The following is a 61,162-nucleotide window of genomic DNA, read 5'->3' on the forward strand; positions in this document are numbered from 1 at the left end:
TCCTAATTATATTTTTACACTTCATTTGCCAAAGTTTATGCTCCTTTCTATTTTCCTCATTAGGATTTACCTTTCACTTTTTAAAGGATGTCTTTTTTCCTCTCAGTGCTTATTTTGATTTGTTGTTTAGCCACGGTGGCTCTTTTTTGGTTCTGTTACTATGTTTTTCAATTTGGGGTATACATTTAAGTTGAGCCTCTATTATGGTCTTTAAAAACTTTCCATGCAGCTTGCAGGGATTTTCCTTTTGTGCTGTACCTTTTAATTTCTGTTTAACTAACCTCCGCGTTTTTGTGTAGTTCTACAAGGAGGCTACATCCTTTTGGGATTTGCCTCGGTGCTGATGCTGATCATTTTTGGGGACTATAGCTCAGAATACTAGACAGGCATCAGGAGCACCGCTGGAGGTCCTGTTTTTTGTCCTGAACTTTCTTATAAGCACTTTTGAACTTCTTGCTTTTGTTTTGGTGCTGCATAGCATCCCGACTGTGACCCTTCTCTGCCACCTCCTTAGAGATGGCTTCATGAACCTCTTTTTGCGTTGATGCTTGGCAAGCGTTGCTGCGCCTTCAGCTCTCTCCAGAGAGCTAGGAGATCCAGGACCTCTGCACACTCCAGGTGGCTGCATGAGGCGTGGAATAGTGCTGCCATAGCAATGTATAGAGTAAGGGGTAAAGGGAGGTGACATCTAGTCAAGATGATCCCAGAACAGTGGAGGAGACACAGGTGCATAGACAGGCTAGTCCTGACATCGTGCAAAGCAGTGTGGGATAGCAGTTGGAGGACTGCCAAGCTGCTGAGAGGTAGAGATGCACCCACATAAACATTAGTCCATACTAACTCAATCAGCAATTATTTTAATCCACTTTCAAAGGGGATTATAGACTATGTATTAACCCGACAGTTAGTACACTTAAAGAATTTTGTCATGTGGACTCAAGTCATTTTAATTCACACAAACTGAAGTTTTTCTCCACAGAAGAAAGACAGCAATGCATGTCACAACTACTGGATGGGTCTTTCCTTCATTGCTAACAGTGAAATGTTGGAGAAGTCTGCAGAATAGAAGTAACTTTGCTCTTGGAGCTGTTCCCTACATGCTGTTCCCAATATACAGGTTGTACTGGCCAATCAGAGATTTCTCTTTAGAGCTGTGTGGAGGATGGAAATTCTATTTCCCAAAGCATTTTGAGAGTTTGACTTTTGTCTTCATTCAAATTAAGAATGAGACCTGTATCTTTCAAAAATCTGCATGGAAAGAAATTGTTTTGGATATACAAAATGTTTTGATTTGCCTTTATAAAATTTGATATTATGTTCTGTAACATAATACTGACCTCCTTTATAAGATACTGTGAGATCTAAGGATGTTAAGAGCTAGGAATGATAATGACCATTATGCTGGTCATAATGTCAAAAAGTCATTTCAAAACAAAACATTGAAATGTTTCATTCCAAAAAGATCTATATCGGATGTTTTGACATTGTTGGGACTTTTTTCTATGTTTTTTAAATCAGAAAGGCAATTTTGGCAAAAATTACACAACTTCACCAAGTGTTTTCTACCTCTGCAGATGGAAAATGGTTCTGCTGAAGATTTTCCATCCGGGTCTATTTCTTGCTGAAATACTTAAACAGGTACAAGCCCTAGAGTAGATGCAGTTATACCTGTATAAAGGTGTGGCCAGAGTTCCTTCCCCACTTTGAACTCTGGGATACAGATGTGGGGACCCGCATGAAAGACCCCCCCCCAAGCTTATTCTTACCAGCTTAGGTTAAAACTTCCCCAAGGCACAGATTCCTTTCTTGCCTTGGGACCGCTGCCACCACAACGTGATTCAACAAACAGTCAGGGAAAGCACCACTTGGAGTCCTACTCCCCCAAAATATTCCCCCAAGTATACACCCCCTTTCCTGGGGAAGGCTTGAGAATATATCCTCAACAATTGGTTACAAAGGGACTACAGACCCAAACCCCTGGGTTTTAGAACAATGGAAAAATCAGTCAGGTTCTTAAAAAGAAGGATTTTATTTAAAGAGAAAAAGGTAAAAGAATCACCTCTGTAAACTTAGGCTGGTAGTTAACCTTACCAGAAAATTCAATGAGCACAGAGGAACCCCTCCTAGCCTTAGTTTAAATGTTACAACAAAACAGAGATAAACCTCCCTCTAGCAAAGGGAAAATTCAGAAGTTGAGAAAACCAAAGATAAACTAATACACCTTGCCTGGCTGTTACTTACAAGTCTGAAATATGAGAGACTTGTTCAGAAAGATTTGGAGAACATGGATTGATGTCCGGTCCCTCTTAGTCCCAAGAGCGAATGGCCACAGAAACAAAGAACCCAAAACAAAACCTCTCCCCCACAGCAGATTTCAAAGTATCTTTTGTACCCATTGGTTCCTTTGGTCAGGTGCCAACCAGGTTACTTGAGCTTCTTAACCCCTTACAGGTAAGGAGGAATTTAGGCTACCCCTATGGTTATGACAGGTGCCTTATAGCTGTATAGAGTATTGCCCTTCCATACCGGAGTAGCTGCACCCCTCTCTACTGATATAATTGCATGATGACCAACAGACTAGATCGATTCTACGCCGGGGCTGCACAGCACAGGACAGGCTGAATGGCACTACCTAAGCATATACCATGGCAGGTATTGCATTTTCTTTTGTAAGGGTGCAGTGTGTGACAGCCCAGCTTTCCTGGTTTGACGCAGTCACAGGTCTGATGCTCTGGAACTGCTCTGTATGAAGTCAGACAGGTAGCGTGACTCCCCTCAGGGCACGCCTGTCCAGGGCACGTTACTCTCAGCCGAAGGGCTATGGCCTTCCTGGTCTGACCTCAGAGCATTCAGCATCCCTGTTCACACCATACACTTCCCCTTGGCGGGTCTACCTGGACGGGACCCCAGAGGAAGCCAGAGAGCCCTGCACGCCAGCTCCACAGTCAGCCGTTACTCTCAGCCAGCGGGTAAAACAGAAGGCTTATTAGTCGACAGGAACACCGCAGAGAACAGAGCTTGGTAACACAGAAATCAGTGTAACAGCCGTGTTAGTCTGTATTCGCAAAAAGAAAAGGAGGACTTGTGGCACCTTAGAGACTAACCAATTTATTTGAACATAAGCTTTCGTGAGCTACAGATCACTTCATCGGATGCATACTGTGGAAAGTGTAGAAGATCATGGCAGGGGGCATTGCTGGCACATGATGGCATATATCACACTGGTGGATGTGCAGGTGAATGAGACTCTCTGATAGTGTTGCTGACGTTATTAGGCCCTGTGATGGTGTCCCCTGACAGGCTGGGGTTATTAAATCCATTTCACGCCTTGGGGTGGAAGGGGATGGCAGGGAAAAAATTGCAACTCCTAATGGGTCGCGACTAGAAAGTGCAAAGACTGCTCCCTGGGGGGAATCTGCAAAAGGCGGGAAAGAAATAACCCTAGGGGCGGCATTAACATTGCAGGAGGAGGGGAATTGGGCAGGGATGGGGTGGGGCCGGGGGCAGAGGTAAGGCTCTGGACTTCATGAGGCTCGCAGCTAAAAGAAGGTGCCTCCTGAGCAGAGTGAAGGGTTAAGGGGTAAGGGCGGAGGCTCCCAGTGACTCTAGGCGCTGGCTCCGTGGTGGTCTTGGCGGCCATGGCATCAGGTGGTGGACCACCTTCTGCAGGGCGCTCACCCGGGAAGGCAATTAGTGGGAGGAAGCATGGGGAAAGGGGGGCTGGGGTGAGGTTACCCAGATCGAGGCCAGCTGGCAGTAGATCATCTTCTCCCTGGGTGACCAGGGTCAAATCTAGGGCCTCAATCTCCACATACACGGAGGAGAGGACAACTCCGTCTACCCCGGGGGCCTCTCCTCTAGGGCCCGCCTCAACAGTCGCCTCGGGGTTCGCGGGGGGTTCGGCTGTTATCCGGGCAAAAGGAGCTTCCTCAGGGGTCTCGGCGGGGAGGGTATCTCGTGGAGGAGAGATTATACTTTCCAATGCTATTCTGTCTTCCCCTCCCGACACAAGCGGATGGATCTCACTCGTGCCCGTAGTGGAAGGCTCGATATCAGTGCCTCCCTTCCTGGTCTTCCGGGGGGCTTCCACATCGGATGGGTGCAGCGGAACTCAAGCTTTTCGATTGCCTCGCTTCCCCTGGACTAGGGTCCAGCCCTCCATAGCTGGGGGTTGGTTAGCAAGGGTCGTGTCGGGGGGGGCGAAGGCGATGGTTCAGGGGTTCGGGGGGTAACGGTAAGGCAGCATGAGGGGCGGCGACTTCTCCTTGGGGCGGGCCTTTTCCTATACCCGGTAGTATCTTTGCCACACCCTCCTCCATAGGCTCTACCAGATTGGTAATAGCAAGGGTGGGACTCCCTTGGTCGCCTGGGCGTTGTACGGAAGGTGTTTCTTGGGCCCGGACGGGAGCAGCGGTGGATCGAGTAGGAGGAGGGTTGGTTTCGGGTGCCGGGCGGCCAGGGGCGTCGGAAACGACGGGGCCGATGTCTTGCCGGGTCTCGGGGGTCTCGAGTGCCCCTCCCCCCTGGGCCAAAGGGCAGTCTTTGCGGACATGCCCCGCTGAGTGGCAGAGGTAGCACCGGGCCTCTCCGGTGGAGTAAAAGACCCGATAGCGGGCTACCCACGAGCGCCTCTCCATCACTCACCGACACCAGCGGTAGAAGCTGCACTTGGCGGCGGAACGAAAGGACGTGACGGAGGGTGGGGTCCTTGCAGCCCAATGGGAGAGGGCTGATGACAGAGACAAGTTTCCCCAGGGTGGAGAGAGCGGGTAACAGGGCAGCATTGGGTAAAAAGAGAGGAATGGAGGTGAGGACAAGGCGAGCGCCCAGGTCTTCTAGTGGCTCTAGGGGGCAAACACCCCCCGCACCGCCAGGCCTCTATCCACCGCCTCTTGAAGCTAAGAAAAAAACGACCTTCCCATACATTTTGGAGGCCGCCACAATAGCCGTGGGTCCTACCACCTTCGCCAACGCCTGCACGTATGTCTCCACGTGGGGCGAGGCGGGCACCAGGAGGCAACGGACAGAGGGGAAGGGGCCCCGGTCGCTGGTGATGGTAGTGGGGGCAGTGGGTGGGCGAGATGGCGAGGAGGCAGGCAGGGGGGAGCCTGCCATCGCCCGGGCATACGTCCTGGGACCGGGGGAGGGACGATCACAGAGCTGGTGGAGGGACCAGCAGGGGGGACGCCGCGCTCGATGGCGGGGCCACAGCGGTGGGGGCAGCCCCTGCCAGCATAATGGTCATTCTCATTCCTAGATCTTAACATCCTTAGAGCTCACGGCATCTTATAAAGGAGGTCAGGATTATGTTACAGAACATAATACCAAATTTTAAAAAGGCAAAATCAAAACATTTTGGTATAGCCAAAACAATGTTTTCCATGCATATTTCTGAAATATACAGATCTCGTTCTTAATTTGAATTAAGACAAAACTCAAAAATCTCAAAATGCTTTGGGAAATAGAATTTCCATCCTCCACACAGCTCTAAAGAGAAATCTCTGCTGAGCCAGTACAACCTGATTATTGGGAACAGCATGTAGGGAACAGCCCCAAGAGCAAAGTTACTTCTATTCTGCTGACTTCTCCAACATTTCTCTGTTAGCAATGGAGGAAAGACCCAGCCAGGAGCTGTGACATGCATTGCTGTCTTTCTTCTGTGGAGAAAAACTTCAGTTTGTGTGAATTAAAATGACTTTAGTCCACATGATGAAATTCTTTAAGTGTACTAACTGTCGGGTTAATACATAGTCTATAATCCCCTTTGAAAGTGGATTAAAATAATTGCTGCTTGAGTTAGTATGGACTAATGTTTATGTGGGTGCATCTCTACCTCTCAGTAGCTTGGCAGTCCTCCAACTGCTATCCCACACTGCTTTGCACGATGTCAGGACTAGCCTGTCTATGCACCTGTGTCCCCTCCACTGCTCTGGGATCATCTTGACTGGATGTCACCTCCCTTTACCCCTTACTCTATACATTGCTATGGCAGCACTATTCCACGCCTCATGCAGCCACCTGGAGTGTGCAGAGGTCCTGGATCTCCTAGCTCTCTGGAGAGAGCTGAAGGCGCAGCAACGCTTGCCAAGCATCAACGCAAAAAGAGGTTCATGAAGCCATCTCTAAGGAGGTGGCAGAGAAGGGTCACAGTCGGGATGCTATGCAGCACCAAAACAAAAGCAAGAAGTTCAAAAGTGCTTATAAGAAAGTTCAGGACAAAAAACAGGACCTCCAGCGGTGCTCCTGATGCCTGTCTAGTATTCTGAGCTATAGTCCCCAAAAATGATCAGCATCAGCACCGAGGCAAATCCCAAAAGGATGTAGCCTCCTTGTAGAACTACACAAAAATGTAGTGTATTTAGATTTTCAGAAAGCCTTTGACAAGGTCCTTCACCAAAGGCTCTTAAGCAAAGTAAGCAGTCATGGAATAAGAGGGAAGGTTCTCTCAGGGATTGGTAACTGGTTAAAAGATAGGAATAAACGGTCAATTTACAGAATGGAGAGACGTAAATAGTGGTGTCCCCCAGGGGTCTGTTCTGGGACCAGTCCTATTCAGCGTATTCATAAATGATCTGGAAAAAGAGGTAAAACAGTTAGGCAGCAAAATTTCCAGATGATACAAAACTAATCAAGATAGTTAAGTCCCAGGCAGACTGCGAAGAGCTACAAAAGGATCTCACAAAACTGGGTGACTGGGCAACAAAATGGCAGATGAAAACCAATGTTGATAAATGCAAAGTAATGAACATTGGAAAACATAATCTAAACTATACATATAAAATAATGGGGTCTAAATTATCTGTTATCACTCAAGAAAGAGATCTCGGCGTCATTGTGGATACTTCTCTGAAAACACCTGCTCAATGTGCAGCGGCAGTCAAAAAAGTGAAGAGAATGTTGGGAATCATTTAGAAAGGGATAGATAATAAGACAGAAAATATCATATTGCATCTATATAAATCCATGGTACACCCACAGCTTGAATACTGCATGCAGATGTGGTCACCCAATCAGGGGTGGAGGGATAGCTCAGTGGTTTGAGCATTGGCCTCCTAAACCCAGGGTTGTGAGTTCAATCCTTGAGGTGGCCATTTAGGGATCTGGGGCAAAAAAGGGGATTGGTCCTGCTTTGAGCATGGGATTGGACTAAATGACTTCCTGAGATTCTATGATCTCAGAAAAGATATATTGCACTTAGTTCAGAAAAGGGCAACAAAAATGGCTTCCGTATGAGGAGAGATTAATAAGACTGGGACTTTTCAGCTTGGAAAATAGACGAGTAAAGGGGGATATGATTGAGGTGTATACAATCATGACTGATGTAGGGAAAGTAGATAAGGAAGTGTTATTTATTCCTTTTCATAACACAACAATTAGGGGCCACCAAATAAAATTAAAAGGCAGCAGGTTTAAAACAAACAAAAGGAAGTACTTTTTCACACAACGCAGAGTCAACGTGTGGAACTCCTTGCCAGAGGATGTTGTGAAGGCCAAGACTCTAATGGTTCAAAAAAGAACTAGATAAATTCATGGAGGATAGGTCCATCCATGGCGATTAGCCAGGATGGGCAGGAATGGTGTCCCTAGCCTCTGACTGCTAAAATCTGGGAATGGACGACAGGGGATGGATGATGATTACCTGTTCTGTTCATTCCCTCTAGGGCACCTGTCATTGGCCAGTGTTGGAAGACAGGATTCTGGGCTAGATGGCTCTTTGGTCTGACCCAGTATGGCTGTTCTTGTGTTCTTAGATTGAGCACCACAACGATCAATCTCTAGCTAGGTCCTTAATATGGTCTGGGTGGCTGTTTAGTCGATGTGCATCATAGCCAATGTTATCACTCCACTGAAGCTTCTGGCGATCACCTGATTTCTGGCCATGTAGCGGCATTCCTTGGTAAACACGTTTCATAATTCATTGGTCTTCCATCCTAATCATATGTCCGTACCAAGAGAGACTCCAAAACTGAACCAGTGCTGATGGAGGCAGTTGGTGGGTTCAGCTCTGAATAACTTCATGGCTGAGCTTTGCCTGCTGCTTAACCTGGAGCAGCTGGCGAAGATGATCGTAAAGAAACATGCTAATCCACAACTGTTAGTGCCCAAAACCTCAGCGTGAAATAGCTCCCTGCCTAGACAAGGCCTGACTATGTTTGTGTGTGTGTGTGTCTGGTGTGTGTGTTATCTCTGCAGCCAAGTGAATGCCCAGCTAGCACTGTAAATACAAACCAGATGTTCTATAGCAATTTCCCATTCGAGACGGTGGAACATTTCCATCGCCTTGCTTAACGTTTCTTCCCACATCTGGCAGTGCATTTCACTGTAGCGGTTTTGTTCTATTTGGAGCTAGGTTTGAAATGGAAACTGGGATTAAGTCCAGCAGCACGTGCTGGACCAGAGTTTCACTTATATCTGTGCCATGTGTGGAAGTATAATTTGTATAAGGGGACATGCTGGACACATTGTATATGACAGGGCATGCCAAAACATGTTACAAAGTATCTGAGGGAGCACACGTAGGGACAGTTAGCTTTTGAATGGAGAAGCAATTAAGATAGAGCCAGCACGTCTAAGAAGCAGAATGGAAGGTGTGAAGGGCAATTAGTTAAGTTAACTGGAAGCTGTTAAAGGAGATTGTTATGGGTGGCAGGTAATTGAAGATACGTGACTGGTCTCAGGGATCTCGAAGGGTGGTGACTAAAATCTTTTTCTTCTTTTGTCTGTAACTTCTCTGTAACTTGTTCTCCAAAAAATTGTATAAATTAAAAGACAAAAGCCCCACTCGGGGGGGCTCACTTCTAAATGTATTAGCAGAGCAGCTTTGCTAATAAAAGAGAGTGGTCTGATAAATTGTGAGTCTGAGTCAAACTCTGACACATGCTTTTCATTTCACTGGGGCTTTGTGGGACGAACTGAGAGCAGAAGTAGACCCATCACGTTTACTGTAATGCATGGGGAAGAAACAGGCATTTCTGAGATGCCTCCCTTCCCCTTCTGCAGGTGAGTTGGACCCCAGTGGTAAAGACTGGGGATAGACACTTCAGACATGGGGGCAAACTGCCAGAGCAGTGAGCCAGGGATGGGTGCTCTGCATCGGGAACATGTCTGGGGTGAGTCACACCTTAGACGTGCAGACTTCATTGCTGGAGATACTGACAGGGGGCAAAAGCAGGGCAGTTAGTGCCTCTGCTCTTCCAAACTCAGTCACCTCTGCTACCCAGGTCTCTTTATTTTCACCTGGGTCACAGAATCATAGAATCGTAGGACTGGAAGAGAGCTCGAGAGGTCGCCTAGTCCTGTCCCCTGCACTCACGGCAGGACTAAGTATTATTAGACAAGGGGTTCTCAACCTTTTTCTTGTTAAGGCCGCCCTCAACATCCTATAAAATGCCAGGGCTCGGCAGGGGCGGGGGAGCACGGGGCTATAGGCCGTGGGCCGTGCGAGGACCCTTGGGCATAGGCATACTTGTACGTATATTTTGGGAGGGCAAGGGCTGGCGGGGCTTTAGCCAACTCCGCACAGCAGGGTCCAGGGAGTGAGCACCACCTCCACCCCTTGACGCACTCAGGAGGCCACCCAGCCTGCGTGGGCTGTGTGGGGACAAAACCAAAAAAATATAACTCAAAGAGGGGACTCAGTTAAAAAAGTCTGAAAACCTCTCAGGGTGCAGGAATGGGGTAGCTAGAGGCTGTGCGAAGTGAGGGGAGTAGGTCAGAGTGCGGGGGGAGTAGCTAGGGGCTGTGTATGGGTGGGGAGAGGGTTTCCAGTGCGGCTCCCAGCTTCAGTGGCGGGGAGCAATGGGGCTCCTGGCTCCAGACCCCTACTGCCCCTGGCTTGGGGGTGGGGGGAGGTTTGCTGGGTTCAGCACCACATTGCTCCCAGCTTGGGGAGAGGGGGACACTGGCTTAAGCCCTGTGCTGCTCCTAGCTGGGGGTGTGTGCCACCTTCAGCTATTGGGCTCCGCAGAACCGCTGATCTGGACCATCCCTGACAGGTGTTTGGCCAACCTGATCTTAAAAATCTCCAGTGACGGCGATTCCACAACCTCCCTAGGCAATTTATTCCGGTGCTTAACTATCCTGACAGTTAAGCCTGTTTTCTTCTTGTGCTATCCTCAGAGGTTAAGGAGAACAATTTACCTTCTTCCTCCGTGTAACAACCTTTTATGTACTTGAAAACTGTTATCATTTCCTGTCATAAATATAAAGGGAAGGGTAAACCCCTTTAAAATCCTTCCTCGCCAGAGGAAAAATCCTCTCACCTCTAAAGGGATAAGAAGCTAAAGGTAACCTCGCTGGCACCTGACCAAAATGACCAATGAGGAGACAAGATACTTTCAAAAGCTGGGAGGAGGGAGAGAAACAAAGGGTCTGTGTCTGTCTGTATGCTGCTTGTGCCGGGGCCAGAACAGGCATGGAGTCTTAGAACTTTAGGAAGTAATCTAGCTAGGTATGTGTTAGATTATGATTTCTTTAAATGGCTGGGAAAAGAACTGTGCTGAATAGATCTTTTTAAGAAAACTGAATGCTTTTTCATTGTTCTCAGATCCAAGGGTTTGGGTCTGTGGTCACCTAAGCATATTGGTGAGGATTTTTACCAAACCTTTCCCAGGAAGTGTGATGTAAGGGTTGGGAGGATTTTGTGGGGAAAGATGTGTCCAAACTACGTTTCCCAGTAAACCCAGTTACAGTTTGGTGATGGCAGTGGATTTTCCAAGGACAAAGGATAAAATTAATTTGTACCTTGGCGAAGTTTTAACCTAAGCTGGTAAAAGTAAGCCTAGGAGGTTTTCATGCAGATCCCCACATCTGTACCCTAGAGTTCAGAGTGGAGGAGGAACCTTAACATGTCCCCTCCTAGTCTTCTCTGCTCCAGACTAAACAAACCCAGTTTTTTCAATCTTCCCTCATAGGTCATGTTTTCTATACCTGAATAATTTTTGTTGCTTCTCTGGACTTTCTCAAATTTCTGTATCTCATCTTTCCAGAAATGTAGCACCCAGAACCAGACACAACTGAAGAGTTGAGGCCTTATCAGCAAGAAGTAGAGTGGAAGAATTACTCCTTGTTTCTTACTTATGTAACCCTTCTGTGAGGTGGAGCCAACAGCTACAAGGGTCGGGTTCAGTATCTAGGGGTTCCTTTTCAACAAAACCCGCTTGAGCCCCCACCCAGTGACCTGGGACAATTACACACCACCCCTGGGCGCCTCTAAGAGGCAATACTTCCCCTCTGCAAGCACAGAGTATGAATGCAGCAAAAACATTTAATAAAAGGAGGGAATTAACTCAACATTAATTTGGGAAAACACCACAGCTAGGGTCCATAAACACAAACAATGAGCTAAAGACCCACCCCCAAATAAATTGGGCAGTGTCTTTTTTTCCACAGGATCTTAAGTCCAGAAACCCAAAAGTCCCGTTAACGTTCCTGTTGCCGCCATCCAGTGCCGAGAGGCTGAACCACAGCTTGAGTGGTTCGTTACCCGGTGTGCTACACCCAATAATCACAACGGGGTGGAGAAGCAGAAAAGTTTATTTGCAGCTGCAAAAAGGTACAGGGAGAATAAAATCTCAAATCCTGCACAACAGAGCAGGAAGTTACACAGGCTTTTATACATCCTTTTTCCCAGCATACTTATCCAATAGCAAGCTGCTCCAAGTATCCATATAGCCAGCCAATCCAGTTCCCAGCTAGTTCCCTGATTCTCTGTATCATTTGTTAAACTATACATAAAGCTGCTTTATTCAGCATTGTTCTTCCATATCTCCCCTGTTTGGCCTTGCTTAGTTTCAGGCAGTCTGACTCTGCAACATACTGTTGCAGATTCTCAGCATAACTGCTGCGAGTGCCTCCAGGCCGGGGGGGGGGGGCAGGGACACAGGGGCCTAGTGCGAGGGGGCTTCATCGACACTCGTGGTCTTCCATCCCCTTGAGTTACCTAGTGGCCATGCCCCAGTGTTCCCAACATTCCTGTCCCTTCTCTGTACCCCACTCACAGTTGCTGTCCTTGACTAGTGCAGTCCGAGTTCAGAGGTTCATCTGCAGAGTTCACCTCCCATCCTGTGTGGAAGGCGGAGGTGGGGAAACGAGGGTAGGGGGATGAGGCTGCACAGCTCAGGCATTCGCTCATTTTCCCAATGGCCGATTGCCACGCCTTTGAAGGGCTCTGCTCTGGCCCTCTCCACGAGCTTCTCTGCTGGCCGCTTGCCACGTCTCTCCGCCAGATGGCCATACCTCTCCACCAGCCACCCTGCTGGCTGTCTGCTGCATCTCTCCACCAGCCGCCCTGTTGGCCACGCCTCTTCACCAGCCGCCTTGCTGGCTGCACCTCTCCGCCAGCTGTCCGCTCTCCAAGATGTCTTAATATAACAACATAAGAATGGCCCTATTGGGTCAGACCAAAGGTCTATCTAGCCCCAGTATCCTGTCTACTGACAGTAGCCAGTGCCAGGTGCCCCAGAGGTAATGAACAGAACAGGTAATCATCAAGTGATCCATCCCCTGTCGCTCATTCCCAGGTTCTGGCTAACAGAGGTTGGGGGCACCATTCCTGCCCATCCTGGCTAATCACCATTGATGGACCTATCCTCCATGAATTTTCTAGTTCTTTTTTGAACCCTGTTATGGTCTTGGGCGTCACAACATCCTCTGGCAAGGAGTTCCACAGATTGACTATGTGTTGTGTGAAGAAATACTTCCTTTTATTTGTTTTAAACCAGTTGCCTATTAATGTCATTTGGTGACCCCTAGTTCTTGTGTTATGAGAAGTAGTAAACAACACTTCCTTATCTACTTTCTCTACACTAGTCATGATTTTATAGACCTCAATCATATCTCCCCTTAGCTGTCTCTTTTCCAAGCTGAAGAGTCCCAGTCTTATTAATTTTTCCTCATACGGAAGCTGTTCCATACCCCTAATCATTTTTGTTGCCCTTTTCTGAACCTTTTCCAATTCCAGTATATCTTTTTTTAGATGGGATGACCACATCTGCACACAGTATTCAAGAAGTGGGAATACCATGGATTTATATAGAGGCAACATGATATTTTCTGTCCTATTATCTATTCCTTTCTTAATTATTCCCAGCATTCTCTTCACTTTTTTGACTGCCGCTGCACATTGAGTGGGTGTTTTCAGAGAAGTATCTACAATGACTCCAAGATCTTTCTTGAGCGGTAACAGCTAATTTAGACGCCATGATTTTATATGTATAGTTGGGATTATGCTTTCCAATGTGCATTACTTTGAATTTATCAACCTTTAATTTCATTTGCCATTTTGTTGCCCACTCACCCAGTTCTGAGAGACCCTTTTGTAGCTCTTCACAGTCTGCCTGGGTCTTAACTATCTTGAGTAATTTTGTGTCATCTGCAGATTTTGCCACCCTGTTTACACCTTTTTGGAGATCATTTATATGTTGACTAGGACTGGTCCCAGAACAGACCCCTGGGGGACACCACTATTTACCGCTTTCCATTCTGAAAACTGACCATTTATAGCTACCCTTTGTTTCCTATCTTTTAACCAGTTACCAATCCATGAGAGCACCTTCCCAACTTATCCCGTGGCAGCTTACTTTGCGTAAGAGCCTTTGGTGAAGGACCTTGACAAAGACGTTTTGAAAATCTAAATACACTATGTCCACTGGATCCCCTTGGGCCACATGTTTGTTTACCCCTTCAAAGAATTATAGGAGATTGGTGAGGCATGATTTCCCTTTACAAAAACCATGTGGACTCTTCCTCAAAAATTATGTTTATCTATGTCTGACAATATTGTTCTTTATTATAGTTTCAACCAGTTTGCCCAGTACTGAAGTCAGGCTTACAGGTCTGTAATTGACGGGATCACCTCTGGAGCCCTTTTAAAAAATGACAGGTTACAGACAACAGTTAGTAGTTCTGAAATATCACTTTTGAGTTCCTTCAGAACTCTTGGGTGAATGCCATCTGGCCCTGGTGACTTATTGCTGTTTAATTTATCAATGAGTTTCAAAACCTTCTCTAATGATGCCTCAATCTGGGACAGTTGCTCAGATGTCTCACCTGAAAAGCATGGTTCAGGTTTGGGAATCTCCCTCACATCCTCAGCCATGAAGACTTATGCAAAGAATTAATTTAGTTTCTCCACAATGGCCTTATCCTCTCTGAGTGCTCCTTTAACACCTTCATCGTCCAGTGGCCCCATTGGTTGTTTAGCAGGCTTCCTGCTTCTGATGTACTTAAAAACATTTTGCTATTACTTTTTGAGTCTTTGGCTAACTGTTCCTCAAATTCTTTTTTGGCCTTCCTAATTTTATGTTTACACTTCATTTGCCAGTGTTTATGCGCCTTTCTATTTTCCTCACTAGAATTTAACTTCCACTTTTTAAAGGATGCCTTTTTGCCTCTCACTGCTTCTTTTACTTTGTTGTTTAGCTACGGTGGCTCCTTTTTGGTTCTGTTACTATGTCTTTTTAATTTGGGGTATACATTTAAGTTGAGCCCCTATTATGGTGAGTTTAAAAAGTTTCCACGCAGCTTGCGGAGAGTTCAATTTTGGCACTGCACCCTTTAATTTCTGTTTAACTAACCTCATTTTTGAGTAGTTCCCCTTTCTGAAATTAAATGCTACAGTGTTGGGCCACTGTGGTGTTTTTCCTGCCACAGGGATATTAAATTTAATTATATTGTGGTCACTATTACCAAGCGGTCCAGCTATATTCACCTCTTGGACCAGAGCCTGTGCTCCACTTAGGACTAAATCAAGAATTGCCTCTCCTCTGGTGGGTTCCAGACCAGCTGCTCCAAGAAGCAGTCATTTAAAGTGTCAAGAAGCTTCATCTCTGCATCCCGTCCTGAGGTGATATGTATCCAATCAATATGGGGACAATTGAAATCCCCCATTATTATTATTGAATTTTTATTTTAATAGCCTCTCTAATCTCCCTGAGCATTTCACAGTCACTAGCAACATCCTGGTCAAGGTGGTTTGTAATATATCCCTACCGCTGTAATCTTATTAGTAGAGCATGGAATTTCTATCCATACAGATTCTATGGTACATTTTGATTCATTTATAATTTTTACTTCATTTGATTTTACTCTTTCTTTCACATATAATGCCACTCCCCCACCAGCATGACCTGTTCTGGCCTTCTGCTATATTTTGTACCCTGATATTACTGTATCTCATTGATTAGCATCATTCCACCAAGTTTCTGTGATGCCTATTATATCAATATCCTCATTTGAGACAAAGCACTCTAGTTCACTCATTTTATTATTTGTCTCCTTTTAGCTGTCTGCCATTATGCAATATAATTGAATCAGACTCTTTTTTATTTGACTGTTTCTGATCAGACCCTGCCTGTATTTTATCTTCAGCTCCCCCCCCCCCACTCTCAGGGATTTCACATGTTATTGGGGGAGCCTCACTGCTGGTGTGCGCTGGGCAATCTATTGCAATAGAGACACTGTCCCAAAGTAGGTCTAATACTTAGGCATCAGTGGTTTCAGCTCTGCAGCAGGTAACAAGACTCTCAAATGAGTCACAATTAGCTCTTTTATTTTACCATGGAGAAAGAAGGAATCAAATGGTATCTAGGATCCTTAAACAGGACCCACACAACTAAGTACAAGTACCTCTAGATGAATCCGCCAAGGAAAAGTCAGCCTTCACCACACAGGTTGGGCTGTATGAATTTAATATACTCCCTTTTGGGCTGCGAAATGCACCTGCCATCTTCCAAAGACTTGTAGATGGTCTCCTAGTGGGATTAGGAGAATATGCAGTCACCTACCTTGACAATGTGGCTATATTTTCGGATTCCTGGGCAGAACACATGGAACATCTACACAAAGTCCTTGAGGGCATAAGAGAGGCAGGACTAACTGTTAAGGCTAAGAAGTGTCAAATAGGCCTAAACAGAGAGACTTACCTTGGACACCAGGTGTGTCAAGGAACTATCAACCCCCTACAGGCCAAAGTGGATGCTATCCAAAAGTGGCCTGTCCCAAAATCAAAGAAATAGGTCGAATCCTTCTTAGGCTTGGCTGGATATTACAGGCGATTTGTACTGCAATGCAGCCAAATCGCCTCCCCACTGACAGACCTAACCAAAAGGAAAAAGCCAAATGCTGTTCAGTGGACCGAAGAGTGTCAGAAGGCCTTTCACCAGCTTAAAGCGACACGCATGTCTGACCCTTACTGAGGGCCACAGACTTTGACAAACCGTTCCTAGTAACCCCAGATGCTTCCGAGCGTGGTGTGGGAGCAGTTTTAATGCAGGAAGGACCAGATCAAGAATTCCACCCTGTAGTGTTTCTCAGCAAGAAGCTGTCTGAGAGGGAAAACAACTGGTCAGTCAGTGAAAAAGAATGTTATGCCATTGTCTACGCTCTGGAAAAGCTAAGCCCATATGTTTGGGGACGGCGTTTCCACCTGCAAACTGACCATCCTGCCCTACAGTGGCTTCATTTTGCCACGGGAAATAACAAAAAACTCATTCGGTGGAGTTTAGCTCTCCAAGATTTTGATTTCGACATCCAACACGTCTCAGGCGCTGCTAACAAAGTGGCTGATGCACTCTCCCGTGAAAGTTTCCCTGAATCAACTGGTTAAAATCATCCTTGAGATGTGGAAAATATTGTTAGTCTTTATATACTTGGTAGTATATTTAGAGATGCATGTGTCTTATTAACTCTGTTTTCTCCTAGCGCTCCCGCTAATACATCCCAGAATGATGTTTGCTTTTTTTGCAACAGTGTTTGCCAGGGTTCCCTCCCCACCCTGAACTCTGGGGTACAGCTATTGGGACCTGCATGAAAGACCCCCTAAGCTTATATTCCACCAGTTTAGGTTAAGAACTTCCCCAAGGCAGAAATTCCTTTTCTTGTCTTTGGACGGTATTGCTGCCACTACCAAGTGATTTAAACAAACATTCAGGAAGGGGCCAGTTGGAGGCCTATCTCCCGCAAAATATCCCTACAAGCCCCTTCACCCCCTTTCCTGGGGAGGCTTGAGAATAATATACCAACCAATAGGTTAACAAAGCGAGCACAGACCAAATCCCTAATTTTTAGGACTCTGAAAATCAATCAGGTTCTTAAAAGAAGAATTTTATTAAAAAAAAGGTAAAAGAATCACAGCTGCAAAATCAGGATGGAAGATAACTTTACAGGGTAAATAAAAAGATTTAAAACCGAGAGGATTCCCCTCCGATTCTGCTTCCCAGTTACAAAACAGGAATAAAATGACCTCTTAGCACAGGGAAAATTCACAAGCTAAAACAAGATAATCTAACGCAGTTCCTTGTTATTACACTTTTTGTAATTTTAGATGTATCATTCAGGATCTTGTTAGGAGCTGGTTTACCTGCTTGGTCTCTCTCTTTGTCCCGAAACAGACAGAGGGCACAGATTTAAAATCCTCAGCACCAGTGATATCTCCTTATGATTTTAATGCACAAGGAAACTGCCCTTAAATAAACAGAATATGGCCTTCTCAGCAGATTACTTCATATCTTTAGGCTTATTAGTTGAGGATAAATTAACCACATGAACATTAATTTCCACAGAAAGACAAGATGCAGAATCTGAAGAAGAACCTCTTGAAAGCTTATATCTCACACCAAGAGAAGTTGATCCAATAAAAGATATTCCCTCACCCTCCTTGTCTTTTTAATATCCTGGGACCAACAGTGCAAACATCTCTGTGGGAGATATTGTGGGGAACACTCAACTATACAGCTTTTTTCCACTTGCTAACATGAAGCATATAGTATAAAGTAGGATTTTTTGGGTTAAATTCTATTATATTTACTTTTTTAAAAAAGTGTTGGGGGGGTGTTTCTGGTTGTACTGCTATAGGAAAGCCACCATGCATATGTGGAACTGCACCTTTTCCACGAATATTATACACGTATTAGTTATCCGAACCTTACTTCCAATTCGGTGTCCATTTGAGTAGTTTGAGCTGTTGCTGGCTGGTTAAGAAAGTTTTGTACTTCTTCAAATATGCCTCTTATACTTGTGTCATTCGGAACATTTTTCAGGTGATCCTGAAACTTAGATACCAGGACATTCTGCACTATTCCCTGCACATACTTTTCCTCTTTTGACATACAGATTTGAGCTTGTTCCTCTCGTATCCGTTGGCTCTCTGTCTGCTTACGTTTTTCTTTTTCTTTACAGCAGAACCAGAATGGGTAAAGTGTGTATAGGCCGTAGACAAAGATGATAAGAAAAAGGGCAAATAGTCCAAAAACCTGGGGGGAAAGCAAAGCTAGTTATTTTCATGGGAATTTTTCTTTATGCATCTTTTGCTTCTCACCAAAACGGCTATGTCCTCTCCCATAATATTTAGCTGCACAGATCTATTAAAAAAACAAACAAACAAGAAAAGCTCTTCAACCAGATTTCTTAGTGGGGCATAGTGAAATCTTTCAGTATTACTAAAACTGATGAACTAAACGTAAACGTTTTGGAGTTCGGATTTGGCAAAGTCACTAAAATTCCGTCTTTAGCTTTATTTTTTATTCTACCAAGCCTTGTGTCATCTGCAAACTTTATCCGCAAAGATTTTATATTTTCCACCAGCTCATTAATAAAGATATTAAATAACACTGGACATTTTGGCTGAAGATCCCCATTTATAATTTCTTTTTGAAATCTAGCAGTCAGTTTTAATCCATTTAAGATGCGGTATACTGTATTTTTAATGTGCTATCTTTTATCAGAATATTATGTGACACCAATTTAAGGCCTTAAGGAAATTTAAATATATGATGTCAACATTGAGACTTTTGTCAATCAAATTTATGATCTCATCAAAAAAATTTGATCTGACAAGAGCTATTGGCCACAAAAACATTTTGATTGGCATCAGTTATCCTTTAACCTGCAATCAAAGACGGGGACGTTTTTTACCTTTTACGTGAAGAAATAAAGAAAGACACAGATATCCATTGTTGTTGCCAAGTACTAACATTTAAAAGGAGACTCAGACTTCGAACCAATGTACGCTTTATTAACTTATAACTGTTTCATTTACACCAGCTCCCATTTTTTCCTTTTATAAAAAGTTATTTATAGAAGTCATTTAGCATCTGGGTGCAAAATATCAATGGAAGTATTCCAGTAGTTCTAGCACATTTTCAGTGGCAAAGCTTTAGTTTCATGAAGGATGTTTATTAAGTTATATGGATATAGCTATTTTTTAAAAGTAATATATACAGCACAATTACAAATAGTCAAATAACATTAAAAAATACAACATAAATAAATCGCTCTTCAACATAAAACTATTTCTCTATCTATCTTATTTTCAGGGTTTTTCAAAAATGCCTGAAATCGTTCTGTCCCCTACTTCATTTGGCCTCTTACCTGCGATAGTATATAAGCTTCGCTGGGGGGCTGTGCTGGCATTGTTTGTGCTGTTGGTTCTGTGCTGCTTCCCTTCAATGCCCTATTTATGCACTCGGCGTATCGGCCATCAATGAGGAGAATCACACACCATAAAAGAGCAGCTCCAAAAGCCTTTCCTACTATTTCACACTTGCGGTCCCATCTGTATTTCTCTGAGCAGCGAAGCCAATCAATGAAATCCTGCTGAAGTATCAAGCTCAGAACAAGGAAAATAAGGGCTGGAACAAAGAAAAATGCCAAGCTGTAGTAAATTCTCGCATTATTTCGTTGAGGACATTTAAATTCACCATCAATTACTTCTTCAACCACTACCAAAATTAAAGACCAAAATGACACGGATAATATGGGAAGAGTACTTTTCCAAGTCCCAAAGTATTTCTTTCTAACTGCCATTTGATCCTGCGACCAGTTCTTTGCGAAGTCAGGGCGTCTACGTTCTACAAATTACTAAGCACAAAGAGTAAACATGAAAGTGAAACTGTTACCGTACAAAACACGCCCTATAACTAGTTGCTCCATTGAAATACATTGTTGCAGCTAGGGCTGGTTGGTTACAAACTGCATAGTGTAGATTTCAATAGTTGTAGGGTTGCGGCTGGACTGCCAGACCAGCAATGTGATTCTAGCTCTTCACTACTACTAATTTTTCTCGTAACTCTAAGTCTTGTGTGACATCTCCTCGCGTCTTTTCTTCAGCTAAAGGATAAAATTCAAAAAACTGAAATATGAGGTTTCTGAAAATTCTATGGAAGCAACCTTGCTGCTTTCATTTCCAAGCTTTACGTTGTCCGTCTCAGAATTGATCTACGTTACTCCAAGAATTCAGTACAGACCTAGATTCTAAGGCCAGAAGGGACCATTACTATAATCTGTTATGACCCAAGCCACAGACCTCTACCTTGTGACTCCTGAAGGGGAAGGAATCATTCTCCCCTAGCATGTGAGTAGCATTGTCAATTCTGTAACGTGTGGCTGAGCTAGTAATTGGCAGCCCTGAGAGTTGTTGTCAGACGCCAGGTGCTCTGCTCTGTTCAATGTTGATAACAGTTGGCTGCGTGCGTGTGTTCCCTCCGCGTGCTGCCCGGCTCTGCGCAGATAGCTGAGAGAGTCCCACAAAGACATCCGGCCAGGTTTATTGCCAAAGGAAACACAGTCACCGGATCAGATGTCTACAGTTCTCCTAGTACATATGTGCTCCGTGACAATGGACACAGCTCAGTCAGTGGCAGGACACTCTACTGCCCCCTAGGCTGGACAAAGACACGGCCCCAGGGATGTAGTCTTATACACGGGTACAAACAAGTTGCATATCACGTGACGTATTGCGATGCAAGCTCTCCAGGCAGTAAGGTGCCGCCTCTCACCTTGTACATGTTGGTTCGAACAAAACAAGTCTATCCAGCATATTGTCCTTCCGACCCTGTCTTTAGGATGGGTCTCCTTGGTCCTTTTTATCTCTGTGGAATGTGTTCGTACTGGGATGTTCTGGTGCCATCCTGGCACAAGTTCTTCTTACTAGAGCGTATATGTGTAAACATGCTTTCAGCAGCCTCCTTCTTTCCAACTTCTGTGAGCAGGGCCTGCCTCTGGCTCATAGCATACCTTTGCTTTATGTTACCAATTATATGACTATTATTTTAGTTCAGGACTCAGGCCTCATGACGGGCCTCTGATATAAGGGTGTGTGTTTCAGGGATTTATCTTACTATAACTCTAACTGGGGCTGGACTATCAGCTGCACAGCAGGGATCCGGGACGCCCTGGGAACCCCGACTGGAGATGGGAAGCTGGCAGTTCCTTGAGACATAGAATATCAATTTCACTCAGCAACCCAAAGGCAGAATGTTAAGACATGTTACAAAGCGGCCTGGATTCAAAGTAAACGTGTCAAAGAATTCTGTGGAAATGAAACCTTACGTTGTTATCTAAAAACTCGCAACATGAAGAACCCATGGTTCTCCATAGGCTTTAGGGTATATGAACAATGACAACTGTAAAGACCTGCTTTTGCCCCAGTCTGAAGGCAGATGTTCTACAGGATGTAGAGAGAAAAGATGGTGCTAATTCCACAGACATGGACAAGCTACCATTGTGGGAGGAATTTAGAGTTGATCTAACTGAGTCAGTGCCAATCCCTAAACGTAAAATTTTTGTGTAACTGTATGCATTTCTGTGCATGAAACCTTTGAGCACTCTCTGAGAGACCTGTCATAGATGCCGCATGCACAGTGCAGCCATAACTGTGTGAGTTGGACTTTCGAGGATGTTTACCATAAAATTTCAGTGATCTAATATGGTCAGGATACAGGATTCACCTCTATAGCTATCTTCTTTTGTTTGGCAATTGTAGTCTTGATGTGCTTTTAGTCTGGCTGTTATCATAGGAAGGAAGTGCTCAGGGCCCCAAACTTTGACAAACCTTTCCTAGTCACCACAGATGCATCCGAGCGCGGTTGTGGGAGCAGTTTTAATGAAGGAAGGGCCGGATCAAGAATTCCATCGTAACCATTTTTAGTTATGCTCTTATCATAGGACGGGAGTAGGGTGAACATTTGTGTTTTAATTTAGACACGTTTAACTGAGTCCAATTCATACTAATTTTTATTTTTACTAGTAGTGGATTTAACAAGCCTTTTACTGGATTACTTGAAGTCACAAACTTTTTCGGTTTATTTTAATTGGCGGTACCTTTTTTGAATGCATAGTTCCTGCGCCAGGTGCTGGTGCATGTGTCCGGGAACCACAGCTTCAATTTAATGCTGGGTATTGAACAGCAGTCCTCAATAATTGTTAGTATTGTTTTGGTTTTAACAAGCTCATTCCAATTATATAGTAAATGTGGGTAGCTGGAAGTTTTATAGGCGAGAACTTTACAACTATGATACAAACCTCGGGAATTAAACAAAAACTCCACATACCATCCCAGCCCCAGTCCCCAGGCCAAGTCGAGCCCATGAACCTCACTCTTCAGGAAGCGCTCCGGAAGGTAGTAAATCACACAGGAAAAGACTGGCCGGATAAACTGCCTCTGATTCTGGCTGCCGTCCGGAGTAAGAACAAAAATCCAACACTTTCGAATTCGGTTTGGACATCCAATGCGCCCAGGGAAGCTGGTAGTTTTATAGGGACTTTTTATTTTAACCCCTATTTACCAGTCCTTTGATACTTTTGTGGTGTTTATAAGGTAAACCTTAAGTTCCCCTTTTTCTTTCTACGCATACACAGTGGTATTTCTTAAGGGTTTCAAGATTTGGCTAGTGTTTTTATTATACTATTTTATGAGGATTACCGGATCACTGGTAGGAATGCCAGATTGGTTGGCGCGGAGTGAATTATTCCTTAAATACTGCCTTATAAAGAGGGCTATTTTTTAAATCATCGCTCTAATTATCTGGGTACTAAAACCAGGTACAGCCAGCTCTTATACTGGAGTCTCATTTTCTGTGGATTAAAATTGTGGTGGTTAAGCAACGTCTCATGTTCTGGTTCCGGGAAGTCCTTTTTACAAAGAATTCAAACTTGATTATTTATGTAAACAATTTAATTTGTGAAACATGGACGCATTTCAGTTTTCCATCTTTTTCAACGCGGTATACCCCGGGCTAATGCGGGTCACTATTGAGTGAGGGCCTATCCGCTTTCATTACAGCGAGCGACCCCTTTTTCCTATTTCCCCTTTGTGGGCCTTTGTATCTGAATTTTGTTGTTATCTGTTCGATGGCCTCTACTGGAGGGTGGTTTTTAATCTTCTTGTAAGTGTTTGAACCATTGAAATAGTCATGCTGGGTTATATTAGAGATCTCGTTTTGACCCTGTACCAGGTAACTAGGCTCAATCACTGGGCGCATTGGATGTCCAAACCGAATTCGAAAGTGTTGGATTTTTGTTCTTACTCTGGACGGCAGCCAGACTCAGAGGCAGTTTATCCGGCCAGTCTTTTCCTGTGTGATTTACTACCTTCCGGAGCGCTCCCTGAAGAGTGAGGTTCATGCGCTCGACTTGGCCTGGGGACTGGGGCTGGGATGGTATGTGGAGTTTTTGTTTAATTCCCGAGGTTTGTATCATAGTTGTAAAGTTCTCGCCTATAAATGTCCCCCATTGTCAGACGCTATTATTTCGGTGATGCCTTATCTACATACTACATGATTAAAGAACTAGTGCTGTTACTTCTAATGACTAATGCCTCCACCCATCTTGAAAAGGAATCAATTATCACCAATAAATACTAGAATCCTTTCTTACTCTTTCGTAATGTATTAATATAATCAATTTGTACCCTGGGTCACTGCCCAAGCCCTCGTTAGTGCATCATGGGTTGCCATTGGGGAGGACGGGCCTTGTCCCAAGCGCACTGCATACAATTTCACACCCAGATTTCAATTCGCCATACACGCCCATTGTGCTACTTCCTTTAGCCTTCTTAAAATTCTTTCCTCTCCTTTATGCATAAACTGATGGGTTACATTAAGAAATTTCTTCGTTTCTTTTTTTTCTGGAATTCAGTTACGGAGGTCCGTAGTGCAATCTGTTGGCTCAGCTGTATCAGTACAGACGCTTCTTTTCTTATTTCTAGTTACAACTGCTATGTCATGCTGTTGGGATATTGTAGCTACCTATTTCAGAGTAGCAGCTGTGTTAGTCTGTATCAGCAAAAAGAAAAGGAGGAGTTGTGGCACATTAAAGACTAACGAATTTATTTGAGCATAAGGTTTCATGAGCTACAGCTCACTTCATCGGTGGCATGTAGTGGCATCTATCTACCAGATGTACTACCTTATTATTCCAGGTGGCCTCCATATCCGTTCCTTTACTGTGTGCCTTTTTACATGCCGCACCTTTACCTGTTTAGGGTTCTTTGTTACCCGCTGATAAATCCATTTCCGCTCCTTTGAATATGCAATATTCTTTTCATTTGCTGCTTTTCACCCATTTCTATATCATTCATGTATACAAAATTGTAACCCATTGACACAAAAATCACTGTCAGCATAAATATACAGGGGCCAGGGACCCATATTGTCTTAAAAACCTAATAAATTACATGGGGTTCATATTGTTTTAAAACCTAATAAATTACAAGGGGCTCAGAATATTGGGCGGATCTAGAAGTCCCTGAATGATTTCGTCTTTTAAATTATTGGCAGCGTATTTTACAGAGCTTTTCCCTTTTACTACCATTGCACTCCAGTCAGTAAACCAGACGCGCTTTTTTTGAGTTGCGGTATTTAATTCTTCCAGTGGGGGGTGCCTCTATCAAGGCAATTCTTTGCTCCAGAGTGACCTCTGGACATTTATGTCGTTTTCCTTTTTTAATGAGAGCTTGTGTTACCACGTCCAGCTTGGACACCGTTTCTGTTTACTAAGATAACCATCCATTGAGCCATTCGGGTGTCTGAGACTTTACCTCCCATCAATCTCCGTGACAAAAATGTATTTCAGGGAAGTGTGGGTGCTTTGGATAGTAATAGGGTGAGTGGTGAGTGGTGTGCTGCCAAGACGGTTGCAGGGATCAAAATGTGTTCTACTACTTTCAATTTCTTAGATTCATATGCTATTTGTAGTAGATTTCGCTCTTTATTATTTTGTAATAGTGTGGCAGCCAAGGCCACGTTATCTTTATCGGCTGCCAAACGAATAACAAAAGGCTGAGATTCACATGGAAATGCAGGGTTGGGGCTGTGAGAGCCTTCTGTTTTAAAAGGTTCAAAGCGAAGACCTGCTCTTTTCCCCGTTCGCACTCTGTCTTTATTTTTTAGCAGTTTCCACAATGAGTGAGTTATTTCAGCATATTTATAAAAGTGTGGGCTGAGAAAATTGAATCCTCCTAGCAGTGCTCTTGAAGGATGGGTGTCACTAGGGGGTTGGCATTTTTATTAGTACCCTTACCTTGCGTTGATCAACCTGTCTCCCTTCTTGTCCAAAGGTATGAAACCTGAGGTAGCACCAACCGAGCCTTGTCTAAGACTACTTTGAATCCTGTTTCCTGAATTACTGCCAAAAGCTTTCCCATTAGTGTTTGAGTTTGTGCCTCTTTTCCCCCAAATATCAAAATGTTATCTACATATGAAAAGACAAAAGGTCTTCCTTGTGCATTCAACTGGTTTATCCACAACATGCTGATGGGGAATAGCCGGAGTGTTTGATATCCCTGAGCTAAGCGACAAAAGGTCCTTTGTTGCTCCTTTACTGTAAAGGCAAACCGATTTTTTAAGTCCGATTACAGGCGTGTGGCAAAGAATGTTTTGGCCAAATCAATCACAGAAATATTTAGATGTGGCTTGAACTTTTTGTTTGATCTGTATCTTATCGGCCACAATATGGGCTATAGGGATGGTGGCCTTAGTAATTCTTCTATAATTCTTCTATAATCACTTGTTAGAATTGGCTGTCTGCCCTTAGCACTGGCCACACGGGCGGGGGGGTGTTAAAGGGTGAATTCGTTTTTAGAATGGGGGGGTTCTAATTCCTGGATGGTTTGCAGCAATTGTGCCTCTGGCACTCTCGGGCAGGAGTATTGTTTTGGGGAGGCACAAATTCCCCAACAAATCTCAAAGAAGCTTTAGTATGTTCTGTTGAGTCCATACTGAGACGACTTTCAAGCGCCACTTTTCAGCTTGTTGGGCTTTAAGTGCGGCTAATGGTCCTTTTGTTAAGATAGCCTGCTCAATTTTTCATAAATGGGGAAGGGGACTTTCTAACTTTCAAAGGGTACCTCTAGGCAGATCAAACGCCACATTGTTTTTGAACAGTCGGAGCCCAGAATAATTTCATCAACCATATCGGGAGTATGGAATAAATCCCCTAACTTCTTAAACTCTTGTGCCAAAAAAGGGACATGGGTCTATTACCACGCGAGGGTAGGTTTTCGTTGAAATGTAAAGATACAGCAGCTCCTGTATCTATTAAAGCTAATATAGGGGTATAGCCACCCTGTTGAGCGTACACATGGCCGACCCCAGCGACCTCAGGAGACTCTGGCTATGAACCTCCACCTCTGTACCCCTATTGGTGGTGGAGGTTCCTCATTCAGCAGGCCCCTCTAGTCTTGCCCCCGAAAAAGGGAGCGGATCCGGGAGGCTTTGCAGAAGGCGGTGGTGTACTAAGAGTTACACAAGCCAGCTCTGGCTTCCCTGACTACTTCTTGTGTGGGGCTTTGTTCCACTTTTCTCGGTTTGCCCCGTGCTGCATTAGCATTCACCACGCTAGCCAGAAAACCTGTTTAATTGCGAATCCACCTCCCTCATTTAATTGCTGGGAGGAGGCTGTCTGATACTGATGGAGGTATGGGTATAACTGATCTCCTTGTCGCCTCCCCCTTTCCCTGTCCACGGGAAGCGCCTCAACCATAGCCTCTACGGGGCAGTGGGCTTCCCTTTGTGCCGTTCTCATTGGTGTACTGCGAGCAAAGATAAGTTAGAACACCATCTGGAGAAATTCTCTCTCTTAAAAACAATGAGAAATCCTTGTGGAACCTTGTAAACTAACATATTTGTTTGGGCATAAACTTTTGTAGAGAGGTATAAATATACCGCGTATGAAAAGATGGGAATTTCCTTACCAAGTAGAGGGGGTCATGTGCTAAAAAGCCAAATAAATTAAGGTGGAAGTTGGCCGTTCTCAATAGTTGACAAGAAGGGAGGAAAAAAATCTCAGTTCTGCAGTTTCTCGTTGTTGTCTGTCTTTGAAGTTTTTTTGTTGAAGAATTGCCACTTTTAATGCTCTTATTGAGTGTCCATGGAGATTGAAGTGTTTTTCCACTGGTTTTTTGAATGTTATAATTCTTGATGTCAGATTTGTGTCAATTTGTTCTTTTGCATAGAGACTGTCTGGGTTGGCCAATGTACATGGCAGAGGGACATTGCTGGCGCATTATGGCATATATCACATTAGTAGATGTGCAGGTGAACGAGCCGCTGATAGTGTGGTTAGGTCCTATAATGGTGTCCCTTCAATAGATATGTGGATAACGTCCGCACCCGGGTTTGTTACAGGGTTTGGTTCCTGGGTGAGTGTTTTTGTTGTGTGGTGTTTAATTACTGATGAATATTTTCTTAGGTGTGGAGGGTTGTCCGTAAGCGATGACTGGGCTATCTCCAAGGTCTGTGAGAGTGAGGGATTGTCCTTCAGGCTAGGTTGTAGATCCTTGATGATGCCCTGGAGAAGTTTTAGTTGGGGGCTGTAGTTGACGGCTCATAGTGTTCTGTTACTTTCTTTGTTGGGCCTGTCCTGTAGTAGGTTTCTTCCGGGTACTCCTCTGTCTTTGTCAATTTGTTTCTTCACTTCAGCAGGTGAATACTGTAGTTGTAAGAATGCTTGATAGAGATCTTTTAGGTGCTTGTCTCTGTCTGAGGGATTGGAGGAAATGCGGTTGTATCTTAGAGCTTGGCTATAGACAATGGATCGTATGGTGTGGCAACTCTCTGACACCACATTCTACAGGCCATCACCCTCTGATCCCACTGAGGGTTACCAAAAGAAATTACATCATCTGCTCAAGAAACTCCCTGAATAAACACAAATCCACACTGACACACCCCTAGAGCGGCGACCTGGGGGTATTCTATCTGCTACCCAAGATCCATAAACTTGGGGATCCTGGAGGCCTCATCATCTCAGGCATTGGCACCCTAAAAGCAGGATTGTCTGGCTATGTAGACTCACTCCTCAGGCCCTTCGCTTCCAGCACTCCCAGCTATCTTCGAGACACCACTGACTTCCTTTCTACTATATCTTACACTCCATGCATCTGATGAAGTGGGTTTTAGCCCACGAAAGCTTATGCCCAAATACGTTTGTTAGTCTCTACGATACCACAAGGATCCCCTCGTTGTGTTTGCTGATACAGTCTGAACAAGGCTACCACTCAGAAACCTCTCTCTCTTTAATGGTCCCAATTTATCAACCATGGCTTTTAGGTCAGCGGCTGATACAGGGACAGTGTTGACAATTGTATTTCCCCCACTTTCTGTGGGTGTTGTGACTGTTCTTCGTTGTATGGCTGTGATAGAGATTTGTTCAATACGTTCCAATATCTGGGGCTCAACCCATATAGCTCCATTCCAAGCTTCACTAGGGTCCCATTCGGGGAATCTCACCGTCTGGGGTTGGCCCCATTCTCCTGCCATCACAACCTCTATTTGGCATGTGGCAAACCTCAACCTTGTTTGGAGGGGGGTTTAATAATGGATTCACAGAGGTTGTGATTGGCCGGGGCTCTATCTTGTTCCAACGTTAGTTTCTTTAACATTCTCTGTTCTCTTTTTGTATTTAATTTTTTCCTCTACCTGTTCACAGAATTCGTTCTATTTTAGGGTATTTTTTTTGACTGTCCAACTAGCTTTGGATCCCGGTGGAAAGTCTATACCCTTAAAAACCCTGATTGAAGGAGCAGGACGGGAGAACCCTAAGCACCCTACTTTTGGGCTTAATCCTGCTATGATTGAGGGCATATTCACCTATGCAATTTTTCCACGATGGCCGGATATGAGCAGTGTGGACGCTAATCCTCCCCATTATCGCCCCCTATTGCCCGGTGCATGTCTTTCCCCTTTTACAATTCTCCACAAAAAATGTTATGCTTATAAGACGCACACGAGCTCTTTTTCAGGGGCAAAGGCAATACGCCGAGTTTATTAGCGATACAACAATTAGCATATGCATTCAATCACACAGACACACTGCCCCTCTCGTCGATGTTATAGTTACCAGCCCAGCGTCCAGACTAATCTAGTGGCCAGCTAGGTTTATCAGTGGTAGAATTACCAAAAGAACAAGGCTGAACATGGGAGTTCTGGGGTTTCCCCCGAGGTACAGAGCGTCACAGACCATCAATCTTTTGGTGAGCAATGGGATCCTTTAGTAGGTGTGAGGTCTGAACACTCAGTCCAAATTGGTAAATGTTGCCAGAGAGACTTTCTGGTCCTCCACCTGTAACACCTTCAGTATCGCCACGTTGTCTGAAGCTTTTGCCGTGTGTGTCTCTCCTGGTCCCTTTAGTTCCTGGTCAGTATTTACCTTTAGCCAGCCTTAGCTCTCCCAGCACTATAATAGCTAACGGCCAACTGTGTCTTTTTCTTGGGCCTCAGCCAATCAAAATGGGGTAGAACCGTGGTGCAACAAAAAGTAGATGAAATCCAAACCTTGCCTTTGCCACAGGACCCCTTTAGATCCTCTTTGGGTTTAAGTGGGTACCACAGGGATTTCATTCCCAGTTTTCTTCCATTGCAGGTCCCTTGTATCATCTATGAAAAAAAAGGTGTTCGATGGAAAAATCAAACCTAAGAATATCATCAATTGAACTTAAGTATGATAATTGTGAGAAGTAGCTATTGGCAACCAGTTGGGCCATACAACACTTTCCTTTTCCAATTGGCCTCAGCCCGATCATCGCAAACGCCCCTTCAAGTTCTTACTGTCCAATCGGGTAAAACATGGGGAAGTCGCAAATACTCGCCTAGCCCCCGAATATCTGGGGTATTGTATGATATACCAGAACTGCTCACTATACCTGAAGATCTACACCAACAATGCAGGGCACTGGAGACTTTCAAAGTTTTGGCCCAAGCATTTGCGCTCCCTTCTTCAGATGCCAAAGATAGCTAAGGGGAGATATGATTGAGGTCTATAAAATCATGAGTGGTGTAGACAAAGTAGATAAGGAAGTGTACTGCTTCTCATCACACAAGAACTGGGTGTGGGGGGGTCACGAAATGCGAATAATAGGCAGCCGGTTTAAAACTAATATAGTGAAGGTCAAAACCATAGCAAAACTATATAGATTCATGGAGGATAAGTCCATCTATATAAGTCCATCTATATATATAGATAAGTCCATCTATCTATCTATCTATCTATCTAGATTCATGGAGGATAAATCCATCTATGGCTATTAGCCAAGATGGGCAGGGAAGGTGTCCCTAACTTCTGTTTGCCAGAAGCTGGAAATACGTGAGAGGAAATGGATCATTTTTTGATTGCCTGGTCTGTTCATTCCCTCTGAGGCAACTAACTGGCATTGGCCACTGTCAGAACACAGAATACTAGGCTAGATGAACTTTTGGTCTGACTCATTGTGGCTATTCTTATCTTCTTATGTTCACTGATTTACTGAAAAACAAATTCAGAGCCCGTCTAACTGTTGAAGATGACGTCTGTTTTTCCTCTGCCTCACAGAAACCCACTTCAAGGATTTGTGTTCATCAATGCAAGAGCGCCTCCCATTAGGTGCATATTTAGTTTTATTTTTTACAACTAGATATGAAGATTGTCTTGTGAGTGTATTGTGAATTTTAAAATATTAAGTGACTACTTTACATAGATAAGGCCTTGTAACACATTTTTAATTTAAAATACTAACTATTCTGCGTTTAAGCAGTGTCTGCTTCCCTGACAGCTAGCTGGTAGTGGGAAGAGACTCTGGGTGTGATTATGTAAATACAGTTTGCTCGTGCTTTGCTAGCTATTCAGATAGAGCAGTGTTTTGCTCATTGTAATTAAGTTAGCGGTTGTTGGGCCACAAATTATGTTAGTACTGAATGTAGGGATACTGAGGGATGGTTACCAATTTGTAAATATTATGGGAATACAGATTAAGTAAATCCTGTTTTTCTGTATTCCACAATCATTGTGTAGCACTGGCCACAGAGAGCTGTGAGTGGGGTGCAGAGAATGGTTGCACATGTGAAGGAGACTTTTGGATTACTGGTTTAAGAACCTGAGGGGAAAAGGACACTGCCTAACCTACTTGAGGTGGGTCTTTTCTCATGGTTTATGTTTATAAACTCTGTTTGTGGTGTTTTCCCAAATTAATGATGAGTTACTTCTCTTCTTTTATTAAAAGTTTCTTTTCTACACTCAGACTCTGTGCTTCCGAAAGGGGAGGTTTTGACTCTCAGAGGCGCGCAGGGGTGTTGTGTAAATTTCCCAGCTTACTCGGTGAGGGCTCGAGCCGGTTCTTTGTTGGATCGATGGAAAGGAACCCCTAGATGCTAAAATAGGAAAAGAACAATTTAAAAGTTACCTGGTCAAGTTAGATGTCTTCAAGCCACCAAGGCCTCATGAAATGCATCCTAGACTACTCAAGGAACTTACTATGGCGATATCCCCGCCATTAGTTATTATCTTTGAAAAATCATGGAAGTCAGGAGAGATTCAAGAAGAGTGGAAAAGAGCACATAATAAGGGAAATAAAAAAATAAGGGAAATAAGAGCAGTTACGGACCAGTTTGGTTAACTTTTGTACCAGGAAAGATAATAGGGAAAATCATTAAGGACTCAATTTGCAAACATCTCGAAGATAATAAGGTGATAAGGGATAGTCAACACGGAATTGTCAAGAACAAATCATATCAAACCAACCTGATAACTTTCTTTGACAGCATAACAAGTCTTGTGAATAGGGGGAAGCGTTAGATGTGGTATATCTAGACTTTAGTAAGGCTTTTGATATAGTTTTGCATGATCTTCTCATTGAGAAACTAGGGAAATACAATCTAGAGGGAATTACTATAAGGTGGGTGCATAACTGGTTGGAAAACCACTCCCAGAGAGTAGTTATCAATGTTTCACAGTCACGCTGGAAGGGCATAACAAGTAGGATCCCGCAGGGATCAGTTCTGGGTCAGGTTCTTTTCAATGTCTTCATCAACGAATGGCACAGAGTATACTTTTATAATTTGCAAATGATACAAATCTAGAAGGGGTTGCAAGTACTTTGGATGAAAATTCAAAATGATCTGGAGAATCTGGAGATATGGTCTGAGGTAAATTGGATGAAATCCAATAAGGACAAATGCAAAGTACTCCAATTAGGAAGGAACACTCAGATGCACACATACAGAATGGGAAAAGACTCGCTAGGAAGGAGTACTGTGGAATGGGATCGTGGGGGGTCACATAGTTGATCACAAGTGAAATGAGTCAACAGTGTAACGCTGTTGCAAAAATAGCAAACATCACTCTGGGATGTATTAGCAGGAGTGTTGAAAGAAAACATGAGAAGTAATTCTTCCAGTCTGCACTGCACTATTTAGACCTCAACTGGTATAGTCTGTCCAGTCCTGGGCGCCACCTTTCAGGACAAATTGGAGAGTCCAGAGAAGAGCAACAAGGATAAGTAGTGGTCTAGAAAACATGACCTATGAGGGAAGATTGAAAGAACTGGGTTTGTTTAGTCTGAAAAAGAGGACTGAGAGAGGATATGAGTTTTCAAATACCTAAAAGGTTGTTAGAAGGAGGAAGGAGAAAAAAAATATTCTCAACCTCATGACAGGACAAGAAGGAACAGGCTTCAAGTGCAGCAAGAATGGTTAGGGTTGGACATTAGGAAAAAAGTTCCTAACTTTCATGGTGGTTATCCACTGGGATAAATTGCATACAGTGGTTTTTGAATCTCCCTCATTGGTTATTTTTAAGAGCAGGTTAGACAAATACCTGTCAGGGATGTTATAGGTGGTGCTGGGCCTGCCATGAGTGCAGAGGACTGGACTTGACCTCTCAAGGCCCCGTCCAGTTCTGCTGCTGGCAGAAGGGATACATTTTGCGGTGGGCTCGTCCGGGATAGACTGTCCAGCTGGGATTGCGTCAGGGTGGATAGGACCTCGAGCAGAAGTCACGATGAGGACTGAAAGGACAGAATATAAAGCAGTGCTTGAAATGGGACTCCCAGGAAACCAGGCCCTTCCCACTCCAGGACAGACGTGAGACTCTCTAACTCTGCCTCAGCCTACTCTTTGATGAGACCAGCGGTGCCCTGATTGAGCTGGCCACACCTGTGGCCAGCTATTCAGCCAGCTTCCTTCAGCTTCTCTCAATGTTTTAGCCCAGGAATGGGGTAACTGCCCCACTGCAGACTCCAGTGCCTGGGTGCAGGGTTCACACACACACCCCCATCACCTGTGGCCCCTGCTACCTCCATTGCTGCTTCCTCACTTCCACCCTACTGACCTCCCCATCCAAGGCTGAATTTGTCCCGGGGGTTGCCAGGACCGAGTATGTCTGCTGCTCTGAAAAGTGATACTTGTATGTTTGTTACGATCACATTTCACAGCAGCAGACATACAAGCTAGCAAATCTTTTAAAAAAGCAACCAAAAAAGCAAAAGAAACAAGAACAAACAAGACAAGAGTCTGCAGAGCACCTTATTTGTGTTTCTATTCTGTTTAGTAAAGAACAGAGACAACTGTACATTGTCTTTGTTATTGAGTCTGCAAAAAGACTCAAGAAATAATGATTTAAACATGTTTATGGGTATATTTATCTGGTTTTTCTAAAGTAAATTATATGAGGAAAATTGTCAGCATGGCCACCAGCATGACTACCAGCACTTTGAGGCCACCAAATATTTGTTGTGCGAACCCCTGCCTTAGACTGTTTGCTGGGAAGCCAGTGGTTCTCAGTGTTGGATCTTCAAAGTCGATACTACCCGATCCCTCTAGGAGCAGAAGATAAGGAGAAGACAGCCTACATCTGCTCTTTAGGGTTTTATCAGTTCGAACGCATGCCTCAAGGGATTTCTGGGGCACCTGCCACATTGCAACATCTTATGAAGAAAGTTGTGGGAGACGAACTTATTGCAAGTCTTGGTTTATATAAATGACCTGATTGTATTTGGAAGAAATTTGAAGGAGCATGAAAAAAGACTTCTTCAAGTCTTGAAGTGCAGGGGCGGGGCTGTGGGAGGATGGGGTCGAGCACCCTCGGGGCAGAGGGGAACTTGGCACCTATGCATGCAAGGGTGCATTCGCAGGAACTCCAGCTAGGGAATAAAGTTCTGCTGCGAAATTTGGTGTGGCTGGCAATCACAAGGTTGCTTACAGGTGAAAGGCAAGATCTTACCTGGTGGTGGAAAAGCTGAGAGATCTGCGGGTGTACAAGATTAAACCCCAGACTAGGTCGGGAAAAAACAAAGACGGTGTATAGTAACTTCCTGCTGCCTGTGGGAGAATTGGTAGATGCCTTTTATGGAACGGACAATGACATAAGGCCTCCTGTTATGACCCAAGCCAGAGACCCCCACCCTGTTACTCCTGAAGGGGAAGGAATCATTCTTCCCTAGCGTGTGAGTAGCACTGTCAGTTTCGAGGCCAGTAAATGAGCTAGTGCCTGGCAGACCTGACTCTAACTGGGGTTGGGCTGCCAGCTCTGCAGCTGGGAGCTGGGAAGCCCTGAGACCCTCCGACTGGAGCTGGGAGGCTGGCAGTTCCTGGAGCTCAAGGATGTCAGTGTCACTCAGCATCCCAAAGTCAAATGTTAAGCCATGTGAGAAAGTGGCCTAGATAAAGGTTTTTAAAGGTTTTTAAAGCATCCTGTGAAAATGAAAATGAAACCTGTTGTTATCTGAAAACTCGCAGCACCTGAGCCATGGTTCTTCACAGGCTTTATGGCATCTGGACAATGACGACCGTAAAGACCTGCTTTCGCCCTAATCTGAAGGCAGATGTTCGACAGGATGCAAAGAGAAAAGATGGTGCTAAATTCCACAGGCCTGGGCAATCTGACTTTGTGGGAGGAATTTAGTTTTGCGCTAACTAAGCTGGTGCCAATCCATAAACAAAAATCTGGTGTGTGTGTGATTGTGGGTTTCTGTGCCTTTCAGGTTTGAGCAGTCGCTTAGAGGGCGTCACAGATGATTCAGGCAGAGCTGTCCCTGGAGGGTGCGGGGCCCAGGACAAATCAGTCCCTACCAGCTTGGGGGCCCCACTCTGCGTCAGCGGATAGGCCAGTGGGACGGATCCAGCCTGGTGCTGGGCCCCCTGCTGCTGCTGGAAGTTGCCAGCATCTACCGTTGGGCTATTGTTGGCCATCATGCCTTGGCAGCTCAGGGCTCTGGCCACGGTGGGGGACTCACTGCACTGAAAGGCGGATGTCCAAGCCTGGCACTGTCTCCGCTAACTGCCCACAAGATGGCAGCCCTGTGGCAGTGACGGATTCGCCTTCGGTGTCCGACCGTGCATGCCTGCAGGGCCCCCCAAAGTGCAGGGCCCGGAGTGGTCTCCCTGATTCACCCTACCCAAGGGATGGCTCTGGCACCAGGCACAATGTAGCCATGACTGCATGATCTGGACTTGAGAGGATGTGAACCATTAAATGTCTGTGATTCACCATGGTCAGAATACAGGATGCACCACGATGGCTGGGCTCCACCTTCCAGGAGTCCAATACTACGAACTCCAAGGGTGTACTGGTCTCTGCCTGCCAGAGAGTGGTCCTGCTTCTGGCCCCAGGTTTCTTCTTCTGCTGCAAACTGGGCCATTGCTCATTACGTCTGGACAGCTTAAGCTATCACAACCCTGTAAAATCTCCTGCCAACATTCAGCTCAGTCTTTTTGGGTCCAAGGTGGCCTGAAGCATCATCGAAATGTCAGGCTGGAAGGGACCTGGAGAAGTCACTAAGTCCAGCCCACTCCCCTGCGGCAGGACCAAGTAAACCTAGCAAGCTGAAATCCAAATTCCTTTTTCCTTATTCTAGAATCCCAACTTACTTCCTGTTTGCTCCTAATTTATATGGTAATATTCTTAGCTATACCTTAACCAATCATTCTACTGAAATTTACCTAACCAATCCTCAGTGAAGTAATAGGATTTCCTGGCACAAGGAAGAAGGAATGCTGAAGGACATAAATCATGATATAACTTTGGAATATTAAGAGATATTCCTTTAAAGGCTGGGGAGATTGCAGGTTATAGTGAGGATTGAAGACATTTATTATAGAACATCGCCATCTACTGGATACTTACTGGAGCAGCAGAGAAATGAGAGATGAAATCTGAGAACTGGGCAGATCATGGTCCCCTATTCTGGAGCCTCTGGGATCGGGCCAGCCATGCAGAAAGGAATGTTCCCTATCCCAGAATTAAGAGGATAAGAGGTGATTACATTTCATTTAAAGATTGTATTTTCTCTTCTATTTGTTAATATAAGTAACCATGGGTTATCTAGCTGAGTCTGCACTTTCTAGTGAGACCTCAAATAACCATATTTTACATTTTAACTTCTTTATACGTCCAAGCAAATTGGCCTAAAAGAGATTGAAAACAATAACTTTAAGCAATTGTTTTTGCTGTTCTAAACTAGTGCCTTTTCAGCCGAAGCCATTTGAACAGTAGAAACCACACTCTTAAAAGTGCCTTGAAGGCAAATGCATCCTTGGATTTGGGATAAATGTGTTAGGTAATAAAGCACTGAGAATGGATGATCCTAAGTAAATGGAATAAGAAATTTTGGTATAACTCGTGTGAGTAGTACACACCTAGAACATTAGTTGAGTCTACACTTAAGTGGTGATTGTATGTTAATATCGAGCAGGGTGAATTAATAAATTGTTGGTTGGTTAAGCATAAGCAAGTGTCCTGATGTGAGAAACACAGTTCAGGTTAAAAGTTGACCTAAAAACAACTCAGCGTTAAAATGAGTAAGCTAACACTCCCTGGACTCAACAAAAAGGAGTTATCCTATTTGATTCCATTCTGTAGTGGACATAAAACTTATCCATAGGCAAAATATGAGAGATTCTTGCCTAGGTGAGTAACAATAATCTCTATTAGCTGTTTTAGTTTCTCGTCTTGGGGAAACGAACTCCCAACTTTGGCTGATCTATGGGTCCCTGTCTCAGTGTCCATCAGGGTCTGAGCCCAGGAACAGGGATGCTGGGATGGAGTGTGGCCAGGACGTAAAGAGGCCTGCACTGCTCTGCGTCCACAGGAAAAGGTACTGTTCAGACCTGCTGGGCACAGAGCTGAATGGAGACAGATGCTGGAGATGGTGCTGGGGACAAGGAGCTGGGCTGCTCCCCGTCCGGACATGTGCCTGGCTCCAGCCTACTGGGAACTTGCCTCAGGGGCTCACACCCAGCTGGAGCGCCTGGATTCTGCCTGGGTGGCTCATTAACTCAGGCAGCAATTAACCCCCAGGAGAGGGGAATGGAGGACACCGAGACTGAGCCCTGAGGCACAAACGGTTGCAAGAACAAAGATGTGGGGGCACCCGACCCCACTTCAAACACCGGGGAAGCAGAGACATCAGTGAATGGGTGGATATGGAGGAGCCAGCAATTCCTGCTGATGGGGAGCAAATAACAGGGGGGCCAGGGAATGTCCGTGTCTGGCACTTCGCTCCCCACATCGAGAAGGGGAAATTCTCAGGGAGATGAGGGATTCACAATAAACATTTTATTAGGAATTTATCTGGGAATCCGATTAGGTTAAAAACTTTAGCAAGACATAAACATTCCTCCGAAACTTGCGTTTCCAGAAGTAGGAACATAGAACTGGAAGGGGGCTCCTGTGTCGTTTAATCCAGCCTTTGCTATTGCTGAAAACCGAAAAAACAGGACCCCACCTCTCCCCTGCCCCATCCAGAAACAAAGAGAAAAGCCCTCCGAGGACAGTTAGGTCAGGAATAAGCACAGTACGTGACAATGTGAGCTGAGCCCCTCCCTTCAGCTGGGGAGGGAGAGGAGAGGATCAGCTAATTATGAAACCAGTAACAATGACACTCTGTCCTCCTGAGCCTCTGGGCACACAGTAATTACACAGACTCCCTGGGACGGTGTGTGACTTACCCCATTGGCAGATGGAAGGGACACACGCAGAGAAAGGAGGGGAAGTGACTGGGATGAGGTGACACTAGCAGAGCTGGTTATTGAGCCCAGCAGTCACCCCCACCCTGCTCTAACCACGAGATCACACTCCCTGCTTGGAGCTAGGAACTAAACCCAGGACTCCGGAGGCCCAATTCCCCCTGCTCTCACTGCTACACCATACGACCCTCTTGGGAACAGGGCAATCCCCCATCTCTCTCATGAATTCCCCAATCTCCAGCCCCAGCCCCTGCATTTACAGAGTCCATCCTGTCACTTTGGATCAGCAGCTCTTACTGTTTATACTATGGCCCCACGGGCCCCCACACTCTTTCCCTGAAAAACTTAAAACTCTCCTTTGCGGTGAGGGCTGCAAAAAAACCTGACAGTGTTTAGGGTGCTGGTGTGCTGAGTGCAGTACCTGTCATGCTACCAGTATTGTCTGCTTCCTTGGACCCCCGCCCCGCATCTGTCCGTCTCCATCTGTTGTCCCGCCTCTCAACTTAGATTGTAAACCCTTTGGGGCAGGGACCGGCTTTTCATTCCATACTTGCACAGTGGCTGGTGCAGAGGAGTCCTGGGCCATGACTAGGGCTCTGATAACACCAATAATTAATAATAAGAGGATCTCTGCCCTCACCCCCACCCTGAGAGGCCTTGGGAGCTGCAGAGACAACATGGACCCAAACTGTAATGGGGCATCTTCATGTCTTTTCTGACCTGGCAAGTGTGTGTAGTCCCAGCCGAAATGTCTCCGCACTAATTTCAACACCTGCTCCCCCAGACCTTGAAATGACCCATCTCCCCAGGACCCAGTGCTCCCGCCTCTGGCCACACTGAAACCCAAAACATCCACCTGTCTGGTCCCCCCTCTACCTAGACCATCCTCAAATGAAGCACATTTGTAGATTGCATCAGCAGGGCACAGAATCATTATGTTCAGGGAGAGCTCCTGCCACCTTCTCTGTGGCATGTCTAGTGGAACATTAGAGAGACCTCCCGCTTGCAGCCTTCCCCACAGAACGGACATTTATAGGGTCTCTCTTGTGTGGGTTCTCTGATGAGCAATAAGGGTGGAGCTCAGCGGGAAACTTATCCCGCACTCAGGGCAGTTATAGGGTTTTTTTTCCTGGTGTGGACTCTCTGGTGTTTAATTAGGCTCTGGTGTCCACACTCAGGACATTTATAGGGTCTCTCGCCCGTGCAGATCCTCTGGTGCTTAGTAAGGTCTGAGCCCTCACTGAAGGTCTTCCCACAGTCCAGGCATTCGTAGGGTCTCTCTCCTATGTGGATTCTCTGGTGGGAAACGAGGCGGGAGCTCCGAGTGAACCCTTTCCCGCCCTTGGGGCATTCGTAGGGTCTCTCTCCCTTGTGGATCCTCTGGTGGGCGATAAGGTTGGAGCTCATGCTGAAGGAGGAGAGTGGCAGCTCCAACCTTATTGTGCACCAGAGAACCCACACTGGGCAGAGGCCCTGGACATGCCCCGACTGTGAGAAAAGCTTCAGCATGAGCTCCAACCTTATCGCCCACCAGAGGATTCACAAGGGAGAGAGACCCTACGATGGAACCAGAGGGTCTCCACGTACCGACGCCGCAGTGCCAGGTACCGGTTCGGAGCAGCGTGCCGGAGTCGGGACCAGCGCTGACTCCATCAGGATGGTCTGGAGCTTAATATTCCTTTCTTTTTTAGGCCAGGGCTTGAAAGACTTGCAGATCTTGCACCTTTCGCTGATATGGGTTTCTCCCAAGCAGTGCAGACAATCCGTGTGTGGGTCGCTCCTTGGCATAGAGCGCCTACAAGAGCCACACGACTTAAAGCCTGGGGTGCAGGGCATGCCCCTGCCCGGGCTCAATGACTAACTAAACTAACTAACTGAGTACAGGTACTACTGAACAAACAAAGAGTTCTGGGGACGAGCTGCAACAAAGCTGGAGCTGAGCAGTTCAGACGCACCTTCACTGGCAGCAAGAAGGAACTGAGGGTTGGGGGAGTGCAGCCCCCCTTATACCGCTCCAGGCAGGCGCCACTCCAGGGGTTGCGGGGGGTGCTCCCCCCTACAGGTACTGCTAGGGGAAAAACTTCCGGCACCAGTGCACATGGCGAGCACGCACACCTATTGTGGAATAGACACGAGCAACACATCTCAAAGAACACCAGTTAGGGAAAAGGTAACTCTCTTTTCCTGAAGGCCTGCTGGGAGGTCAGATGGTTCCTGGGAGGCGTGAGGTGCCCCCTGCAGGAGATTCAGGGGTTTCCATGCCCTGGGGAATTTTATGACTCGGGCACAGCGTGGTTGCACAGCTTTTCCCCCTTTCTAGCCCTGCTGAGACCAGAGCCCTCTCCAGGCACAGGGACAGTCCTGGGAAGCAGGGACACGCAAAATCTCTCTGTGTGTCAGTGCACGCCCACACGTAAAGATGCAGCGAGGTACCTCCATCCTCTCCCTTGGGAGCTCTGGGGATGTAGATGGAGCCAGTAGCCTCTCCACTATGTCTCCAAATCTCCTCTCCCATGGGTGGAGGTGTGGAGGGGACAGTCACTCACACAGGGGTTCAAGGGGCTATGGGGCTGATCCCCCTGAAATCTAAGGACCCAGAAAGAACCTGGAGCAGAAGCTGCCCAGGGTGTGACAGAGGGGACAGGAATCCTTACCCAGCAAGGTCACGGCCTCACAATTCTCCTGCACGACGTCCCTGTCAAGGGGCTCTGGCTGGGGTCCAGCACCTCCCACTCCCCCTCAGTGAAATGCACAACCAGGCACTGGATCAGCGACATTCCCCCACTCAGAAACTGCTTCCGTAGCCACAATCAAAGCAGCACTGTCAGGGGCAGGGCTGGGGGTCGTCCGGCCCACCAAGATCAGAGAACTTTCTTGGGGCGATTCCCAAAAGCTTTAACTTAAAACAATCTGTATTTGCGGGGAAACCAGGACACCCCGGCTGCCAGCTCTGGAAATTTTCTCACAAGGCTCCTAATATTTAGCTCAGTGTTTCCCACCATCTCGCCACTCCCACCACAGAGCTCACCCGTTTTCCCTTTTCCAACTCATGCGTCGTTTCCTGTTACTCTCACTGTGAGGAGGGAGTCAAACTGCCCTTATTCCACATGGCCACTGCAGCTCTGGTGTGTGCCCCTGCACGAGTAAAGATGACCACCCACTCCCATTGTTTTCAGTAAGACCGAAGCCACGTTTTCCCTAGGGAATATGGCTCCGGGTTTCGTCTGGATGGGAAACTCTGAGGAACAATGGAAATGTGGGGGCAGAAGAGAGACTGAAGGAGGCAGGAGGACATGCGGGGCAGGAGGGAGGTTGAGGAGGTGAGGGGAAGCTGAGGGGTGCAATGGAATATGGGGCAGGAATGATGTTGAGGGGCAGAGGAATGGAGGAGAAGGTAAGGGGAGGGGATCGGGAGATGGGGCAGGATGGAGGCTGTGGAGGGTCAGGGGGCTGTGGGGAGCAGAAGGGAGGGCAGAGGGAGGTGGGGGGCAGGAGACTTTCGGGGACAGGTGAATAGGGAGTGTGGGGCCAATATAGGGTGGCAGATATGGGATGTAGGAGACTGTAAAGGGAAATGCCTAAAGGGGCAGGTGGCCAGAGGAAAGGGAGTGGGGGGCAGGAGAGTGGCTGTGGTAGAGAGGAGGCAGGATAGTGACAGGAGAGGGGATGCAGAGGATCACAAGTTCCAGGGTAGGGGGGTCAGTGGGCAGAGTCCCTCTGAGAGCAGGGGACTGAGAGGTCAAATGCAGCGGAGTTTTGTCACTGTGATGTGGTGTGCATACATATAGGCGCTGACTTTGCGGCGCCAGTGGGTGCTCGCCCCCCCAGCCCCTCCCAACTCTGCTCCCGGCCCCGCCCCGATTCCAACCCCTTCCCCAAATACCCGCCCCCGCCTCCTCTCCCGGGTGTCCTGCATTTCCCCTTCACCCCCTCCCTCCCAGGCCTGCTGCGTGCAAGCGGGGGGGGGAGGAGAAGCGGATTGGCAGCGCACTCAGGGGAGGAGGCGGAGGGGAGGGGAGGGGAGGGGAGCTGGGGCGGGAGGGCCATAGGAAAAGGAGGTGAGCTGGGGGTGGTGCAGAGGAACCACTCCCTGCCCCAGCTCACCTCCGCTCTGCCTCCTCCCCCGAGCGTGCCACCGCTCCACTTCTCCCCCCTCCTGTTTCACGCAGCAAGCCTGGCAGGGAGCAGGGAGAAGCGGAGTGGCGGTGAGCCCAGGGGAGAAGGTGGAGGTGGAGCGGAGGTGAGGAGGGCGGGGGGGGCCGGCGGGGAGCTGCCGGTGGGTGCTCAGCACCCACCAATTTTTCCCCGTGGGTGCTCCAGCCCCGGAGCACCCACGGAGTCAGTGCTTATGTACACACCCCCTGGGAGCAGGTGCACACACACGCACACCCTGGGAGCAGGTGCACACACACGCACACCCTGGGAGCAGGTGCACACACACGCACACCCTGGGAGCAGGTGCACACGCACACACCCCCTGGGAGCAGGTGCACACACACGCACACCCTGGGAGCAGGTGCACACACACACTCACACCCCCTGGGAGCAGGTGCACACACACGCACACACCCCCTGGGAGCAGGTGCACACACACGCACACCCTGGGAGCAGGTGCACACACACACTCACACCCCCTGGGAGCAGGTGCACACACACACTCACACCCCCTGGGAGCAGGTGCACGCACACGCACACACCCCCTGGGAGCAGGTGCACACACACGCACACACGCACACCCCCTGGGAGCAGGTGCACGCACACACACCCCCTGGGAGCAGGTGCACACACACACTCACACCCCCTGGGAGCAGGTGCACACACACACTCACACCCCCTGGGAGCAGGTGCACGCACACGCACACACACCCTGGGAGCAGGTGCACACACACGCACACACGCACACCCCCTGGGAGCAGGTGCACGCACACGCACACACCCCCTGGGAGCAGGTGCACACACACACACACCCTGGGAGCAGGTGCACACACACGCACACACCCCCTGGGAGCAGGTGCACACACACGCACACACCCCCTGGGAGCAGGTGCACACACACACACACCCTGGGAGCTGGTGCACGCACATGCACACACACCCTGGGAGCAGGTGCACACACACGCACACACCCCCTGGGAGCAGGTGCACGCACACGCACACACCCCCTGGGAGCAGGTGCACACACATGCACACATACCCCGGGAGCAGGTGCACGCACACACACACACGCACACCCCCTGGGAGCAGGTGCACGCACACGCACACACCCCCCTGGGAGCAGGTGCACACACACACACACCCCCTGGGAGCAGGTGCACACACACACTCACACCCCCTGGGAGCAGGTGCACACACACACACACACTCCCTGGGAGCAGGTGCACGCACACGCACACCCCCCCTGGGAGCTGGTGCACGCACACGCACACACCCCCTGGGAGCAGGTGCACGCACACGCACACACCCCCTGGGAGCAGGTGCACAAACACACACCCCCTGGGAGCAGGTGCACACACACGCACACACACCCTGGGAGCAGGTGCACACACACACACACACCCCCCGGGAGCAGGTGCACACACACACACACACACACCCTGGGAGCAGGTGCACGCACACGCACACACCCCCTGGGAGCAGGTGCACAAACACACACCCCCTGGGAGCAGGTGCACACACACGCACACACCCTGGGAGCAGGTGCACACACACGCACACACCCCCTGGGAGCAGGTGCACACACACACACACACCCCCCGGGAGCAGGTGCACACACACGCACACACACCCTGGGACTAAGCAGCTCCCCCCCAAAAGCCTCAAAAGTCAGAAGGGAAATAAAATGGAGAAAATAAAATGAAATGGATCTGTGGCTTTGAGTGTTGCTGACTGGCACTAAGCCTCGGATACCAGCCCACTGAGGGGGCTGTTTCGTCACAAGGGGGAATTTCCATCCCCCTCCTGCTGGGTCTTATCCTGAGGTTCAGGCCCCACACTGAAGAAGGGTAGTATCTCTTTAAAAAATTGTGAGCCCCCAAGTAGCGCTCACCCTGTTCTCCATTGCAGGGTATCCTACCCAAGCGGGAAATTACACCTCGGGCTGCAGTGCAGGCAGACACTGAGCTTACAGAAACCAGTCCCGGCAGCGGTGCCTTTGGAGCTTGGCCTTGTGTGTTTGGGTATCGTTAGATATTTGGAACCCAGCTGTGATTTCTCCATATTGTGTTTCTTGGGTAAAAAGCAAAAGACCCAACAGCTTTTTCCCCTTCTCCTCTCCTCCTGTACTACTGTCCCTCTCCCACATCCAGACGAACCCCCCGCCCCTCAGCTCCCCAACAATCCCCTACCTGAGTTAGCTCCGCAGCAGCTGTTGCCCTTCCCCATCCACTGGGAGGACGGGATGGTCTGGAACAGAGGTTACCAAACTCTGGTATGTGACTCCCGGGCACAGTGGGAGCTTGACGTTCTCTCCACACGCGTTTGAGGGAGGACGTGAACCACTCAAGTCTGGGAGCCGCTGAGCTGCAGTGAATCATAGACATTATTCTGCAGCCTGTCAGGGAGGGAGAAGGGTTGCGGGGGCTTTAGGACATTTCATTCCCCAGTTTACCACAGGCTCTTTCCCTGCATACAAATGTTCTAGACACCATGATGCTGAAAACGCTCAGTCACTTTATTCCAGAACAGACCCAGCTCCTGCCACCCGAACTAAACCAACCGAGACAGGTTTACACCCCTCATGAACAGAGTCTCTGAACCTAACGCTGGAAAAGAGCAAAACCAAAGGAGCTGCTTTGGGAGATTCCCCCTGACTTTGTCCCCAAGGGCAGCACATTTCCCCCAGCAGCACAGCACTGAGGCAGAGGAAGAAACTGGCTTTTCCTCTCTCTGCTCCTCATGTCGTTCCCAGGAAAGTCAATCTGCCCAGGAGTTGCTGAGTCTTGAACTAACAGACCTTTTCCACCAAGCGTCTGGAGTTAAGCTATGTTACAAAAACAAACCAATTTTGAAAATATACTTAAACTGACTGAACAAAAAGCACATTCCTCTCTCAATCAGCCACTTATATTCTATGGTCACTGGCATAAAAAAACCTCCTGATTTCATGTGCTAGATTCCTTGGATGTAACAAAGCTACTAGTTCTCCAGTTCCCCACAGATTATTTTGGGAAAATTAGGGCTAACACCATAATTTGTCATTTTAAAAGGAATAAAATACCTCCCAGGCCTTGACTGAGCACAAAGGAGCAAAAATGGTCACAAAACCAATGATCTGATCTTTTTCAGGTCACCTTTAAAAATACTGGATACATCATCTCACCTCTTCATCCATAAATCACACCTTTCTACCACTACTTAATCACACTAATGAAGACAATGCTGATGGGATGGGCAAAGTGCTCACACGAGGGCATGAAATGTAATAGATTGAGGGCAGAAAGTGACCATTGTGATCATCTAGTCTGAATTCCTGCGTAAGACAGACCAGAAAATATCCCTGCATGAAGCCCGTAAGTAACGTCTCATTGAGCTAGAGCAAATCTTTTGGGAAGATACCATTCCTGATTTAAACCCTTACACTGATGGACAGTCCAGTCTACCCCATTTTGGATTAAATATGATGGGCATTTTCTCCCCAGAAAAACATCACTTATTTTAAGACTGCTTTGAAGTCCTGGGAATGTTCGGAGATTTATTATTTTAAAAGAAAAACAGCTGAACATTAAGAATCCCCCAAGATGTAGCATGTGGCTATAGCTCTTGGTAAGGAATAGTCATTTACATTCAGACAGGTACAAACACTGAGGGTCCAGATCCCTCCACAGGATCTCTGGGATCACTTACAGGAAGCCTCATAGTATTTACAAGGATTCATAGATTCCAAGGCCAGAAGGGATCACTGTGATCATCTCGTCTGACCCCCTTATAACAAACCAGGCCAGAGAAAACCCTCAAAATAATTCCTAAAGCAGATCATTTAGAAAAACATCCAGTCTTGATTTAAAAATTGTAAGGGATGGGGAATCCACTACGACCGTTGGTAAATTGTTCCAATGGTTAATTACTCGCACCGTCAAAAATTTACACCTTATTTACTGTCTGAATTTGTCTAGCTTCAACTTCTGGCCGTTGGATCATGCTATATATTTTTCTGCTAGACTGAAGAGCCCATTATCAAATATTTATTCCCCATGTAGGTACTTATACACTGTAATCAAGTCACCCCTTAACATTCCCTTTGTTAAGCTAAATAGACTGAGCTCTTTGGGGGGAAGGATAGCTCAGTGGTTTGAGCTTTGGCCTGCTAAACCCAGGGTTGTGAGTTCAATCCTTGAGGGGGCCATTTAGGGATATGGGGCAAAAATTGGAGATTGGTCTTGCTTTGAGCAGGGGGTTGGACTAGATGACCTCCTGAGGTCCCTTCCAACTCTGATATTCTATGAGTCTGTCACTCTCAGGCAGGTTTTCCTAATCCTTTAATCATTCTTGTCGCTCTTCTCTGACCCCTCTCCAATTTATCACCATCCGTCTTGAATTGTGAGCTCCAAAACTGGGCACAGATTCCAGCAGTGGTCGCACCAGGTGTGATGAAGTGGGACTGTTCTTAATGTTTCCTCCGAATATTGTGGGGGTGCCTCAGTTTCCCCTATGCAGTTCTTAAGGATCTAGGTGGTGGGGTGAGGGTGTATGATCATTGCAGAGCCCTAGAGGGCAGGTGTGTGCAGGGGTCTGGACACAGAGAATGGCCAACATCCTGTTTCCTGGCAACTGATGGCCTGGGCCCTTCCCCCCCCTGCAAGGTGAAAGCTGAAGGGTTGGAGAACAAAGGAATCAGGTGACCACCTGGCCCAGGAAAGGAACAAAGCCCAGAGGAGGAGGGGCTGGAGGGAGTTTCAGTTTGGGGCTGGCTGGGACATGGAGTGAAGGGCAGACATGGTTGTCTGGCTCACTGCCCCCCAAAATGGACCCAGCTGAGGGGTCCTGTTTTCTGCATCTACAAGCTCTGTGTTAGACCATGTTCCTGTCATCTAATTAACCTCTGTTTTACTGGCTGGCTGAGAGTCACATCTGACTGCGAAGTTGGGGGGCAGGACCCTCTGGCTTCCCCAGGAGCCCTGCCTGAGCGGACTCGCTGGGGGAAGCACACAGAGGGGCAGAGGATGCTGAATGCTCCGAGGTCAGACCCAGGGAGGTGGAAGCAGTGTGAGCTGTGTGTCCTGAAGACAGGCTGCTCACAGAAAGGCGACTGCCCCAGAGTCCTGACTGGCTTCATGGGGAGCAGTTCCAGAGCATCGCCCAAGGACTCCGTGACACCAGGACCAAATATAGGGGTAAAATAACCTCAAGATTCCCCTGTTTATACAGCCCAGAATTGCATCAGTCCTTCTGGTCACAGTGTCGCGCTGGGAGCTCGTATTCAGCTGATTATCCCCCTCAATCCCCAAATCTTTGTCAGCATCACTGCTTCCCAGGCTAGAGCCCCCCAACCTGTAAGTGTGGCCTGCATTCTTTGAAGGGGGGTTGCGTGGAATTGATCATAGAGACATGGTCAGCCCAAGTCCTTTTAGCTCTGATGTGTCCGATGGAGCAAACAGGTCCCTGTCAGCACTTAGACATGGGGGAGATTTATCCACTGGGAGTACCCCATGGCTTATTTCTGGGGGGAGGGTCAGTAACGGGGAAGAGTTTAATATGGAGAATTAACACACAGCCCCCATTCTTCTGTCTCCTCTGTGCTGCATCTCCTCTCCCTGTAACCTCCCTCACTGGGCAGAGCTGGTTAAATCTACCACCTTGCACTGTCTCTCCCACTCTGCCTTATTTCCCCCCACCCTCTTCCCTTCCTGACTCCATCCCCAGAGACGCAAAGGGGAACCCTCCCAGGGCCTGTTCAGGATCCCCTCTGCCCCTGGCACTGCATCCCAGCTCCCTCCTGCAGGGACCTCAACAAGGGAGCAGATTCCCAGGAGATCAGATGGTCCTGGGGCTGTTTGTGCAGAGTCACTTTCCTGCCCATCCCCAGCCCTTCCCCCCAGTTCTCTCTGTTACCTGGAGCCTCCGGCTCAGGTGTTAATGTTGGGGCTGCCCTAGGAGGCTGGTTCCCGCTGGAGAAGGTCACATACCAGCTGGGCACAGAGGGGACTTTAATGAAGGCCTGTCGCTGGCACAGACCCCAGGGCTCCAGGATCACATTCACAATGGAGCCAGCAGCAGCTGTGTCTAACCCAGGAAGCTCAAACCCCAATTTCCTGAGCAGAGAAATCAGAGACAAATGCTGCCAGGGGGCTAGATCTAAAGAAACCCCTCTGAAGCTACAACACTGCCCCTCTCCCCCAGACACTGAAATGCAGCACGGGAGTCTTGGGGCTGGATCATATAAAAAACAGAGGCTGGAGGCCAACATTGAACCCACCAATCAAGGGATGCACTGTGTTCCAGCCAGCCAGCCAGCCAGCCTGCCTCAGATCTAGCTTGAGCACATCCCTGCTCAACACTGACAAACTCAAGCATCCAGTAATCACCAGATTGGGTTCAAAACCCTGGGGTGTGTTTTGAAGGAATACATTTGGGCTTCCTTTCCCATAGCTCCTGGTGCCTGAGCCTTTAGGGTGCCCTCCACTCATCTTTTCAACCTTTTCCTCTTCAACTGGGAGGGCTGGAATGTGACTTATCATTTGTTTCAGAGATTCCCGTGGTCCCCGTAGCTGGAGCTTTAAGAAACCCACCAAATATCATGAGGCTTGTCTTAAAATCCTTAAAGTTGGCTGCACTCAGCCAAAGCGCATCAGAAACGGGTTCAGCCAGAGCTGCGTTTCCAAAGGGCAGGAAGCACAGTGGAGGCTGGGCTCAAGCTTCCTAGCCCCTTAGGATTCATGTCATTTTTCACCTGCCCATCAATGAACCCCACTTCCCCATGAGGGGGCTCAACCCAGCTCGCCCTATTGCGGACACTGGAGTTTCTGTCTCAGGCACTTTTACAGCCCCCATAGTATCTGAGTCCCTCACAATCTGTCCCCAAAGCACCCCTGGGAGGAAGGGGAGGGTTTTATCATCATCCCCAGCTCAGAGGTGGGGAGCTGAGACCAGGAAAGATGAAGCTATTTGACCAAGGTCACACAGCTTATCTGTGGCAGAGCCAGGTCTCCCACATTCCAGGCTCACATCCTAACCCTTGGGCTAGCCTTCCTTTCCATCCTGCTCTGTGATGAAAGTAATTCTCCCCTGGTCCTGAAGAACAGGGAGGAATCTGGGGTGAACTCTCATGCTGCATCTCCAGGAAGCACAACCCAAAGCAATTGAGGGGGAACACCGCCATCTCTGTGCCCTTCTGATCCCGGACTGCCTGTGGGGCTGAAATGGGGCCTGGCATAACATAGGGAGCCGCTCTATGTTACAGCAGCCTCCCTGGTGCTGCAACACAAGACAGAACAGCTGTTGTGATGTGTGCTGCAGCCTCACTCACCTTTGCTACAAGAGCCCCAAGGTTTGCATTTCCCCTGGTTTGCAGCACACACACATTCCCAGAGATTGCCTGAGAGCACGTCTGAGCTCTCTCCTTGGGAAGATCAGAACATTAGGGTGATGGGCACCATTGTAAGAGCCAGGATAGACACTGTCCACACATAAAATTTGCCGATTTAAATTAAATCAGCTTAACCACTTTAGTTAAACTGGTGCAAAACCGTGTGGACATTTCTGTTGGTTTCAGTTGGCTAGATCAGTTTGGCTGGGCCCTGTGCACAAGGTAAGCCGGGCTTGGAGTGACATAACCTGTGGGATGACACCTGTGACTTAAATGACGCGGAAGTAGAAAGCAGGCAGCTGGGCTGTGGGACGGCGTTATCAGCACCAGGTGTGGCTCACTTTGGAGAAGGGTCTGACCCCATCTGGTTAGATGACGCTAAGTGCACAGGGCAGAAACTGCCATGCTGTGCCTCTGCTTTGGGGTCAGTGTCCCACCTTCCATCCAATGGGCCCTAGGTTCTCTATGCTTGGAGCCTCCTCTAGAGCATTGCAGAGAGTGGGTGCAGGGAGCACCGGGCCATGATTTACCCCTGGGGAGGGTAAATTCATAGAAGGGGAAGGGGTGGGACAGGGGAATGGCGGGGGTGTATAACAGAGTAGCTGCCTCCACCTCCACCCCCACCCCTTACAGCAATAGCCCTCCTGCTCACAGAGAAAAGCTGGAAGATGTGCCCTGAGTACAGCTGAAAGTTTCAGAAAATAGAAGAGAAATACAAAGAACCCAAATGTATCACTCTTTAGAAACTCTATGAATTTTAAGCCACTCCTGTAGTTTGGGGGGTGGGGCCTGATTCATGAGTTCGGAGAGCTTGGAGCTGTCAGCGGTGCAGACCCCAACGCAAAGTTCCCTCCCAGCTCTGGGCTCTAACTCTCACAGGATGGAGCTGAATCTCTCCCCTCCACTTCCTGCCCCAGCTATGGCCAGCTCTGAAGGAGACAGGGTATTTCTACTGTGCAGCTGGCAGCACGCCTCCCAGCCCAACTCATGCTTTCTCTGCTCAAGCTACAAACAGCAGCATGGACTTTAGGGCACCAGCCAGCTGCCAGAATCCAAGCCCGCCCAGCTCTTGGGGCTGAGCTCGGACGGCTAGCCCATGCCGCTGTGTCCACACTGCTGTTTGTAGGGCGCTAGCTGGAGCTGCACCGTCTGTCCCGGCTAGGACGTTTGCTCAGAACTGCAGTATGGCCTTACCCCCAGAGCCCAAGTAAGCACCCCAAAGGCCCTGAGCATGTGGAGAGCAGTAGCCAGACCAGTCCTTTTCAACAGGACAGCTTATTGTAACACGGTTCCCTTTGCTGGCTAGCCGCTATGGGGCTTCACATCTCAGTGCAGAGCAGGCCTTGGGGTGCAGGGCTCATAGGTGCTGGAACTAGGGGTGCTGCTCCCCTACCCCCAGCTTGAAGCAATTTCCATCGTATCCAGAGTTTACAGTGTGGTTGAATGGCTCTCAGCACCCCCACTATACAAACTGTTCCAGCAACACTGCCAGGGCTCCTGACTCCTACAAGAGTCAACACGGCCAACGTTCACGTCACGAAAACAGAAAAATCACCGCCCTCCCGCGAGCAGGGGAGCTGGGTCCCCTCCAGCAGCAACCCAAACAGCTCTCACAAAGGGGTGGGGGGAAGAGATTCCCAGCCACTCCTGAGCTTCCCTGCCCCCAGACAGGCCCCTCCTTGCCCCCAGCCCAGAGGGCTCCTGATCCCCTGCCCCAACCCAAAACCCAGCTCCCTGCCCCCCAGCACAGACAGGCCCCCTACCTATTCCACCAGCCCCAACTCCCTGCACTGACCCCGCCGCCCGCTTCCTCCTGCTCCCCGCGCGGCCCCGGCCCCGCTTCCTCCCGCTCCCCGCCCTGCTCCCCCCGCGCGGCCCCGGCCCCGCTTCCTCCCGCTCCCCGCCCTGCTCCCCCCGCGCGGCCCCGGCCCCGCTTCCTCCCGCTCCCCGCCCTGCTCCCCCCGCGCGGCCCCGGCCCCGGCCCCGCTTCCTCCCGCTCCCCGCCCTGCTCCCCCCGCGCGGCCCCGGCCCCGCTTCCTCCCGCTCCCCGCCCTGCTCCCCCCGCGCGGCCCCGGCCCCGGCCCCGCTTCCTCCCGCTCCCCGCCCTGCTCCCCCCGCGCGGCCCCGGCCCCGCTTCCTCCCGCTCCCCGCCCTGCTCCCCCCGCGCGGCCCTGGCCCCGCTTCCTCCCGCTCCCCGCCCTGCTCCCGCGCGGCCCCGGCCCCGGCCCCGCTTCTTCCCGCTCCCCGCCCTGCTCCCCCCGCGCGGCCCCGGCCCCGCTTCCTCCCGCTCCCCGCCCTGCTCCCCCCGCGCGGCCCCGGCCCCGCTTCCTCCCGCTCCCCCCGCGCGGCCCCGGCCCCGGCCCCGCTTCCTCCCGCTCCCCGCCCTGCTCCCCCCGCGCGGCCCCGGCCCCGCTTCCTCCTGCTCCCCCCGCGCGGCCCCGGCCCCGGCCCCGCTTCCTCCCGCTCCCCGCCCTGCTCCCTCCGCGCGGCCCCGGCCCAAGGCTTCAGGGCCCCTCTGCAGCGCCCGCTGCCGGACCCGGGACTCCGGGGGCGGATGGTGGGCGCCAGGGGCAGACTCCGCCCCAGGGCCGGACTGAGCCTCTCCCGGGCCCGACGCCCACCCACGTGGTCTGAGCTCTCCTGCCCTGGAGACGGGCTCTGAGGGGCAGAGGGCGGGGCCAGACCTGACTGGCAGCGATCGCCGCCAATCCCCGCGCACAGAGATTAACCCTGTGCTGGCCGGGGCAGAAGCTTTGTGTGGGGGAACCGGGCTCCCGAGTTCCCCTGCGGCCGGGCGGGGAGCTGGGGCCTGGCGTGCTGGGGGGCAGGGAGCTGGGGTTACAGGTGGGGGCAGAGCTACGGGCCTAGCTGTGCTGGGGGGCAGGGAGCTGGGATTACTGGTGGGGGGGGCAGGGAGGGGCCTAGCTGTGCTGGGGGGCAGGGAGCTGGGGTTACTGGTAGGGGGGGCAGGGAGGGGTCTAGCTGTGCCGGGGGCAGGGAGCTGGGGTTACAGGTGGGGGGGGATGAGCTGGGGGGCAGGAAGGAGCCTAGCTGTGCTGGGGGGCAGGGAGCTGGGGTTACAGGTTGGGGGGATGAGCTGGGGGGCAGGAAGGAGCCTAGCTGTGCCGGGGGCAGGGAGCTGGGGTTACAGGTGGGGGGGGATGAGCTGGGGGGCAGGAAGGAGCCTAGCTGTGCTGGGGGGCAGGGAGCTGGGGTTACAGGTTGGGGGGATGAGCTGGGGGGCAGGAAGGAGCCTAGCTGTGCTGGGGGCAGGGAGCTGGGGTTACAGGTGGGGGGGATGAGCTGGGGGGCAGGAAGGAGCCTAGCTGTTCTGGGGGGCAGGGAGCTGGGGTTACTGGTGGGGGGGCAGGGAGGGGTCTAGCTGTGCTGTGGGGGCAGGGAGCTGGGGTTACTGGTAGGGGGGGCAGGGAGGGGTCTAGCTGTGCTGGGGGGCAGGGAGCTGGGGTTACAGGTTGGGGGGATGAGCTGGGGGGCAGGGAGCGGCCTAGCTGTGCCGGGGGCAGGGAGCTGGGGTTACAGGTGGGGGGGGATGAGCTGGGGGGCAGGAAGGAGCCTAGCTGTTCTGGGGGGCAGGGAGCTGGGGTTACTGGTGGGGGGGCAGGGAGGGGTCTAGCTGTGCTGTGGGGGCAGGGAGCTGGGGTTACAGGTTGGGGGGATGAGCTGGGGGGCAGGGAGCGGCCTAGCTGTGCCGGGGGCAGGGAGCTGGGGTTACAGGTGGGGGGGGGAATGAGCTGGGGGGCAGGAAGGAGGCTAGCTGTTCTGGGGGGCAGGGAGCTGGGGTTACTGGTGGGGGGCAGGGAGGGGTCTAGCTGTGCTGGGGGGCAGGGAGCTGGGGTTATGGGTGGGGGGGATGAGCTGGGGTGCAGGGAGGGGCCTAGCTGTGCTGGGGGGCAGGGAGCTGGGGTTACAGGTGGGGGCATGAGCTGGGGGGCAGGGAGGGGCCTAGCTGTGCTGGGGGCAGGGAGCTGGGGTTACAGGTGGGGGGATGAGCTGGGGGGCAGGGAGGGGCCTTGCTGTGCTGGGGGGCAGGGAGCTGGGGTTACAGGTGGGGGGGATGAGCTGGCGGCAGGGAGGGGCCTGGCTGTGCTTCATTGTGGCCTCTGTCTCCTGCTCTTCCCCACTGCATTTGGCTCTGGAATGGTCAGAGCTGACTCTGCCCCCCATCCATACATCCCCCAACGTCCCCCCAGCCCCTGACCGCCCGGTGACCCATGTGGTTGGTTCCCAGGTCACAGTGTATGTGAAGGTTGGGGACGTGACCCCAGAGGAGATGGATGCCCCTGAAGTATTATGGGAATCTCAGAGCACCCAGCTGGAGCCACCACAGCCCCATCCCGCATGGGGAACCACGGAGGAGACAGCACTGAGGAATTACAAGCTGCCAAGCGCCCCTGAAAAGGAGCCCAGAGTTGGACAAGAAATGGGTAACCAGCTTGTGAAGGGGCTTGGGGCAGATCTTCCCGGGAACAATGTGGAAGGGAGTCCCTCAGGCTGAGTGTGTGTGTGGAGAACAGGGGAGTGGCTGGTTCAGGCCGGGGGGGCCTCCCCAGCAGGATTGCTGCCTGGAAAACAAGAGAGGCAGTGTGTGGGGTTGGGGTGGCCAGTGGGTCTCCTAGGTGACAAGTGGCCCAGGCAGTGGGGATAGGACTGTGGGAGCTAGGTGGCCCCATAGCCAGCAGCAGCGAACCCTCCTTGTGGTGTCCTTTTCAGTGGCGTTACCCAGTGGGTGCCCTTCCCCACCCCCATCCACTTCCTGAGGCCTGGGGTCAGGTCCCTCTCAGCTGCGGAGGGATGCAGGGGATTCAGATCATGACAATCTCCGTTGCAGAGAGGCCCTAGAATCCTCTGCAGGAAGGCCTGAGGCAGTAGACTCTTACTGGGGTGCCTGTGGCCTGGGACTCGAGAGGAAATCCCTAGAGCTGTGATCCATCCTCAGGGCAGCCCCTGCGGGGTAGCAATGGTTGGAGCTCTAATGCAGAGGGCTCTGTGTTTCCTGCTGCCTAACCTGACTCAGGGCTCTGTGCAGATGCTGTCGGGCAGGAATTTTCACCTTTCCAGGGCTGTTATGTTCAATGAGTGGGTTCTCCCCGCCTTGGCCTGGATACCTGCCTTGGCCTGGATACCCACCCAGCCCATTTCAGCACTTGCTGCTGCTCTTCCTCGATACGTATCCCTCTCTGGGAATGTCTTGGTGGCACATGGTAACAAAGTTCCTGATCCCAAGGCTAGAGCGGTGCCCGGACTCCGGTGTGATGGTTTTGCTGCATCCACTGCTCTCCACTGGGGAGGAATGGAAACAATCGGAAGGGGCTGCAAAAGAGTTGGCTCTTGTGAACAGGGCAGGAAACAGCCTGTCCATACACATCTGGCAATGGGTCAGCCTGGGCTGTGCTGGGCCAAGGAGATCTCTGCCCAACTCAGGCATAAGTTTTCTTTTGCCTTGGATACCAGGCCCATGGGCTAGTGCCCAAGGTGAGAGGCCATCATCCCTGCAGCTCTTGGGCATGGCCAGCATTTTCCCTGTGAATCCTCCAGGGAGAGGGTGTTGTTCCCTTGATACACTGGTCACCTTCATACTGAGATGTCCCCTCCACCTTCGCTCCAGCTGCTGCCACTGATGTTTGGAAGAGGGATTCTGGGGCTGGGGCCTCTCTGGAACCTCCCACTTCCTACAGGCCCAATATCCTGGCTTGCTGGGTCTAACACAGAAACTTCCTCATTTTCCTCCCCATTGCTGGCAGCTCTGACAGGATTTCCTTCCCCGCTCATGTCACTCCCAAGGCCCAGTGGCCCCTCTCAGCCCAAGATCCCATCCTGTTGTCAACCGGAGACCTGTTAGCCACCTTACAGCTCCCCGCTGGCTGAACCAAGGCAGGAAAGTTGGGGAGTCCAGACCAAGAATGATCTCTTAGCCAGCGTTAGATACCACCCTGCCTGTGACCAGCATCCCTGACCCTACTCCGATTGTGTTCAACTCGTACCCCTTTGCCAGTCGCACTTTTACCATCACTTACAAGGCGGGATGGACCCAGCCCTAATTATGTCTTGTTTACATGTGGTGCCAGCCAGGGCCTGAGTGGCCAGGGTGCTGCCAGCAAAGCAGGTGACCTCTCTGGGCCCTGGGTTTGGCAGCTTTTCCCCAGATGTTTTACATTCTCCTGAGGCGCAGCATATCCCACATCAGTCTTTGGCTTTGCATTCCCGCTTCTGCAAGTCTAGAGGTTCTGCTCTGCCAGCCTTACTGCTGCTCGCCTACCTGAGTGGTGGATGCTCCTTTCCTGACACGGGCTCCTGCAGTCTCAGCATGCACAGGTGGTAGTTCTCCAGCTGCTTCTTTATGCTGTTCACCTGGCTTCATCGAGCATCTGCACAATCACTTCAGTTTATTGTCAGTCTCTGGCAAGGGGGTGTCTTTAGGGGCTTGAGCCTTTGCCTGTAGCTTCCCTCACACACAGCAAAGTGGGCCAGGATGGCTTCTTTACTAGCTTTATCAGAGTCACAGTCTATCATCCCTGGCTCTGGTGCCTTAGTAGCAAGGGGGGTGTCTGGTCTGAATGGCCACTCCTTAACTGTCCAGCCCCTAGTCCTTGCCATCCACTCACACCCGGTCAGACGGTTCTCTGTGTCTTCTCGTCCCTGGGACTTGGGATCTCTGGTCGGGGAGTACAGGAAATGGAATCCATCCCCTCTCAGGCTCAGTGCCATTCTCTGGGCTCAGGGAATGTCTGAGGGCAGTGGTGTGATATACGCAGGAGTGAGATACCACCTGCAGAATGAAACCCAGCACCGCAGAGGGCAGTGCTGTGCTGCCCAGCTGTGACATCCTCAGCTCAGCAAACTGACTCTGAGCGGCGACACCTGTCCAGATTCTTGCTCCAGCTCCCTGTGGCGTAACACAGAGTCCCGTGGTCCGTTCCCTAGGCTCTTGCTGAGGGGTAGGTCCGCAGAATAGCGCACACAGAACAGCTGGTATCTCTAAAGAGGCTGCTCTAACACAAGTTCTTTTTTTGGTGAAAAATAACTTTTTCTGAATTGAAACTTTTTGTGAATGTTGCTGACATTTGCCATTTTTGTGCCTATTTAAAATCAGTCTCTTGAGCTAAATTTCCATCACGTAAAACCTACTTCTACATAAATAAAATATTTGTTATGATTTTCATAAAATATTTGTATTTAAAGTCAGAAACCCAACTGTCATAAACATACAACTAAGGATAACATACAATCCCTCCTTTACCTGTAAGGGGTTAAAAAGCTCAAATAAACTGGTTGGCACCTGACCAAAAGGACCAATAAGGGAAGAAGATCCTTTCAAATCTGCGGGGGGAGGTTTTGTTTGTGCTCTCTTTGTGTGCTCTCTCGGGACAGAGAGCGGGACCAGGCAGGATAAAAACCTCTCCTAAAACCCTACCTGAAATAAACATCTAAGATTACAAAAATTGTAAGTAAAGCAAGGAAATGTGTTAGATTATCTTCTGTTTTAGCTTGTGAATTTTCCCTATGCTAAGGGGGAGGTTTGTTCCTGTTTTTTATAACTTTGAAGTTTTGCCTAGAGGGGAATCCTCTGGGTTTTAAATCTTATTACCCTGTAAAATTACCTTCCATCCTGATTTTACAGAGGTGTTTCTTTTACTTTTTTATAATAAAGTTCTGCTTTTAAGAACCTGATTGGTTTTTAGTGTCCTAAAAGCCCAAGGGTCTGGTCTGTGCTCACCTTGTTTACCTATTTGGTTGGTATATTATTCTCAAGCCTCCCCAGGAAAGGGGGTGAAGGGGCTTGGGGGGATATTTTGGGGAATCAGGAACTCCAAGTGGTTCTTTTCCTGAATCTTTGTCTAACTCACTTGGTGGTGGCAGCAATACAGTCCAAGGACAAGGAAGAATTTGTACCTTGGGGAAGTTTTTAACATAAGCTGGTAGAAATAAGCTTAGGGGGTCTTTCATGTGGGTCCCCACATCTGTACCCCAGAGTTCAGAGTGGGGAGGGAACCCTGACACCAACTCAAGCCAAAACTGTAACAAGTTTCGAAAAAGGATTAGATAAGTTCCTAGAGGATAGGTCCACCAATAACTAGTAGCCAAGATGGTCAGGGACGCAGCCCCATGCTCTCTCTGGGTGTCCCTAAACCTCTGTTTCCCAGAAGCTGGAAGTGGACGACAGGGGACGGATCACTCGATGATTGCCTGGTCTGTTCATTCCCTCTGAAGCACTTGGCATTGGCCACTGTTGGAAGACAGGATACTGGGCTAGATGGACCATTGGTCTGACCCAGTAGGGCCATTCTTATGTAACCCCCCCAAAATGGTCCATTTTGACCCCAGGGAACAAAACAACTTTGAAACTTTAAAGTTGTTTGCAAAGATATCTTTCTGTTGTTCGGTCATCTCTAATGTGGAAGTGGATATGGGTGGGGAGCATGATCACTGCCTAAAAATAGCCTGGACAGCAGCCCTGTCTAGTATGGCAGGGGCTCCAAAGAGATTGGTTAGTGCAATTTACAAGAAGATTGATCTGCAGAAGAATGAAAGAATTGGGGCCTGACTGGAGAGCAGGATTTATGAGTAGCACTATTTTCAAATTTTATAACCCAACTCAGCGTGCTTTGAGTGCATATCCTATACCTTAAAAACACCCACAGTAAATACATCCATCTCAGCCCGCCCCCTCCTCACAGCCTTAGTGAGAAGATAAAGAGATGGGCTTTGCAGCATGCTAACACATCTGGGCTCTGATGGATCAAGTGGAGGAGCGAGATCCAACATTTGGACTCCTTCCAGAGAATCTCCTGCCAGCAGCTTCCTCCCACAGAGGATCCAACTCAAGCACCTCTGCTGATCTCAGCTGTGGCAGTGTAGCACCGGGAGAGGTGATCCCTCACGTAAATGGGAGCCAAGAAAAGGAGAGGGCCAGGGATAAGGAGTCTGTGGGTGGGAGAAGAGCTAAAGAGATGGGACAGAGAGGGGGCAGAGGGAGTTTGGAGGGGAAGTGATGGGACTGGCGGAGAAAAGTTATTGTGGGCACTGGGGGAAGAGGAAGGAGACAGAGACACAGGGCTTCCTGGTTGTGCCCCTCCATAGCCCCCTATTAATATGCAGCGGACAGAGGGGCTCCTCCTGGGGGTCTCTCCCATGAAGGGCTGTGCAGTCACTCCCACCGTTGGACATATGAGAGATGAAATAATCTCTGGATTCTCTTCCATCCAGCAGGTGCTGGAATCCTGAGCCAGGCTGAAGAGAAGCCTCGCAACGAAGGGCCTGAAATGGTGCTGCCCCCCAGCATATCACAGAGTGGATCAGGGGAGAGCGTTACCCACACACCTGAGCAGGGAGGAGCCTGCAAGAGGCAGAAGAAGATCCCAGCAGGGAAGGAGCCAGGCCTCCCAGAGGAACAATGCAGTAGATTCAGGACACTAACCCAGCTCCTTCCGCAGGGGAGACCTCAGACCACAGGGGACCTTCACCAAGAGCAATACCATAGATGTCGAGACTGTGGGGAAAGCTTCAGGGAAAAGCAGGAGCTCATGGCTCAAGGCAAGGTCCATGAGAAAGAGAGACGCTATCCCTGCGCCGAATGTGGGAAGAGATTCAGCTGTCCAGCGCATCTCAAAACCCACCAGAGAAGCCACACGCGCGAGAAGCCCTACTCGTGTGGAGAGTGCGGGAAACTGTTTGGCTATCTCTGCACGCTGACTACGCACCAGAGAACCCACACAGGGGAGGGCTTGTTCCCCTGTGACGAGTGCGGGAAAACTTTCACCAGCTCCTCGGACCTCAGCAAGCACCAGCGCTCCCACACGAGCGAGCGGCCCTACCCCTGCACCGAGTGCGGGAAGCGCTTCAACCGGCTCTCCAACCTGAAGATGCACCACAGGACTCACACGCAGGAGAGGCCCTACCCATGCACTGAGTGCGGGAGACGCTTTGGCCACCTCTCCACGCTCGTGAGGCACCGGAGAGCCCACACAGGGCAGAGACCCTTCCCCTGTGTGGAGTGTGGCAAGACCTTCACCACCAGGACAGGGCTGAGCAAGCACCAGAGAATCCACACAGGCAAGCGGCCCTACCCCTGTGGGAAGTGTGGAAAACGCTTCGGCTACCTCTGCACTCTGACCACACACCAGCGACTGCACACGGGGGAGAGACCCTTCTCCTGTGCTGAGTGCGGGAAAACCTTCACCAGCCCCGCGGACCTGACCAAGCACCAGCGCTCCCACACGGGTGAGCGGCCCTACCCCTGCGCTGAGTGCGGGAAACACTTCAGCCAGCTCTCCACCCTGACAGTGCACCTGAGGACTCACACACAGGAGAAGCCCTACCCCTGTGCCGAGTGCGGGAAGAGCTTCAAGTACCTGGCTTACCTCACCATTCACGAGCGCTCCCATACCGGGGAACGGCCCTTCCCCTGCGCCAAGTGTGGGAAGAGCTTCAGCAACAAGTCAGCTCTCACCCGGCACCAGAGAATCCACGTCAGAGCTGCAGCTGTGGATGAGTGAGGCCATCCTGGCTGAAAGCTCCGCTGCAGGTGTTCACCAGGAATATTTGAAGTGTAGGAACAGAAAATGGTTCTGCAGAGCCCGAGGGAAATCAGGCCTCAAAACCCAACTCCTGTTACCCTGTCACACACAATGTGGGTTTGTCTTTGCTGCACAGTTAACCCAGGCTTTCCTCTGGGTTTTAGCCCAATCCCCTACTACCCACACAGAAAGTCTTCTGACCCATGATTCAGGGTGCTTTAATCCCAGGCTAGTTTACACAGCTCGGGGTATAGGTTAGAGCTCAGACTGTTGTTAAACTCAGGCTAAAACTCACCCATGTTGCAGTGAGGACACAGGCAAAGTCCCCTCAGTGCTCATAGTCCTCCAGTGCTTTCCCACAATGCATCCTGAAGGACAGACAGATTCTTCCATCATTGACTGGGAAGGAATTGTACAGCATCTCAAAACAAAGAACTACAGGATCTGCCCCCAGACCGGACATGCACAGGGAAGCTGGCTAGATTGTTGGGCTCAACGGGTAGTGATCAATGGCTCCATATCTAGTTGGCAGCCGGTATCAAGTGGAGTACCCCAAGGGTCGGTCCTGGGGCCAGTTTTGTTCAATATCTTCATAAATGATCTGGAGGATGGTGTGGATTGCACTCTCAGCAAATTTGCGGATGATACTAAACTGGGAGGAGTGGTAGATACGCTGGAGGGGAGGGATAGGATACAGAAGGACCTAGACAAATTGGAGGATTGGGCCAAAAGAAATCTGATGAGGTTCAATAAGGATAAGTGCAGGGTCCTGCACTTAGGACGGAAGAACCCAATGCACAGCTACAGACTAGGGACCGAATGGCTAGGCAGCAGTTCTGCGGAAAAGGACCTAGGGGTGACAGTGGACGAGAAGCTGGATATGAGTCAGCAGTGTGCCCTTGTTGCCAAGAAGGCCAATGGCATTTTGGGATGTATAAGTAGGGGCATAGCGAGCAGATGGAGGGACGTGATCGTTCCCCTCTATTCGACATTGGTGAGGCCTCATCTGGAGTACTGTGTCCAGTTTTGGGCCCCACACTACAAGAAGGATGTGGATAAATTGGAGAGAGTCCAGCGAAGGGCAACAAAAATGATTAGGGGACTGGAACACATGACTT

At 49.0% G+C, this 61,162-nt stretch overlaps 1 protein-coding gene and 1 long non-coding RNA gene across 3 annotated transcripts; one reads left to right on the forward strand and one right to left on the reverse strand.

Moving 5' to 3' along the window:
• Positions 1–29,009: 29,009 nt before the first annotated feature.
• On the reverse strand, positions 29,010–51,145 carry LOC311511861. Of its 2 annotated transcripts, none has more exons than XR_014709356.1 (6): positions 48,036–51,145; positions 44,333–44,538; positions 36,148–36,252; positions 34,246–34,343; positions 32,842–33,031; positions 29,010–29,651 (listed from the first exon to the last, which is right to left on the reverse strand). It is a non-coding gene; the product is annotated as an uncharacterized lncRNA (long non-coding RNA). The 2 variants fall into 2 exon arrangements; XR_014709357.1 differs by having other exon boundaries at positions 44,333–44,507; positions 48,036–51,143.
• Positions 51,146–52,198: 1,053 nt separating this feature from the next.
• LOC311512020 (uncharacterized protein) lies at positions 52,199–60,716 on the forward strand. The gene is made up of 3 exons (XM_084613003.1): positions 52,199–52,353; positions 53,759–53,954; positions 58,735–60,716. The coding sequence occupies exons 2-3, from the start codon at positions 53,801–53,803 to the stop codon at positions 60,021–60,023; spliced, it is 1,443 nt and encodes a 480-aa protein (XP_084469129.1). The 5' UTR covers positions 52,199–52,353; positions 53,759–53,800; the 3' UTR covers positions 60,024–60,716.
• Positions 60,717–61,162: the final 446 nt, after the last annotated feature.

This window comes from Lepidochelys olivacea, assembly GCF_965140295.1.
Source record: "Lepidochelys olivacea isolate rLepOli2 genome assembly, chromosome: 23".
NCBI classification, from domain to species: Eukaryota; Metazoa; Chordata; order Testudines; family Cheloniidae; genus Lepidochelys; species Lepidochelys olivacea.

Bases quoted from the DNA above. Each gene is read 5' to 3' on its own strand.
- LOC311512020 (XM_084613003.1), top strand. From the start codon at position 53,801: ATGGATGCCCCTGAAGTATTATGGGAATCTCAGAGCACCCAGCTGGAG. The intron at 53,955-58,734 runs GTAACCAGCTTG...TCTTCCATCCAG, and splicing joins CAGAGTTGGACAAGAAATGG to CAGGTGCTGGAATCCTGAGC.